This window comes from Bos indicus x Bos taurus, chromosome 26, assembly GCF_003369695.1.
Source record: "Bos indicus x Bos taurus breed Angus x Brahman F1 hybrid chromosome 26, Bos_hybrid_MaternalHap_v2.0, whole genome shotgun sequence".
NCBI classification, from domain to species: Eukaryota; Metazoa; Chordata; class Mammalia; order Artiodactyla; family Bovidae; genus Bos; species Bos indicus x Bos taurus.
In genome coordinates, this window is record NC_040101.1 from 35,249,060 (window position 1) to 35,313,103 (window position 64,044).

Consider the following 64,044-nt stretch of genomic DNA (forward strand, 5'->3'; position numbering starts at 1 on the left):
GTACCTCCATCTTCCTGTTAGGATTTCTGAAAGGCTCTTCTTTATATGGAATGAAAGAATGACAAATAATTGGAAATCTGAGATCAGCTAATCTGATCTTTATTTTTTCAAGTGAACAATGTATGTCTTAGTGAGTTTAATTACCACCAATTCATGAGTACAAGACCTTATCTGAGAATTCAGCATTTTTGACTCTCAGTTTAGTAATATCACACATCTAATGGAATTCCTATTGATGTCCAAATGACCAGGAGGGCATCAGCATTAAAGCCTCCACAACCAAAGAGGAATGCACCTTGTCTTGGCAAGAGTTGTAGAATGGAGCTATTCTAAAACTATTTTTGTATATTTTTCTTTTAAATAATAAGTTATTTTTGAAGAAATTCTAAGTTCACACAAAACTGGGCAACATGTATTCAATTCCCACATATCTCATCCTATACCCACAAAGCCTCTCCTATCAATAACCCTCACCAGTGTGGTGCATTTGTCTCAATGAACCAACTCTGATCCAGCAATATCAACCAAAGTCCAATGGTTTACTAAAGTTTAACCCCTTATGTCATACATTCTATTATGGTTGTTGTTTATTTGCTAAGTCACATCCAAGGCTACAGCCTTGAGACTGTAGGTTGCCAGGCTCTTCTGTTCATGTTATTTTTCACGCAAGAATTCTGGAGTGGGTTGCCATTTCCTTCCCCAGCAGACAGTCCCCACCTGAGGATACAACCTATTTCTCCTGCATTGCGGTCAGCTTTTTACCGCTGAGCCACCAGAAAGCCCACACAATATATTCTTGTTGCTTACATATTTTATTTGTACTAGTTTATATCTCTTAACCCCAACCAACAATTTATCCATGCCCACTTCCCTGTCCCCTTTGAAAACCACTAGTTTGTTTAATATGTCTGTGAGTCTGTTTCAGCTTTGCATACACATTCATTTGTTAAATACCACATTTCTCCCATCCATTCACTGATGGCCATTGAGGATTTTCCACATCTGTCTAGAGTGAATAATGCCAACTTGAACATGGGTGTGTAATATCTCCTGAGCATCATGATTTCACTTCTTTTATTAAATAGTCCAAAATGGGATTGCTAGGTCATGTGGTAATTTCATTTTTAGTTTTTGATTTACCTCTCTTCTGTTTCCCATAGAAGCTGCAACATTTTGTCTTTTCACCAATGGTATACAAGGATTTCAATTTCTTCAAATCCTTGCCAACACTTTTTTTCTTTCTTAAAATATTTAGCCTAACAGATATAAGGAGCTATCTCATTGTGGTTTTGATTTGAATTCTCTGAAGATTACGGATGTTGAGCACTTTTTCACACACCTGCTTGCCATTCTTGTTTTTCTTTAGAGGTATGATGCTAAAGCTGAAACTCCAGTACTTTGGCCGCCTCATGCGAAGAGCTGACTCATTGGAAAAGACTCTGATGCTGGGAGGGATTGGGGGCAGGAGGAGAAGGGGACGACAGAGGATGAAATGGCTGGATGGCATCACTGACTCGATGGACGTGAGTCTGAGTGAACTCCGGGAGTTGGTAATGGACAGGGAGGCCTGGCGTGCTGCAATTCATGGGGTCACAAAGAGTCAGACACGATTGAGCGACTGAGCTGAACTGAACTGATGGCTCTTCTAGCCCTTTGCCCATATTTAAATTGGGGTAATAGGTTTTCTAACTTTTACTATTGAGTTTTAAGAGTTTCTATATATTTTGGGGATTAACCCCTTATCAGATATGACTTGCAGATATTTTTCTCCTGTTCTGTATGTTGTCTTTTAACCTTTTCGACTGTTTTTGCTTTCTGTGTAGATTTTTGTTTTTATTGTCCCACTTGTCTAAAATTACTTTTGCTGCCTGTGTCATAAGCATGAAGTCATTGTCAGAATCAATGTCATGGAGATCATACCCTGTGTTATCTTCTAAAAGTTTTATAGTTTCAGGTCTTATACTTGGTCTTTAATCTATTTTTAGTTGACTTTTCTCTCTGGTGTAAAATAAGGGTCCAATTTAATTCTTTTGCACATGAGTATCTATTTTTCCTCCATTATTCGTAGAAGAGACTGTTTTTCCGCACGGGGTAGTCTTGGCATACTAGACCATGATCACATGACTCTGTAAACTTGGATTCATTTCTGAGCTCTCTATACTATTGTATTGCTCTGTGTCTATTTTTAAGTTAGTACAAAACTGTTTAATCACCTTTTTAATATATTTAAAATCAGAAAGTGTGATGCCTCCAGCTCTGTCCTTCTTTTTCAAGATTGCATTGGCCATTTGGAGCCTTGTGGTTCCACATGAATTTTAGGATTATTTCTATTTTTGTATAAAATGTCATTAGGATTTTGATTCATACTACATGGAATATTAGATGATTTGGGGTAGTATGGACACTTTAACAATATTAACTCTTCCAACCTATGAACATGGAATATCTTTCTATTTCTTTGTGTCTTTTAAAATTTCTTTCAGAAATGTTTTACATGGCTTGGTGTACAGGCTTTCATTTCCTTAGTTAAGTTATTCTTAACTTTTTGATATTTTCCTTGCTACTACAGATGGTATTGTATTTCTAATTAACACATAGTTTATTATTAGTATATAGAAAAGCAACTGATTTTTGCATGTTGACCACCTTATGTTCTGCAAATGTACTCAATTATTTCATTTATTAGTTCTTAACAGGATCTAATCATGGAATCTTTATGGTTTCTTCATAAAAGATCATGTCATCTGTGAACAGATATTAGTTCTTCCTTCTGATTTGAATGCCTTTTACTTCTTTTTCTCATTTCTCTAACCATGATTTCTAATATTATGTCAGGTATCAGTGGTGAGAGTGGACATCCTTCCTTGCTCCAGGGCTTAGAGAAAGAGCTTTCAGCTTTTTGAAATCTATGATTCTTAGTATTGGTTTTCATATGGACTTATTATTCCTAGTCTGTTGAGTGTTTTTGTAATGAAAGCTTGTTGAATGCTGTCAAATGCTTTTACTACATCTGTTGAGAAAATCATGTGGTTTTTATTCTTTGTTGTGGCAATGTTGTAGATCACATTGTTTGAATTTTGTATGTTGAAGCAGTCCTGCATGACAGGGATAAATCCTGAATAGCTATGATGTATAGTCCTTCTAATTTGCTGTTGAATTTGTGAGACTCTGTCCTTGTCTTTCCTGCTGGCTTTGATGTAGCTGAATTCACACTCACTAAGAGTACAGAAATCTTTCTACTAGCTTCCAGATGGTTATTTTACAAAGAGAATTTATTCATGTTGCTTTGAATCAATATGGCCACAGGGTAAAGTGTAGTTTAGCACTTCCTATAATGTCACGTTACAGATGTTATTCCTTGTGTACATTTTGCCAGACTGTGTACTTAAGATATTGACCTGTTTCAATTAAGTCATCGAATTGGTGGACATAGAGCCATTCAGAATACTCTTTCCTTATCTTTTTTATGTCCATGGCATTAAAGAGATGACTCCCCATTTCAATGATAGCTTCTGTAATTTCTGTCTCATAGCTCTTTTGAGGGTCCAGTTCAGTTCAGTTCAGTCGCCCAGTCATGTCTGACTCTTTGCGACCCCAAGAATCCCAGCATGCCAGGCCTCCCTGTCCATCACCAATACCCGAAGTTCACTCAGACTCACATCCATCGAGTCAGTGATGCCATCCAGCCATCTCATCCTCTGTCATCCCCTTCTCCTCCTGCTCCCAATCCCTCCCAGCATCAGAGTCTTTTCCAATGAGTCAACTCTTCGCATGAGGTGGCCAAAGTACTGGAGTTTCAGCTTTTGCAGCATTCCTTCCAAAGAAACCCCTGGGCTGATCTCCTTCAGAATGGACTGGTTGGATCTCCTTGCAGTCCAAGGGACTCTCAAGAGTCTTCTCCAACACCACAGTTCAAAAGCATCAATTCTTCGGTGCTCAGCCTTCTTCACAGTCCAACTCTCACATCCATACATGACCACAGGAAAAACCATAGCCTTGACTAGACGAACATTTGTTGGCAAAGTAATGTCTCTACTTTTGAATATGCTATCTAAGTTGGTCATAACTTTCCTTCCAAGGAGAAAGTGTCTTTTAATTTCATGGCTGCAGTCACCATCTGCAGTGATTTTGGAGCCCCCAAAAATAAAGTCTGACACTGTTTCCACTGTTTCCCCATCTATTTCCCATGAAGTGATGGGACCAGATGCCATGATCTTCGTTTTCTGAATGTTGAGTTTTAAGCCAACTTTTTCACTCTTCTCTTTCACCTTCATCAAGAGGCTTTTTAGTTCCTCTTCACTTTCTGCCATAAGGGTGGTGTCATCTGCATATCTAAGGTTATTGATATTTCTCCTGGCAATCTTGATTCCAGCTTGTGCTTCTTCCAGCCCAGCATTTCTCATGATGTACTCTGCATAGAAGTTAAATAAGCAGGGTGACAGTATACAGCCTTAATGTACTCCTTTTCCTATTTGGAACCAGTCTGTTGTTCCATGTCCAGTTCTAACTGTTGCTTCCTGACCTACATACAGGTTTCTCAAGAGGCAGGTCAGGTGGTCTGGTATTCCCATCTCTTGAAGAATTGTCCACAGTTTATTGTGATCCACACAGTCAAAGGCTTTGGCATAGTTAATAAAGCAGAAATAGATGTTTTTCTGGAACTCTCTTGCTTTTTCCATGATCCAGCGGATGTTGGCAATTTGATCTCTGGTTCCTCTGCCTTTTCTAAAACCAGCTTGAACATCAGGAAGTTCACGGTTCACGTATTGCTGAAGACTGGCTTGGAGAATTTTGAGCATTACTTTACTAGTGTGTGAGATGAGTGCAATTGTGACGTAGTTTGAGCATTCTTTGGCATTGCCTTTCTTTGGGTAGAGGTTTATAAAGGCAAAACTCCCAACATTCCATGAATTGTCAAGAATCATAGTTGGATATGGCAAGTAAGAGTTCCTGTTAGGTAAGCAATGGTTGGGGTCCAAAATTGTCGCACTGTTAAAAGGGGAGACCTTGAGAACATAACACTGCAACTGTCAGGTATTGCTTTAAGTAGAGCTTATCCTGTCCTTGGGTCTCATACAGGTCAAAGAAAAATCAAGTTCTCAGAGGTACAAAGATAAGCTTGAGACTAGATCCTCAATAGCCTCCTGACTTCATTTTTGTATGTCTGAACTGTGATTACTCCATTATAATTTCAGTTTGTCATCAAGAGCAAGGAAGAGAGATTTTACCCAGAACAACAGTGTGGATTCATTGGAGGATCAGAGGCACGGGCTTCATTAAACAGACCCGCAGCACTGAACCACCAGTACACACAGACCCAAACAGGAGATGAGAATTAGGGTCATGAAGATCTAAATATCACTGGAAGGATAAACATCACTAGATCACTAATGGCAGTGTTTTACCATCACATGTTCTACAAAGATATCATATATGTTTACATTGATTAGTGCAGTTATTTCTAAGATCTTTTAGTAGGGAGAAATAAATTTTTGTCAAGAACTAATTACAAAATGTTTTATCCCTCATGTTTGCATAGATTCATGTTTTATTCACCATGTAAGAGAAGATTTTCACACCGATGATATCTCTTTACTCTTTCAATTACCTTTGCCTGACATGGACAGAAAAACCATAGCCTTGACTAGATGGACCTTTGTTGACAAAGTAATGTCTCTGCTTTTTAATATGCTGTCTAAGTTGGTCATAACTTTCCTTCCAAGGATCAAGCATCTTTTAATTTCATGTCTGCAATCACCATCTGCAGTGATTTTGGAGCCCAGAAAAATAAAGTCAGCCACTGTTTCCCCACAAGCAACCATTCAGTTCACCAGGGTCACCACATACTGAGTATGAACCTTGATTCAATATTTTGTGACTCATCCCAGTTACTACATTTCCAAATATATTTGTTTGGTTAATAATTACTAAACTGGTTGACTAAAATGGGTGTCAGAAAAGTTTAGTTTTGTAACCTGTAAATTTGATTGAGTCATAAAATCATCAATTCTGTCTTCTCCAAATATTGGTATTAGTACTTGTACCTTACACCAACCTCATTACACTATCAGCTGACTTTTCAACAGAAATTCTGCAAGCTAGAAGAAAGTGTCATGATACACTCAATTTTTTTTAATGTGATGAAAAGAAAGAAACCACATCCAAGAATACTCTACCAGATTTATAAAGACTCAAAAATTTCACAGATAAGCAAAGGCAAAACAATTTCAGCACCACCAAATCAGCATTACAAGAAATAGTAGAGACTTTTCTAAGGGAAAGGCTACAACTAGAAACAGAAAACTTACAATGGAAAAAGCTCACTGCCAAAGGCAAACATACAGTAAAGTTATTTTTTAAAGTGCTGCATTTACAGAGAAGTCATAATTGAGAACTGCAATAAGATATACCTAAATGATTAAAACCCCTAGATGTCATTACTATTTGCCAGAATTATAGGCCTGGGCCCTGAAGTGACTCTCAGACATGTCTGTGAGGCTGTACATATAAAAACTGTCCAATTAAGTGAAAACAAATATCAATGTTTCATGACCCATAAGGGTCATTCCCACCCTGTTCAGTTGCTATAGAAAAGACATTGTTCTCTAAATCTTTTAGGAAATGACTCAGAACTATCCTTTGTGATTTCTGAATCGAACACAAAGTGCAGGATAGAGTATTAATCTTGTAGTATTATATCCAACACTAAGATACTCTGTCCTTGAAAATGAAAGATTTTAAAATATTTCAATGTACTGTACTCATATTACATTTGCCTATGTATAAAATAGTTAACGGTGATATATTTAAGATCATTTAAAAATCAAAATACAGTAAGTATGGTTCAGGCTGAAGGAGGAAACAGACAGAGCTGGACTCCATCTTAGGCCTGTTCATGCTGATGAAGCTCGGCCACCTCTCCAATGGACTCTGAACTCTGTGCTTAGTGCCTATGGAAACTACAATGGAAGGATAAGACCCCCTCTGGACAGGGGAATCTTGAAGTTCACAACCAGATTACTCATCGCCTAAGAGAAAACATACTCTAATCACCCCTGCCTCCGGACAGGTCATAAATTCTTTCTGTATCTATCAGGATGTAACTTCAGGCTTATTGATCATTAACTGTTTGAACACCTAACACATGGATGATGGGGTTATTGTGATTGTGTTTACCCTTTCTTTGTTTTATGTAAGTCTCAAGGAAATTGGGGTGGTGGGTTCAGACACGTACACATGGGGTATAGAAGATTTTCACAAATGCTGGTCAGGGTCCTTGGCTAAGAGGAGACTCTGCCTTGGGCCCGCCGGTGTAATAAACTGCACTCCACTATCTGCATTGCCCTTCTGAGTGAGTTTGTTTCCCGGAACGTATGGCTATAACATTTGCTGCATTGGCCGGGAACCTCCTCGCTTTGAGGAGACAGGTCTCATTTGAGGCTACCCTGAGGCTTTGTGGCTTGAATCTCCTACAGGGGGGAAGGCGCCTCGCCCCTCTGGAAGAATTCAGCCTTTCAACCCCCAGTTTCTTCACTTTGGCAGGTAGTGAACTGCAGCAAGGGAACTGAGTGCTCAGATGAGGAGGAACCCACCCGGCAGGGTGGAAGAGGGGACCTGATCACCTCCCTGGGAGGGACTAGAAGGGGCACGGACCCACAGGGGCCTGCAGTAGGCAGGCAGCATCGATTGCTTGGTACACAGGTCGACAAGCGTGCTAGGGTTTGGGAAGGAAATTTGTGAAGGTCATTTAGGTGTGTCCACGCCATCTCAGGGAAAGTTATTACCAGCGATCGCCAGGGCATTTTTAGGATAGGAAACTGGTCCTTGTATGCTCATATTCTGCCCTCCCCCAGGAGGTGTCCCATTTGCTGTGAAATTCTTGACCCCCCCCCCCCCAGAATTGTTAGGCTAGAAGAAGGGGATACATAAGTGAGTATGAATTGGCTTTTCCAGAGATGGCCTAGGACATGGGATATTTAACCCATCTGTGTTTTCATCTGCACCTGATCAAGCCCACCAAAGCAGAACGGACTTTAAGGGAGAAACAGTCTTGGACCACTTGGTGTTCTGGTTCGGCTGTGCTGACTGGCAGGTGAAGGCATGCCAATCCCCCTTCTCCCTCTGGGATCTGGCAGGTAAGGCTCTTCTCACCCCAATTAGGAAGGAGGCAGAATGGCAATTTAAGTGTCATTGAGTGGAATTATCAGAAGTACAGAGGGTACTGAGAACTTCGTAGACAGAACGAAAAGGAAAAGTAGAAGAAGATCTGAGAAAGTAAGCAAGATAGGAGGAAGTGAATCTAAGCCAACTGTATTGGAGTGCATGATTAAAAATTTTAAGAAGGGATTAGGAGGAGACTATGGGGTGAAGATGAAGCCTAACCGCCTCCAAATACTCTATGAGGGCAAATGGCCCTCTATGGGAGTAGGATGGCCACCAGAGAACACCATGAACTTAAAAATAGTGGAAGCAGTCTATACAGTAGTCACAGGAGAGCCAGGACACCTGGATCAATATCCATATATAGACTCATGGCTAGGATTAGCTCAAGACCCTCCTACTTGGACAAGGTTCTGTATCCAGAAGAGAAAGGGGAAAATATGACAAAAAATGACTGATGATAAAAAAGGAAATTCTACAGGATTTGGACGGGGACGACCTGACCCCTCCCCCATACTGGATAATGACGCTCCTGCCTCAGTGCTCCACCAGGACCGAGGCCACCTTACTGCCCAATCCAGGGCCAGGTGAAAACCTGCAGCAGCCGCTGCTCCTCCACCAGCTCTCCCTGAGGTCGTAGAGCCACCACCTCGGCAGGCTCCAATCCCGGTGACAGAAGCCTCTGCCCAACACTTCCAGGATCCGGCTCCAGCCAAACCGCCCAAGCTATACCTGCCTCTCCTGGTGAGTACTGACAAGAAGCGGAGGGAGACGTTGGAAGTAAGCAGAGACTGTACTCTGCCAGAGAGCTGGAGGGAACGAAAGAGAACAGACAAGAAATTTACAATGCTAGCTGCTGCTCTGGGAAAGTCTATCTCGGGCCCTCCGGAAAACCTCCTCTGCCCCAGGGACAGGACAGTCCTTCAACCAGTCCCAGTGGAGGCCCCAGGCCCCGTTACAGCCAAACCAGTGTGCCTGGTGCCAAGCTTTTGGCCACTGGAAGAATGAATGCCCTAAGGCAAGGAAGGAAGAGGAAGCTCCCGCAGTTGTGGGGCTTGCTCACTTGGAAATTAAATAGGGCTGCCAGGGCTCAGAGATATAAGGTCCCCAAGAGCCCATGGTAACCTTAAAAGTGGGGGACCAAAACATTGACTTCATGGTGGATACAGAAGCAGAACTGTCGGTAGTAACAAAACCTGTGGCACCACTCTCCAAAAAGACTACCGCTTAACTGGTGTATCAGGAGAAGCGATGATTAAATCGTTTTGCCAGCCCAGAAAATGTCAGATGGGAGGGGCACAAAGTGATTCATGAATTCCTCTACATTCCTGAGTGCCCAGTACCCCTGTTGGGAAGAGACTTGCTCTCCAAACTAGGAGCACAAGTGACTTTCTCCCCTGAGGAGAGGTCCACCTTCCAGATGGACACTATGACTTATTTGCTCTCTCTCTCAATACCACCCCAAGATGAGTGGAGGTTGCATGATCCTCCTAAGGAAGAACCAGGTGGGCTGGAAGAGCATGAGAGCGAGCTAACTCAATTATTCCCTGAGGTCTGGGTGGAAGACAACCCCCCTCTCCCCCCAGGCTGGCTAAACATCAAGCCCCAGTGATAATAGAACTCAAACCAGGCACCATTCCGGTTAGAAAGCACCAGTACCCGCTACCAATAGGGGCCTGGGCCGGCATACTGCCCCACATCAATAGATTAAAACAAGTGGGCATTCTAGTAGAGTGCCAGTCGGCTTGGAATACGCCGATCCTGCCAGTCAAAAAGTAAGGAGGACAGGACTATAGGACTGTACAGGATCTCAGGCTAGTCAACCAGGCTACTGTGACTTTACACCCCACTGTTCCAAACTCCTATACTTTACTTAGCCTCCTCCCGCCGAGGACTAAAGTTTATACTCGCCTAGATCTCAAGGATGCCTTCTTCTGTGTATGTTTCACCCCAGCATCACAGCCCATCTTTGCCTTTAAATGGGAAGATCCAGTCAGGGGCACCAAACAACAGCTCATCTGGACTCCCCCACAAGGGTTTAAGAACTCCCCAGCCATCTTTGGGGAAGCCTTGGTTTCTGACCTCAACTCATTCCATCCGGAAGAGTATGGATGCTGGCTCCTACAATATGGGGATGACCTGCTGCTGGCTGCTGAGGCCAAGAAAAAATGCTGGAAAAGGACAAAAGCACTGCTCCAGCTGCTGATGGAAGCATGTTACCAGGTGTCAAAAAAGAAGGCACAGATCTGCAAGGTAAGGTAAGGTAAGGTATCTGGGGTTTGTTTTAAAGAAGGACACAAGGTTCCAGACCCTAGTTGGGTCCTATATACCAATGGCCCTAGCCTGATAAAACAAGGACAACAGCTGTCAGGTTAGCCAAAGTGGAAGGGGCCATCAAGACTGAAAAGGGATAGTGGGAATTGCCAAGTGGCAAATTATTGGTACCGGAGGAGCTGGCACACAATCTGGTAAGCCAAACACACCAAGCGACCCACCTAGGCATGCTGCCTGCTCACAGGTTAATGCTGCCTCTCGGGTATTCAGACAAAAACCTCTGGGTTTTTGGCTGAAAAGTACGCTGCCCTTTGAACACCTGGGAGTGGACTTCACTGACATGAAACCTCACCGACACTACCATTACCTGCTGGTCATGGTATGTACGTTCTCAGGATGGGTAGAAGCTTTTCCTACCTGGACTAAAAGAGCATCCATCAGAAGTAGCCCGGTGCCTGCTTAGGGAAATAGTTCCCAGATTTGGATTTCCTACTACATTGGATCAGACAATGGCCTGGCTTTTGTTGCTGATTTAGTACAACAAGTAAGCAAAACTTTAAACATCAAATGGAAACTGCACACTGCATATAGGCCCAGAGTTTTGAGGTGGTTGAATGAACCAACCGGACATTAAAGAGACTCTCCAAGTGGATCATAGAGACTGACTGCTCCTGGGTGGACTTGCTTCTGACGGCTCTGCTCAGACTCAGGATGACCCCACAGTCCCAAGGCTATTCTCCATACGAAATTGTATATGGGAGGCCCCCTCCCATAATAAAACAGGTGTCAACAAATTTGCCTCAGGTAAGGAGGGATAGGATTTCACAGCAGATGGAACTGGGTAAGGTAATAGGATCACAAAAAGTCAGACACAACTGAGCGACTGAACTGAACTGAACTGAACTGAAGGTAATAAATCGGGTAACTAAGTTTGTACAAGAAAGGATGCTGTTCCCCCTTGGGGAACAGATTCATGAGTTTACGCTTGGTGACCAAGTATGGGTCAAAGATTGGAAACATGATTTGCTAGCCCCTTGGTGAAAGGCCTTATGTTATTCTAACTACCCCTACTGCAGTTAAAGTTGCAGGTATTGTCTCTTGGATCCATCATACGAGGGTGAAGAGAACATACCACACAGACCCAAAAAACGCTGAGTGGACTGCACAGAGGGACCCTGCTGACCGTCGAAAGACTAAGACCATGTTTAAGAAGAAGGAAAAGAAGATCCTGGACGAGCCCCTTCAGGATGAAGCCGCACCATCTACTCCTGCTGCTTGGCCTCATCAACGTGATTTTGAATTTAACTTCCATTTCAACTCAGGACAATGTTTTCATCTCATGGGCACATTCCTACACAGACTTCCACAACACTTCCAACTGCAGGGGATGTAGGGCTATGCCTCTGTCAGTGATGGATGGACTTCCTTGGTGGGTGTCGCTGCTCTGCCAAGGAGATTTTAAACCACTCTGCTCTTTTCTGGGATGACAAAAAGAGACTTTCCTCTCTCTTGCCAATCATAACCTCTCCTTGCTCTCTTGGTGTAAGACCTACAGTGAATAGACTCAGGTCACGGGGTTACATTTGATATAAATGCCAATGTAACAAAAGCCTAACCTACAACAAGCCCCAGTAAATCTACCTTATTTACATTCTAGGTGGACAAGATCCATGTTTCAATGGTATGAGTATATTGCTGCCTTATTTGTACCCTCTATAGGGACAACAGATATCATGATTAAAGTAGAGGCCTTGAGAAATTTCACAAAACAGGCCCTCCTAGATAGAACAAAAGTCATCCAAGCCTTAAATGAAGAGCAAATCCAAATGAGAAAAGCAGTAATTCATAATAGGATGGCTTTGGACATACTCACAGCTGCTCAAGGAAGGACCTGTGCTATAATTAAGGTTGAATGTTGTGTATACATTCCTGACTTATCTGGCAATGTATCGACTGCTTTAGATGACATGAAAAACCAGGTAAAAGCAACGTCAAATGAAAACATTCCTTTCTGGACTTCGGTCCTATCTTGGGTGAAAGGCAATTGGTGGAAATCTATATTTACCAATGTTATAGTTGCCTCGATAGTTCTGCTTTGTGGACCCTGAATTTTACAATGTATTATGAACTTCATAACCCAAAGGTTGATGTCATTCTCCCAAATTGGCAGTCGGAGAGCCAGAGTGCAATATATCCCTATGAATGATGCTCATAACATGAGTTAAGAACATCAAGACAGGGGAATGAAGGAGGAAACAGACAGAGCTGGACTCCATCTTAGGCCTGTTTGTGCTGATCATGCTCGGCCACCTCTCCAATGGACTCTGAACTCTGTGCTTAGTGCCTATGGAAACTACAATAGAAGGATAAGACCCCCTCTGGACAGGGGAATCTTGAAGATCACATCCAGGTTACTCATCGCCTAAGAGAAAACATACTCTAATCACCCTTGCCTCCAGACAGGTCATAAATTCTTTCTGTATCTATCAGGATGTAACCACAGGCTTATATAATCAATAACTGTTTGAACACCTAACACATGAATGATGGGGTTACTGTGATTGTATTTACCCTTCCTTTGTTCTTTGTAAGTCTCAAGGAAATTGGGATGGTGGGTTCAGACACGTACACATGGGGTATAAAAGATTTTCACAAATGCTGCTCGGGGTCCTTGGCTGAGAGGAGACTCTGCCTTGGGCCCGCTGGTGTAATAAACTGCACTCCACTATCTGCATTGTCCTTCTGAGTGAGTGTGTTTCCCGGAACGGGTGGCTATAACAAGGCCTCCAAAATGAAGCCACACAGTCATTACGGGTGTGTTCAGACATGTTCCTGCATTACTAAGAGCTTGAATTCCCAACTGTGGCAAACCAAGGACTCCACCAACCATTTCAAAACAATATCTGCTAGCAGGTGCTTGCTGCAGTTTTGTATTTTCAAAGTTTCCCACCTGCTTCACAACAATATAACTGTTTTGAACCCATCCGATTCTTGCTTACAAGCATTCTTACATCTTGTCATCTACAGTTCTAATTCCTGTCAAAACATTTATCTATCCCTGTGTTTTTTTGCCTTTATAAATTTCCCCATTTTGTAGTCTGGAAGAACACAATTTAAGTGCTTCTTGGATCTCTGTCTCCTGGGCAACAGTCCTAACAAACCCCAAACAAACACCTCTTGATTTCAACCAGATCTACATTCTTGGAATTCTTGGTTAACACTAACCTAATTCAAACATCTTGAATGACCAAAGACATAAGTATATAATTAAATGTACATGACCTTTACCTTGAAATCCCATGTCTACCCAACCAAAATAAACATTGGAAGATAGAGATTGTAATTTTATATATTTCAAATGAGAGAAAGGAAGATTCTGGGTGAACAGAAATGTCCAATGTCATATAGCTTATAATTAATAAGACTAGGATTCAAACTGAGACCTTCTGATGCCCACTGTGATGCTTTCTCATATATACCACAGCTGCCTCAAGAATAATTTCAGAAAAACAAAACCAAACCCCTAAAATATTACTCTGAATATGCACCCAACTGATGGTTCACAAAGTAACAGGCTTCACAATAAATAGATGTCCCTGGACTCCAAGGGAAAAAAGGTCACAGATTCTCAAGAGATTAAACCAAAATTAGGGATTCTCCCCCTCTCCATCACCAAACAGGTAAAACTTGCTCAAGTAACTGAGGGAAGAGCCAATCTCAAGAATTTAGGTGGAAGGCTTGAGAAATCATGGCTTAAACCTCCCAGTTGCCGTGAGATACAACCTTTCTGTTGCCTTTTGAAGTCTGTCTTTATCAGATATAATGGAATAAGTATGCACAGTGTTAATCAAAGTTTGAGAAAAGACCTGACTGAAGTAAAACGTGTTTCTGAGGGGTTTCTTAGGACTGCAGCATGAGAGACAGATTCAAGAAGCAGTTGAATGGTGCTTCCATCAGACTACAAAATGAGGGAGGCTTATAAGGGCAAAACCTATAAAATTCCATAAGTTGTCTGTTAAGAAGTATAATTGGACCTGGCAAGTAAGGGTTCCCATTAAGTATGGATCAACTGGGGTCCAAAATGGTTGCAGAGTTGAAAGTGGAGACCTTGAGACTGAGTGCAACTGGCACGTGTTGCTCTGAATAGGGCTGATCCTCTCCCTGGGTCTGATGCAGGTAAAAGAAACGTCGAGTTCTAAATGGTGCAGAGACAGTTCTTTGGCCAAATTCTCAATGGCCTCCTGACTCCCATTTTTGTACACCTGAAGTGTGATTCCTGTTGTTGTTCAGTTGCTCAGTCGTGTCCGACTCTTTGTGACCCCATGGACTGCAGCATGCCTGACCCCATGGACTGCAGCACCCCAGGGCTCCCTGTCCCTCACCATCTCCCAAAGTTTTCCCAAGTCCATGTCCATTGCTAGCATAATAGGAAAGCAATTGATTATTGCCTGTTCTCTACCAAATACTGAAACCATGCTAAAATTGCTTCTTAGATGTTTTTTAATTCTTTGAGATTTTATACTTATATAATCACATTATTGTCAAACAAAAATAGTTTTATTTCTTCCTTCCAAATCTGTATAACTGTTATTTCTTTTTCTTTTCTTATTGCATGAAAAGATGAAAAGTTCTAGAGACCAGCTGTATAACAGTATGATTATAGTTAACAACAGTCAGTACTGTAGTATTCACTTAATAACTTGTTAAGATGGCAAATCTCAGGTGTTTTTTACTATAAATTTTTGAAAGGTGTTGGGAAGAAATGGTAGGACATAGATTAAAGAAATATGTAGCTTGCAGCTTCTATTCCAGGCTCCTTTAGACATCCCAGGGCTCTAAGTTTTAAAACAACATTTATTTTAGCTAGACTGGCAGAGGTAACTTGGAAAAGCCATGGGTATTTCTTTATCTATATGTGAGTCACAGGTAAAATCTGATTTGGTGTCTTTTGTTTCACTTAATACAGAATAAAGAATTTTCAAATAGTGGAATTTGTAATATAAGCTTAAAATTAGACTCAATGTGACAAACACTTTACAGGTTACTACATCTGGTTGTGGGAAGTAAATAGTTACCACATATTTGTTACCAAAATTCAGTAAAGATGGGGCAAAGTTTGCAAGTTGAAAAGATAATCAAATTGGATTTAGAGAAGACAGATAAGCAGGTGTTGATAATGTTGAAATCTAGTTAAATAAAACATTTTATAATGGTGTTTTTGGAGAATTATGACATAGCAAATATTTATTCAAAACATACATATCAATACAGTGAGTATTGAAAACAGGAAATGAGAGGGTAACTTCTCTCATAGCTCAGTTGGTAAAGAATCCACCTGCAATGCAGGAGACCCCAGTTCAATTCCTGGGTTGGGAAGATCCTCTGGAGAAGGAACAGGCTACCCACTCCAGTATTCTTAGGCTTCCCTTGTGGCTCAGCTGGTAAAGAATCCACCTGCAATGTGGGAGACCTGGGTTCTATCCCTGGGTTGAGAAAATCCCCTGGAGAGGGGAAAGGCTACCCACTTCAGTATTCTGGGCTGGAGAATGCCATGGACTGCATAGTCCACGGGATAGCCAAGAGTTGGACACAACTGAGTGACTTTCACTTTCACAACAGGTAGGAAGACCAGAGGACCCCAAGCGGCAGGAAGAAATAAACTGCAAGTGGCAAACGTTTTTTCCCTCTCTACACAACATCCAGAAAACTAAGATCATGGCATCTGGTCCCATCACTTCATGGCAAATAGATGTGGAAACAGTGACAGACTTTTTTGGGGGGAGCTCCAAAATCACTGCAGATGGTGATTGCAGCCATGAAATTAAAAGACGCTTGCTCCTTGGAAGAAAAGTTATGACCAACCTAGACAGCATATTAAAAAGCAAAGACATTACTTTGCCAACAAAAGTCCACCTAGTCAAAGTTATGGTTTTTCCAATAGTCATGTATGGATGTGAGAGTTGGACTATAAACAAAGCTGAGCACTGAAGAATTGATGCTTTTGAACTGTGGTATTGGAGAAGACCCTTGAGAGTCCCTTGGACTGCAAGGAGATCCAACCATTCCATTCTAAAGGAAATCAGTCCTGAATGTTCACTGAAAGGACGGATGCTGAAGCTGAAACTCCAATACTTTGGCTGCCTGATGCGAAGAACTGAGTCATTTCAAAAGATCCTGATGCTGGGAAAGATTGAAGGCAGGAAGAGAAGGGGACAATGGAGAATGAGATGGTTGGATGACATCACCAACTCAATGGAGGTGAGTCTGAGTAAACTCCAGGAGTTGGACAGGGAGGCCTGGAGTGCTGCGGTTCATGGGGTCGCAAAGAGTCAGACATGACTGAGCGACTGAATTGACTGACAGACTGACACAAAATTAAAAGAGGCTTCTTTTAATTCTGTGTTGGCACACCTGGTTCTGCCTTGAGCTAACTGGTGCCTTTTTCTTATGGAAATGATCTTCTTAAGCTATGTTAGAGAAACTATGTTTTGGAATCTGCCTTTCTTCAAAATGGTTCTGCCCAAGTCTAAATTTTTTTCTTTTCTCAAACCTTGGGCTGATAATGGCTCAACAAGCTAGTATTCCTAGTCAATTGTTTTATGGCCGAGGGATTACACGCGTCATGCCATCCTATGTCAAAAATGCATACTGTGGAAGAGGGGCCTGGTGAAACTCCCTCAGCCTTGAGATGTCTCTCTTATCTGATAAATAGCTTTCTAACAGGCATAAAGTCAGTTCAGTTCAGTTCAGTTGCTCATTCATGTCCAACTCTTTGCGACCTCATGGACTGTGGCACGCCAGGCCTCCCTGTCCATCACCAACTCCTGCAGTTTACTCAAACTCATGTCCATTGAGTCAGTGATGCCATCCAACCATCTCATCCTCTGTTGTCTCCTTCTCCTCCCACATAAAACACCTTGCTAAAAACTTGCAAGGGGGCACTCTTTCTGTCCCCTTCTGATGTCTATGTCAGAAGCTTTCCCTATCTCTATTATACTTTCCCTATCTCTAGAAGTCTGCTATGCAAAAGCTCCAAGTAGTCAAGCCTTGTCTGACCCCAGGTCAAAATTCTCCTCTGGAGGTCATGAATCCTGGCCTAACACACAGTTTGCAGTAGTAACCTTTCAATAAGAATGCTGATATTTTCTAGAAAGTGTGACCAGAACAATTCTGTCAGAAGTATAGCTTTGGGCCCTGCACATACTCTCAGCCATTTCTGTGAGGCTGAACATATAAATCTAGTTCAATTAAGTGAATGCACATGACATTTGTTTCATGCTCCATAAGGGTATGTGGAGGTCATCCCCACCCTGTCAAGTTAACAAGTATTCCCTGTTGAAAGCCTCTGAAATAGACAACCTATATTTATGCAATGAAAAATATTGTTCTCTGAGTTTTCCAGGAAATGATTTGAAACTATTCTTTGTGATTTGTGACGTGAAAACAAAGTTCAGGAGAAAGTATAATTAAATGACCTTTAAACCCACACTGTGTGCACAATCATGGGTGTACATACGACAATCAGCATGGCTACACAAAAGCTCCCTTGGCTTCCTCTTCTTCACACCCCTCCCTTTCAAAGAAGGGCTGCAATCATGATCCATAGGAAAGATGTGGCCACTCCTGAAATGCTTCCAAGGACGTCACTGGAGAAGAGAGCAGTGTGTTAAGGTCATAGTTACAGAATACAGCATTACCCACCATTGGTTTTTCTCAACTCCTCCACAAGGCAGCACACTTCCTCTTGAACACAGTTCTCAATGTTCCTCTTCCCCATCCCCAAATTCTGCAGGATCATGAGGGAAAAGTACTGGGTCTCTTTCCAATTCTTCCCATTGCTGAAGAGGATTCCTACACCAGGAAAAGAAACAGAAACTAGTAGGGAAAGAGGAGTGAGCTGACAGTTGGCAGCCTTTCTGGTGGATCCAGCTCTGATGGAATGCTCCTCAAATCCCTCTTTTCCATCCTCCCAACCAAAATTAAAAGATGCTTACTCCTTGGAAGGAAAGTTATGACCAACCTAGATAGCATATTCAAAAGCAGAGACATTACTGTGCCAACAAAGATTCATCTAATCAAGGCTATGGTTTTTCCTGTGGTCATGTATGGATGTGAGAGTTGGACTGTGAAGAAGGCTGAGCGCTGAAGAATTGATGCTTTTGAACTGTGGTGTTGGACTCTTGAGAGTCCCTTGGACTGCAAGGAGATCCAACCAGTCCATTCTGAAGGAGATCAGCCCTGGGATTTCTTTGGAAGGAATGATACTAAAGCTGAAACTCCAGTACTTTGGCCACCTCATGCGAAGAGTTCTCATTGGAAAAGACTCTGATGCTGTGTGGGATTGGGGGCAGGAGGAGAAGGGGACGACAGAGGATGAGATGGCTGGATGGCATCACTGACTCGATGGACGTGAGTCTGGGTGAATTCCGGGAGTTGGTGATGGACAGGGAGGCCTGGCGTGCTGTGATTCATGGGGTCACCAAGAGTCGGACACGACTGAGTGACTGAACTGAACTGAACTGAACCCCTATTGCCTGGGGCTTCCCTGATAGCTCAATTGGTAAAGAATCCACCTGCAATGCGGGAGACAAGGGTTCAATCCCTGGGTTGGGAAGATCCACTGGAGAAGTGATAGGTTACCCACTCCAGTGTTCTTGGGCTTCTCTTGTGACTCAGCTGGTAAAGAATCCACCTGCAATGCAGAAGACCTGGGTTCTATCCCTGGGTTGGGAAGATATTCAGATACCCACTCTGATATTCTGGCCTGAAGAATTCCATGAACTCTGCAGTCCATGGGGTCACAAAGAGTTGGACACGACCGAGCGACTTTCAGTTTCACCCCTATTGCCAATCCAGAGCACGCGCACACGCACACCTACCATGTCCTTTTCTAGTTTTCGCATTCACTGGGAAACTGTATCTTCCAGAAAACTCCTCTCCCAGATCAATCAGTGCTTCCTGCAGGGCTTCGTATCCATGCAAAACCACCGTGGGCTTCATGCCAAAATACACAGTGAACACAGGGCCACAGACTTTTGAGAGCTGGGAATGGAGATGCATGTAAGCAAAAGAAGTCTATATGTGATATTATATTGTGCCTGATGCAAAATGTATTATCATCCTACAATTATGCTTTGATTCTGCCACATACAGCATAAAATGTTCCTGAATATAATACATAAATATGATGGCGATTGCTACAGCTTCCACTAATGAATGAACTGCAATGCCAGGCAAAGGCCCAAGTAACTGATACAGAGATTACAATTAATCCTCATATCAGCACCTTCAGCAGGCTTATTTGCCCCACTTATAAATAAGGAAACTGAGGTCAAGGAATAGCAATTAATTTCCAATCCCAATGGCTACTAGACAGAGGATTCATATTTGAAACTCTTCGTGTTCAACTTTTGATTCTTGAGCAATATATCAATCATCAAAGCCCACCTTTAAACCAATAACCAGCTGACTGCTTCAGAGTTACATATAGAATTCTTTCCATGAGAATTCTGATTCCCTAGTCCACAGGGTTGCAAAGAGTTGGACATGCCTGAACTGACCTAGCATGCATGCATGCATGATGAATACTACGATTATATTTTGAAGTATGGTTGATTTATAACACTCTGTTGTAAAACTACAATAACTAGTCTCAAGAGTACTGCAAATTGATTCAATTATATATATATGACATATATTATTTTTTCAAATTCTGTTTCATTATAGGCCATTACAAAATACTGAATATACTATAATTCTGTATTTTAAAAAATAAGTTCAAATAATTCTAATGCCCAGACTAGTTTGAGATACACTTGTATCACTAACACAGAAAGAAAGGAAGCATCATAGAGGCAATGCCAGGACATGCTGCATCCCATAGAAGAACAACATTTTGCATCCTGCACCGTTCACAAAGTACAGATGGCAGTTTCCTCCAGAATCCCAATGAATGCTGCTACTGCCAGTTGGACTCTAACTAATGACTTCTTTCACTGATGCATGCAGAGCTATTTCCTTAATGCCAAGCACAATGTGATTCTTCAGAAAAGTTCTATTTTCATGGCTGTCTGAACAAAACACACAGCTTATATAGTGCACTTCTTTCTCAAGGAAATTTTTTATCACCAACCATTTCATTTACCAATTACCTTCAGCCCCAAATCATAGCAAATTGCTGTGAAACAAAGAAGGGAAGCAACACTCACGCTTTAGACACTTTATTATTTTGATTCTGTCATACAAAAAGCTAAGTGTTCCTCTACTCAAAAAGCACAGTGCTTCTCTATTTATGACAGTGACAGAGTTAAAAAGCAAGAGAAACATCAAAGTTTATAGAAGTAATGTGACTTATGTTAACAGTTTGCCCACAGAAATATTTATTATCTTTTAGTTGAGCTTAATTTACTTACTGTTTCCAAGCTACTGGTGGTAATGGTTTAGTCACTAAGTCATGTCCGACTCTTGGAACCCCATGGACTGTAGCCTGCCAGGCTTCTGTGTCCATGGGATTCTCCAGGCAAGAATACTAAAGTGGGTTGCCATTTCCTTCTCCAAGGAATCTTCCTGACCCAGGGATGGAATCCGCCTCTCCTGCACTGGCAGGTGGATTCTTTACCACTGAGCTCCCACAGAAACCCAGCGTTACAGTTGTTGTTGTTCAGTCGCTAAGTCAAATCTGACTCTTTCAACTCCATGGACCATAGCACGCCAGGACTCCCTGTCCTCCATTATCTCTAGGAGTTTGCTCAAGTTCATGTCCATTAAGTCAGTAATGCTATCTAAACATCTCACCCTCCTCTGCCCTCTTCTTTTGCCTTCAAAATGATGACATATTTAAGGAAATCAAAATGGAGTAACTGTGGGCAGTCATTGTGGATGTGATTTCAGACATGTTCCTGCACCACTGACTACTTCAATTCTGAACTGTGTCAAACTCAAGTACTCCACCAGCCGTTTTCAAAATGACATAGACTAGTAGCTGTTAACTGCAAGTTTGTAGTTTCAAAACTGCCTGCTTCACAGTTATTCAATCATTTCAAACACAACCAATCCTCGCTTAACAAGAATCTTTACATCTTGCCATCTCCAATCCTCATATTTTTTTCTGGCTTAAAATAACACTAATTTATTATATTACAATTCTAGAGGTCACAAGTCTGAAAATTAAGGTGTTGACGGGGCTGCATTCCTCCTGGAGGCTCTCAGGAGAACCCATTTCCTTATCTTTTCCAGTTTCTAGAGGCTATCTGAGTTCCTTAGCTCACGACCACCTCCTCCTTTGTCAAGGTCAGCAGCACAGCATATTCAATGTTCTTTGATCCCCTTGACCTCCTCCTTCAGGGACTCTTGTGATTCCACTGGGTGTGGCAGGTAATCTAAGAGTATTTTTCTAGTCTCAAAATACTTACTCTTTAAAATTCTTAATTTTCTGTACAATTTTTAAAGGTTATTTTCCCTTAACAGTTATTACAAAATATCCAATCCTAATTCTTGAAACAATTTTCCATTTTTGCCTTTATAAACTTTCACATTTTGTAGTCTGGAAGAATAAAGTTTAAGCGTTTTTTGGATCTGTGTGTCCTGGGCAGCAGTCCTAACAAACCCCAAATAAACACTTCGTGATTTCAACCAGATCTCCATTCTGGTAATTCATAGTTAACAATAATAAAATTTAAACCTCTTAAACAACCAAAGACATATAAAGCAACTATATAAGTAAATGTACATGACTTTTACCTTGAAATCTCAAGTCTAAATTTGAATAATTTTTTTAGATTTCACATATAAGTGCTATCGTATAGTATTTTTCTTTCTCTAACTTATTTCAGTAAGCATAATATTCTTTAGGAACATTCACCTTCCTGTAATTGGCAGAATTTCATTCTTTTTATGCCTGAGTAATACTCCATTGTATGTTTATACTGCATCTTCTTTTTCTGTCTGCCTGTTGATGGATCCTGGGTTGCTTCTATGACTTGACTTATAAGCAGCGCTTCTATGAACACTGGGCTGCATGTATCTCTTTGAATTACTGTTTTCATTTTCCTTGGCTATATATCCAGGGGTGGAATTGCTGGATCATATGGTAGTTCTATTATTAGTTTTTAAGCACACTCCTTACTGTTTTCCATGGTGCCTGCACCACTTTATATTCCCACCAACAGTGTACAAGAGTTTTCTTTTCTCTTCACCCTCTCCAACATTTGTTATTTGTGGTCTTTTTGATGATAGCCATTTTGACAGGTGTGAGGTGATTTCTCATTGTCTTTCTGATTTGAATTTTTCTGATGATTAGCAAGTCAGGAAGCAACAGTTAGAACTGGACATGGAACAACAGACTGGTTCCAAATAGGAAAAGGAGTACGTCAAGGCTGTATATTGTCACCCTGCTTATTTAACTTCTATGCAGAGTACATCATGAGAAATGCTGGGCTGGAAGAAGCACAAGCTGGAATCAAGGTTGCCAGGAGAAATATCAATAACCTCAGATATGCAGATGACACCACCCTTACGGCAGAAAGTGAAGAGGAATTAAAAAGCCTCTTGATGAAAGTGAAGGAGGAGAGTGAAAAAGTTGGCTTAAAGCTCAACATTCAGAAAACGAAGATCATGGCATGGGAAATAGGTGGGGAAACAGTGGAAACAGTGGCTGACTATTTTGGGGGGCTCCAAAATAACTGCAGATGGTGATTGCAGCCATGAAATTAAAAGACGCTTGCTCCTTGGAAGGAAAGTTATGACCAACCTAGATAGCATATTCAAAAGCAGAGACATTATTTTGTCAACAAAAGTCCATCTAGTCAAGGCTATGGTTTTTCCAGTAGTCATGTATGGATGTGAGAGTTGGACTGTGAAGAAAGCTGAACACCAAAGAATTGATGCTTTTGAACTGTGGTGTTGGAGAAGACTCTTGAGAGTCCCTTGGACTGCAAGGAGATCCAACCAGTCCATCCTAAAGGAGATCAGTCTTGGGTGTTCATTGGAAGGACTGATGCTGAAGCTGAAACTCCAGTACTTTGGCCACCTCATGCAAAGAGTTGACTCATTGGAATGACCCTGATGCTGGGAGGGATTGGGAGCAGGAGGAGGAGGGGACAACAGAGGATGAGATGGCTGGATGGCATCACTGACTCGATGGACATGAATTTGGGTAAACTCCAGGAGTTGGTGATGGACAGGGAGGCCTGGCGTGCTGTGATTCATGGGGTCGCAAAGAGTCAGACACGACTGAATGACTGCACTGAACTGAACTGAACTGATGATTAGCAATGTTGAACATCTTTTCATGTGCCTGGTAGCCATCAGTATGTCTTTCTTTAAAAAGTCTATTCATATCTTCTACCACTTTTAATAGAATCGTTTGTTTGATATTGAGTTGTATGAGTTGTTTATGTATTTTGGATATTAACCCCTATTGGTCATATTATTTGTAAACATTTTCTCTAATTCTGAAGGTTGTCTTTTTGCTGATGACATCCTTTGTTGTATGAAGTTTTTATGTTTAATTAAGTTCATTTGTTTATTTTTGCTTTTATTTATTTTGCCTTAAGAGACCAATCCAAAAAAAATATTGCTATAATTTATGTCAAAGAGTGTTCTATGTTTTCTTCTTTGAGTTTCATGGTTTCTCGTCTTACATTTAGGTGTCTCACCAATTTTAAAGTTTCTTTTGTGTATGGTGTAAGTAAATGTTCTAATTTCATTATTTTACATGTAGTGCCACGTTTTCCCAGTACCACTTATGGAAGATACTGTCTTTTCACTATTGTATATACTTGCCTCCTTTGTCATAGATTAGTTGACCACATGTGCTTGAGTTTATATCTGAGCTGTCTGTTCTTTTCCATTGCTCTGTCTGTGCTTACGCCATACCATGCTATTTTGATTACTGTAGCCTTGTAGTATAGTTTGAAGTCTGGGAGCTTCATTCTTTTTTCTCAAGAGTGCTTTGGCAATTCATGGTCTTTTGTAGTTCTACATGAAGCTTAAAATTGTTTGTTACAGTGCTGTGGAAAATTTCAAGGGTATTTTGATAAGGATTACATTAAATACATAGATTGCTTTGGGTAGTATAAATATTTTCACAACATTTTTTGCCAGTCCAGTAGCTTCATTGTATAGTTTGAGATCAGAAAGTATAATGCCTCTGGCCTTGTTCTTCTTTCTCAGGATTGCTTTGGCTTTTCAGGGTCTTTTTGGTTACACACAAATTTTAGCATGGCCTCTCTATTTCTACTGTTCATAATACTCCATTATGCTTTCAAAATCCATGGCATCAAAGAGATGGCCCCTCTTTTAATTACAACTTGTGAAACGTGTGTTCTCTCTCATTTTGGAAACAGACTGCCTATAGGTGATTTCTTATACACAATCTCATTGATTTCTGTTCTGATTTTTAATTGTGGTTTTCTGTGTCTGACTTTTAATTGCTCACTATCACTGATCTCAATATTCCCTACAGGATGAAGCTGCTCTTGAAAACAATTTCTCTCATTTTTTAAACCAAATCTCAAATAAGTACATACAAGCATTCAAGGGAGATTTTCTGCTCTCATTCCCTCTGTCCTCTGTGTGTATCACTATAACGACCGGCATGACATCTTTGTCTTTTTTTTTTTTTCCTTCTTACTTGCGATATGCACAAAAGAAGGAAAGACTGAGAAGTGGGTCATCAGATTCTGCTTTTTATTAGAAAAAACATGCACTGGAGAAATAGGTCTCATTGGCACACATTAATCATCATGCATTACTTTGTACTGAGTACATGGTACAAGGCACACACTACTACTTAATATTAGATAGGTATTAGCATATGTGATGGCCAATACAAATGTTACAGGATAGGGAGAATAGCAGATATATTTCCGTAGTGAAATTGCACAGGGAATGAGAAGAGGTCAGAGATGTGTTCTCAGGAAAGATTACCATGACACTGGTGAACAATGCCCCCCATGAAAGGGAGTTAAAGATAACACCACTGAGGAAGCTGTATAATTTAGCATTCTTCACACAGGAATAAAGCAGAGCTGGTAAGGAGGTGGCACATTAGCTATCCCAGTAACAGCTGGGGTGGTGTCGAGGTCCTTTGGGTCAACCACAGATTTCAAGGTAAATGTTTGTAAAATTGTGGTCAGGAATAAAAACAGCTCCATGCGGGCCAGGCCCTCTCCCACACAAACCCGTTTTCCTGAAAATAACAAACACAGAGAGTACATACTCCTTGAACACTGTGTTTCTGGCTGCCAGAAACAGACTATGCAGTAACTTTTTGATGAATGTTTGAATGGATGGATGGAACGCAAATGGTTAGATAGACAGATGGACAAAGGGTAGACACTCATGTTATCCATCTAACATCTAATCTTAACAGGTATTCTCTCAGCAGATATTTACTGAGTTATCAGACCTATATCATATACTTCATTAAGTGTATTGTAACTCCATTTTGACATTTTCAAGGTCCCATCATTTTTTTTTTCTAGAAATACTCATATATTGGTTGTATTTTGTTCCTAGTGATGGTCCAATGTCTTTCTTTCCATTCTTCACAGCCTCTATTCTCTGTTGGAAGTATATCAAATCTACATCGACCTTGAAGTTTTAAAGTTTTATAACACAGAGTTACTTTTGTCTACAATGCACTTCTCTTGTATTTTCAGAATGTAGCTTAAATTTTATTTTTGAATTAGAAAGAACTGGGTCACCTCTCCAAAGCTCCAATAATCTACTCCAAAAATGAGGATGTCTCATAGGGAGGGAAAGTGTGTGGGCATTGGTACTGCTGTCTCTCATCATGGAAAAAGAGCATTTTGACCAGGCACAGAATGGGCACTATGGAAGTTCCAAAGGATGCCCAAAGGCACCTTGTCCACTGAAAGTGAAAGTCACTCAGTAGTATCCGACTCTTTGCAACCCGTGTGCCGTCCATGGAATTCTCTAGGCCAGAATACTGGAGTAGGTAGCCTTTCCCTTCTCCAAGGGACCTTCCCAAACCAGGGATTGAACACTGGTCTCCCTCATTGCAGGTGGATTATTTAACCACTGAGCCACAAGGGAAAATTGTCCACTGAAGCAATGAAAAAAATAAATGTGTGTTACCTGCTGAGAAAGCCATGAAATAGTCGCTCTTCCTAAAGTTGCCATTCTCATCCAGGAAGTGGCCAGGGTCAAATACCTCTGGGTTGGGGAATTCTTTGTCATCATGCAGCACAGAAGTCAGTGATGTTAGTATATCTGTGCCCTGGAAAGAACAGATGAAGATAAATTAAACTATGAAGAAGTCACAGACCTAGAAGAACTGCTGAAAATCATTTAGTCCAATCTTAGGATCAATAGATGATTAATTTTGGTTCAAAAGAAGGTCAGTGGCATTTTGAGTCAGACAGAACAAGTAATAAGGATAAGTTTAAGACTAGTGGTGGTGATGCTGCCAAAATGAACACTGGCAGCATCTGAAATACTCAGTACATGGGTCCTAGAACTTATGAATCCATTCTGCTAATCACCACATTAGGACATGGTATCTGCCCCCACCAGCTGCTTTATCATTTCAATTTTTACTCATCTCCTATGTGGATTATGGTTTAATGTGGAAGTCTCTATTGTGCTTTAAATGTCTCAAATTATCTGTTTGTATGGCTTTTGTAAACAGGCATTTGATCTAATACAAAATAACCTCTTCTATAATAACAATGTAAGTACAGTAACAAATATTATTGTTTATCATTGACATGCAGATTGTATGTCTTTATTTTAAAATATAGGGCAGACTTCATCACAGATTAATCCTAGATTTGAAACACAGAAAGGACTGTAAAATTCACAAAATCATTTCACAGTAATTCAGCTTACGATCATTAGTTTAAGCAAGTTTTATCTATTAACACTAAAACTATTGGGTAAATGATTGACAAGAAAGATACAAATCTATAAAGTACCAAGTAATCTTTTATTAATTAAATGTGAAAAAAAGGACCTGTTTCATGGAGTAATCTGGCAGATACCATTTTATCATGTGAACAATACTGCTGCTGCTGCTGCTAAGTCACTTCAGTCGTGTCTGACTCTGTGTGACCCCATAGACGATAGCCCACCAGGCTCCCCCGTCCCTGGGATTCTCCAGGCAAGAACACTGGAGTGGGTTGCCATTTCCTTCTCCAATGCATGAAAGTGAAAAGTGAAAGTGAAATCGCTCAGTCGTGTCCAACCCTCAGCGACCCCATGGACTGCAGCCTACCAAGCTCCTCTGTCCATGGGATTTTCCAGGCAGAAATACTGGAGTGAGGTGCCATTTTTAGTCCATATCAGACCACAATTACATTGTGGGGGAGGTTATGAACAATACTACATAACCAATAATGGGATAACTCACGTATGTGCCTTCACCTACCCAATGAATTTCAGTGGGAAACACAAAGCACCTATATAGTTGAAATTGTAACTGGAATCTATGTCCAGAAAACAATCACACAAAACCAGCCTGAGGAATATTTCACATGACTACTAAATTGCACTCTTCACAGAGTTAAAATGTACTAAAAGAGAACAAAGAGGGCAAACAAAACTAGTAACAGGAGAGAACAGGGAAAACAAGGAAAAGATATCCAAATTATAATCTTGTTTCCAGCCTGGACACTGATTTTCAAAGAAAAAAAGCCATAAAGTTTATTACAGAAAAACTAGGAAATTTTCAATATAGGCTGTACACTAAATAATATTATTCTATCAATGATAACTCTTGAGTATAATTGCTATTATTGCTCTGTATACAAAAATTGCTATTTTGAGCTATACATACGTAAATAGAGAAGTGTAGAAAAGTAGATGATAGATTGATAAATGAATATTTGTGGAAGAAATTTTTACATATTGAGGTATGGAGAAGTCATTCTAGTTTGTAAACTTGAATTTAACTTAAATGCTAACTAGAACATCCTATTTGTGGCCTATCAAACATACGCACTAATTATTAAGAAAATGTATATTGAACAGAAATAAAGAATGTCCATGTTAAAAATAAAGATTAAATGCCTCCTTTCTTGGACACCAATGTTGAAACTCTTGCAACAAGAAGACTCCTCTCTCAAGTGCCAAGGCCATACCAACTTGCTGTGCATATGTTGATAATCTGTTTTTGAAACCTTGTAAGAATGTATCTCTGGCTTCCTGATTTTCTTTGCTCTGACAAGATATACAATTGTGTGGATAAACCATACCTCTCCAGAGCAGTTCCTCAGAGTTATCTGAGAGGTTGTCTTCCGGGCTATAGTCCTCAGTTTGGCTCAAATAAAACTCTTTTCTATTCCTATTACAGATTTTTTATTGATTATCTCTCAACATTGCAAAAGCAGGTAAATATACAAATTCATGTATAACATACATATGAACATGTTTTTAATGTTCTATGTTTAAAAAATAATTAATGCAAACTTGAGGAATCTTCCATCCCCTAAGTTTATCATATAAAAGGTATACAACTCTTTATTATTCCCTTGTTTGTGTTTATATAAGAAATAAATAACACATCTAAGATAACAAAAAAAGGTGCAAAAGGCAATACTTTCAGCAAATGCTGCTCAAACAAATGCATATTTCATAGAGAAATAAAAGAAGCATAATCATTACTCTTAGTCATAAGTAAAAATTACCCGCATGAAAGTGAAAGTGAAGTCGCTCAGTCGCGTCTGACTCTTTGCGACCCCATGGACTGTAGCCTACCAGGCTCCTCCCTCCATGGAATTCTCCAGGCAAGAGTACTGGAGTGGGTTGCCATTTCCTTCTCCAGGGGATCTTCCCGACCCAGGGATCGAACCTGGGTCTCCTGCATTCCAGGCAGATGCTTTAACCTCTGAGCCACCAGGGAAGCCCTGCATAAACCATCATCTAAATGTAAGCACTAAAATTATGAAGTTTATAAGGGTAAATCTTTCAGACCCTGTGCTGGAAAACGTTCTTTAGATAAACAAACAAACAAAAACAATCCCACACATCAATCTTAGAGCATTGCAAAATGTTCTTTTAGACAGACTTATATACTAACAAATATCAACCTATGTGCAAATATGGCCTTAGTACAAACAATGACCTAAGTATTTTAAATGGAAAATAATCAAGGAAGACACTTTGTGGCACATGGGAATTATATGCAATCTAAATTTCTGCTTCCAAAAAGACAGGGATATAGCCATTCTTGTTTGTTTAATATGTCCTTGACTACTTCCATGCTACAACAGCAGAAGTATACAAAAGGATACAAAAGGCATCAGACACTTCAAAGCTTCAAATTCTGAAATACTTACACTTTGAAGTATTACATAAATACTGTAATACTCCTGTCTTAGAGCATTCTCCAGTTAGCTCAGTGGCTCCAGACTTGATAAAACTAATCACTTACATGATTGGTAAAAAGGTATAACAGAATCAGCCTCCTAATAATCTTATTGAAAAAGACCCTGATGCTGGGAAAGATTGAAGGCAAAAGCAGAAGAGGGCAGCAGAGGATGAGATGGTTAGACAGCATCACTGACGTAATGGACATGAAATTAAGGAAACTGGAAGACAGTGGAGGACTACAGAGCTTGCTGTGCTACAGTCCATGGGGTCACAAAGAGTTGGACGTGACTTAACGACTAAACAAGAATAAAACTCAATATTTATGTTTCTACACTGGGGGGACTATGCAGAAGGGATGGTCATCCCCAGTATTTGGTAATAGACATATGACATTATAATGGTCATTTCCCAATACCGTGGATGTGAGAGATGGGCCACTCCATTCTAGTACAGTGTTTCCCACATACTTAGAAATAAGAGGAGAAACAAGCTTGATCAATTATTACCTTAGACCCCAATGTCACAAAAGAAAAGTCTTCTCTCAGTATGTCCTTTGGTTAAAAAAATAGTAGACTTGAAGTTCTAACCCTTGTATCAAAACTGCAATCACTGAGACAAGTCTCACAATCTAGTAAACTCATCAATTCTGTCTTCTCCAAGGATTGGCACTAGTACTTGTATCTTAAGAATCTCATTGCTTTCTTTCCCCAACAAAATACAAATTTTAGTTATATTATTTTATAATTTTAATAATACTATGACTTGGCTTCAAGTAGATAAGAGAAGTTTTCAGCACACCAACTAGAAAGTCTGAATATATACAGATATTCTGTTAGAGAGCATGAGAAATCTGCTAAGACAAAAATCTGTCTCAATATTCCAAAGTTTGGAGAACCTCAAAGAGGAAAGCTGACACCTAAAGTTAATATTAGTCTCTGTCAATGTTCAAATTTTACTCAAAATACCCAAAATGGGAGAGGTTACATCATTCCATCTGCCAAGGAGGAGAGGGATGGACCCTTTCTGGAAGAAAATAAATAACATCTGAACTCCGCATTTTTTCATTTATAAAAATTGGTATTTAACCAAAAGTAACTAGGCATTTCAAAGACACAACTAAGCGGCCAAAGATAGAAGTGAGGAAAACAATAAATATACACCCAAACTATGAAATATTTCTCACCTAATTTTATCATGCCAGCATGACCTTTAAAACAAAAATCCAATGAAAAAATGTTGAGGAAGAAAAGTTGTAAACCAAAAATCTCTTAAACCATAATCAGTAAAGTCCTGAACAGAATGTAGCAAAAGAAATCCAACTGCATATATATATATTTATAATAGGCATATTCAGTGGGAAAAGTGAGGTCAATGTATACAACCATACCAAGACATCAATTTGAAAAAAATTATATACATGTTCACCACTAAAAATAGCATTAAAAATGAGAACATATTTTTTACTCTGATTCTTTAAAAAGTATGTAGCAAAATGTACATAAAACATCATTCAGTTCAGTCGCTCAGTCGTGTCCAACTCTGCGACCCCATGAATTGAAGCACACCAGGCCTCCCCGTCCATTACCAACTCCTGGAGTTCACTCAAACTCATGTCCATCAAGTCGGTGATGCCATCCAGCTATCTCATCCTCTATCGTCCCCTTCTCCTCCTGTCCCCAGTCCCTCCCAGCATCAGAGTCTTTTCCAATGAGTCAACACTTTGCATGAGGTGGCCAAAGTACTGGAGTTTCAGCTTTAGCATCATTCCTTCCAAAAAAATCCCAGGGCTGATCTCCTTCAGAATGGACTGGTTGGATCTCCTTGCAGTCCAAGGGACTCTCAAGAGTCTTCTCCAACACCACAGTTCAAAAGCATCAATTCTTCGGTGCTCAACTTTCCTCACAGTCCAACTCTCACATCCATACATGACCACTGGAAAAACCATAGCCTTGACTAGACGGACCTTTGTTGGCAAAGTAATGTCTCTGCTTTTGAATATGCTATCTAGGTTGGTCATAACGTTCCTTCCAAGGAGTAAGCATCTGTTCATTTTAGGGCCGCAATCACCATCTGCAGTGATTTTGGAGCCCAAAAAAATAAAGTCTGACACTGTTTCCATTGTTTCCCCATCTATTTGCCATGAAGTGATGGGACCTAATGCCATGATCTTCGTTTTCTGAATGTTGAGCTTTAAGTCAACTTTTTCACACTCCTCTTTCACTTTCATCAAGAGGCTTTTTAGTTCCTCTTCACTTTCTGCCATAAGGGTGGTGTCATCTGCATATCTGAGGTTATTGATATTTCTCCCGGCAATCTTGATTCTAGTTTGTGCTTCTTCCAGCCCAGCATTTCTCATGATGTAATCTGCATATAAGTTAAATAAGCAGGGTGACAATATACAGCCTTGACGTACTCCTCTTCCTATTTGGAACCAGTCCATTGTTCCACGTCCAGTTCTAACTGTTGCTTCCTGACTTGCATATAGGTTTCTCAAGAGGTAGGTCAAGAGGTCTGGTATTCCCATCTCTTGAAGAATTTTCTACAGTTTATTGTGATCCACACAGTCAAAGTCTTTGGCATAGTCAATAAAGCAGAAATAGATGTTTTTCTGGAACTCTCTTCCTTTTTCCATGATCCAGTGGATGTTGGCAATTAATTTGATCTCTGGTTCTTCCGCCTTTTCTAAAACCAGCTTGAACATCTGGGAGCTCACAGTTTACATATTGCTGAAGCCTGGCTTGGAGAATTTTGAGCATTATTTTACTAGCATGGGAGATGAGTGCAATTGTGCGGTAGTTTGAGAATTCTTTGGCATTGCCTTTTTTTGGGATTGGAATGAAAACTGACCTTTTCCAGTCCTATGGCCACTGCTGAGTTTTCCAGATTTGCTGGCATATTGAGTGCAGCACTTTCACAGCAACATCTTCCAGGATTTGAAATAGCTCAACTGGAATTCCATCATCTCCACTAGCTTTGTAGTGATGCTTTCTAAGGCCTACTTGACTTCACATTCCAGGATGTCTGGCTCTAGGTGAATGATCACACCATCATGATTATCTTGGTCGTGAAGATCTTTTTTGTACAGTTCTTCTGTGTATTCTTGCCACCTGTTCTTAATATCTTCTGCTTCTGTTAGGTCCATACCATTTCTGTCCTTTATCGAGCCCATCTTTGCATGAAAATATCATTATCAATAGTGAAATGTTAACCGCCATTCTTCTGAGATCAGAAATAAAAACAAGGCTAAAAGAAAGTTATTAGCCCAGACAGCATGACAATGTATAGAGAAATTGCAATTAATCTAGAGGGAAATTTTAAACACTGATTTTAAATTTGGCAAGATTGCTTCATATAAAGTTATTAAAATGATAAAATCAGTTATATTTTCAATCCAGATAGCAGAATGGAAAAGGCATTTTAAAACATTTAAAACAACAATAAGCACCTAAGGGGGAAAAAGGATTCATTTGGAAATATAAACAGTTAACTTTCATCAAACCAAATAAAAGAAAGAGAAAATTTGGAAGTCTTGCACTGCTAGCTGTCAAAATCTGTTATAAAGCTTACAGACTAAACTTGAAAAAAACACACAATTCATCAAGCCTGCACACAGATGATTACTTATACTTCTTTTGTCTTGCTTTCATAGAGGATGGCACACAAACTGTCTAAAATGGGAACTTCAGTACCACTGAGGTCAGTATAAGAGAAACCAATGTTACCTTGGGGATGAGGTAGTTTCTGAATTTCACGTCACAATTCACAGCATGAGGTACACTCGTAGGAGCCAGGTCAATGTATCTCTGGATCTCATGCAGCACAGCATCCATGTAGGGCATGTGGGTCCTGTCCTGCATGCAGGGGCTCCGGTGTCTGCCAATCACACGGTCAATCTCTTCCTGGATCTTAGCTGATAAGAGATAAGTAAGACTGAAGAAGAAAAAAATGCAAACCACATTTGCAGAACAATTCAGAGATATATGATGCTTCATGAGGTATCCCAACAGCATTATACACTTAAGTTATATGCTCAGAAATGGACCTCGACATGGAGAGAGAATTGCCATAACACAAATACATGTAAGTCTCTGACAAGCTAGACTTAAGATACAGCTAAACAGACTTGTATGTTAGCATACACAGTAATACAAGCAGAAATGATAAAATGTTTGAAAATAAAAACACAACACAAGGTCAAGAAACTAAAGTCGTTGGAGGGAGAAAAACAGGAATCTATTAATTTTATATCAAAATAATATGTGGATTGAAAAGGTAAGTTATATGTGTTTTAGTGTATTTGTGTATTGTATGTGTGCAATATGCAGTGCTACTCTCTTCCTCCAATTGCCAAATGCTGTCACTCTCAACATTCTAGTGGTTTCTTCTGAAATTTTTGCCCTGTTTCTAATCAATGACTCTGTTTCTATTTTTTACGTAGATTTTTAAACAATATCTGATTTCCTGGTATGAGAGTTGAGAATTTACATCTCTATCCCACCTCATACAAAATACACACACAAATCCCCTTACTCCACTTTCAATATATTTACACCATAATTTTTAGCTCTCAAAACATTCATTTTAACATCATTCTGACTAAATAAACATGCTCACTCTTAAGAAAACTATGATTATGCTTCCTTTTGGTACTTTCTTGGAGCTTACTATGTTTCTTTAGTTCAATTCATAAAACTCCATACCCTGATTTAGGAGTCTTTCCAAATACTGAGGTAGATGTTTCAAACTCCTAATAATTTCCCTATTATTCAGAAGTCACAAACAACCCATCACCTTTTGTCTTTTGTTCTTGGCATCTCCTTTCATACTTGCTTTATCCACCTGATCCATTTAGAAGTGGACATTTGCCAAGCCTGCTATCTAGCAACAGCCCTGACACTTTTTCTGCTTCATGAGTTCTCAAGATCCCCAAAGCCCATGACTTCCTCTGACATGACTTCAGGCATTTGAATATGAAAGTTTGATACTTGACTTGAATTCTGATGCCTTACTGAACTCTAATCCTTTATCTATGACATGCTACATCTCTCTGAAAGTTTTTGTGATTTTCTCTTTTATTCTGCTGTTCTGAAATTTCATGACCTGGGTCATGGGGTGGAAATTTTTATTTCATTCACTCTGCTAGACATGTTGAGAGAATTTTCTATCTACATGGTAAAGTTTGGAGGCCTTTTCTCCAGAGTCCTCACTCTCTGGAGTTTTTCTCTGGCATGCTCAAATTCAGAAAGCAGGATGGAGAAAGGAGCTAAGAGTCCCTGAATTCAAGAAGAGAATTTTTCCCTAAACTTTGCTCCAAGTTGTGACCTCACTCTTTGCCCCTGTCTCTGCCCAGTGTCCTGAGTGTAAAGCCTCTTAGTTTCAGTTTCTCTAGGCAATAAGCTTCTCCCATCCTATGGGGGAAAGAATGACCTGATAAAAGGAGCTGTCAAAGGGTCATGCTATTTCAAATCTTGAAAGATGATGCTATGAAAGTGCTGCACTCAATAAGTCAGAAATTTTGGAAAACTCAGCAGTGGTCACAGGGATAGAAAGGGCCAGTTTTCATTCCAATCCCAAAGAAAGGTAAGGCCAAAGAATGCTCAAACTATTGCACAATTGCACTCATTTCATACGCTAGTAAAGTAATATTCAAAATTCTCCAAGCCAGGCTTCAGCAATACGTGAACCATGAAATTCCAGATGTTCAAGCTGGTTTTAGAAAAGGCAGAGGAACCAGAGATCAAATTGCCAACATCCTCTGGATCATTGAAAAAGCAAGAGAGTTTCAGAAAAACATCTATTTCTGCTTTATTGACTATGCCAAAGACTTTGACTGTGTGGATCACAAGAAACTGTGGAAAATTCTGAAAGAGATGGGAATACCAGATCACCTGACCTGCCTCTTGAGATACCTGTATGTAGGTCAGGAAGCAACAGTTAGAACTGGACATGGAACAACAGACGGGTTCCAAATAGGAAAAGGAGTACGTCAAGGCTGTATATTGTCACCCTGCTTATTTAACTTCTATGTAGAGTACATCATGAGAAATGCTGGGCTGGAAGAAGCACAAGCTGGAATCAAGATTGCTGAGAGAAATATCAATAACCTCAGATACGCAGATGACACCACCCTTATGGCAGAAAGTGAAGAGGAACTAAAGAGCCTCTTGATGAAAGTGAAAGAGGAGAGTGAAAAAGTTGGCTTAAAGCTCAACATTCAGAAAACGAAGATCATGGCATCAGGTCCCATCACTTCCTGGAAAATAGATGGGGAAACAGTGGAAACAGTGGCTGACTTTATTTTTCTGGTCTCCAAAGTCACTGCAGATGGTGACTGCAGCCGTGAAATTAAAAGACGCTTACTCCTTGGAAGGAACGTTATGACCAACCTAGACAGCATATTAAAAAGCAGAGACATTACTTTGTCAACAAACATCTGTCTAGTCAAGGCGATGGTTTTTCCAGTGGTCATGTTATGGATGTGAGAGTTGGACTGTGAAGAAAGCTGAGTGCCAAAGAATTGATGCTTTTGAACTGTGGTGTTGGAGAAGAGTGTTGAGAGTCCCTTGGACTGCAAGGAGATCCAACCAGTCCATCCTAAAGGAGATCAGTCCTGGGTGTTCATTGGAAGGACTGATGCTGAAGCTGACACTCCAATACTTTGGCCACTTGATGTGAAGAGCTGACTCATTTGAAAAGACCGTGATGCTGGGAAAGATTGAGGGCAGGAGGAGAAGGGGACAACAGAGGATGAGATGGTTGGATGGCATCACCGACTCAATGGATATGGGTTTGGGTAGACTCTGGGAGTTGGTGATAGACAGGGAGGCCTGGCGTGCTGCAATTCATGGGGTCTCAAAGAGTCGGACATTACTGGGTGACTGAACTGAACTGAACTGAAAGGGTCATGGCTGGATCAGCTACCTTTATCAGCTTATTTCTCCCTCTATCCTCTTTGATTCTTGGTACTTCTAAATACTGAAACTTACAGGATGGTAAGGACACAAATGACTCTCCTCATTATACAACTTTCTCTTCTGACATGTAGGCCATAACTTCATTCTCTGTCTGATTTCACTGTCACCTCTCAATATGCTCTGTGTTTCAAAAATTTGTTGAAGATGTGTTAGCTGCCTCTCCAGTTTTAAAAAGCCAACTCTGGCCTGTTAAGAGGCTATGGTCATTTTACTGAAACCCTAACATGACAGAAGATCATATGTATTTCTAAACTGCTGTTCACAACTGTTAACTCTTTAAAAGTTAATTTCTAACAAAAAGTTATTTGCAAAGGATAAAATTATTGATCCCAACCCCCACCACTACCAAATTCTTATTTTGGTAAGAAATATTTTCCTGGAAATAAACCTCTTGACTAATAAAATTCCTTTATATGCACATCTTAAACCAATTCCCTGTCAATATAACTTTTTAAAGCCCTCATAACACTGAAAATTTCATCAGGCAATCTCACAGAATTTCCAGGATTTCCATTTATGTTTCAATAAGCAGAATTTCCACTTTCTGTGCCCTGGCTTTAGAACACTGCATTTTCAGAATGGGGAAACTCCAGAGTGATCTTTCCATAAGAAAGCCATTATGCAACTGCAGGCCAACTCATGCTGGCTATGCCTGCTACACATGACCTCCCATGAAATCCAGATGCTGCTGTGTTGATTTTCCTACCTTTCACAGTGTCTTCACTCCTGTCATCCTGCTATGTTAAGATGTCCCATTACTTTTCCTTCACTAAATCTGAAAAACATTAAGGTGCTCAAACAGAGATTTAAGGGCTTCCCTGGTGGCTCGGTCCCTAAAGAATCTGCCTGCAATCCAAGAGATTGTCTGCAATGCAGGAGACCTGGGCTCGATCCCTGGGTCAGGAAGATCCCCCAGAGAAGGAAACAGCAAACCACTCCAGTATTCTAGTCTGGGAAATCCCATGGACAGAGGAGCTCAGCAGGCTATAGTCCATGGGGTCTCAAGAGTTGGACACTACTTAGAGACTAAATTACCACCGTAAGAGAAACAAGGTGGAAAGCACTCCTGGTCTCTTTCCAATATCTTTCCTGAAATCACCCTGCCCACCATGTTATCATACCGGTGACTTCGGGGTGCTTCAGCAGGAGGAGGAGTCCGTATCTCAGTGTGGTGCTCGTTGTCTCTGTCCCAGCTCCAAACAAATCAGATACAGTGATTGTCAGGTTTTCAAATGTATATTCTGACTGATGATTGTGTTTTTCCTAGGAATGATTTGATTTTTTAAAAGTTAGAAAGCTTACCAAAAGCAGGTAAACATGGCCCTTTAACAGGTAAAAAACAAATCGACACAAATCATTCCTGATTAACCCCAGATATATTGGATTTACTCGATAAAAACTTTAAAATTCATGTCTGAAACTGGCTCAAAGAGCTGAAGAAAACTACATACAAGAACTAAAGCAAATCAGGAAAATATATAAACAAGTGGGGAATAATGAGAAAAGTATTAGGTATTACTCAGTCATTAAAAAGAATACATTTGAACCAGGTCTAATGAGGTGGATGAAACTGGAGCCTATTATACAGAGTGAAGTAAGCCAGAAAGAAAAACACCAATACAGTAAATGCATATATATGGACTTTAGAAAGATGGTAACAATAATGCTGTATACGAGACAGCAAAAGAGACACTGATGTATAGAACAGTCTTTTGGACTCTGTGGGAGAGGGAGAGGGTGGGATGATTTGAGAGAATGGCATTGAAACATGTATAATATCATATATGAAACAAGTCACCAGTCCAGGTTCGATGTACAATACTGGATGCTCGGGGCTGGTGCACTGGGATGACCCAGGGGGACGGTATGGGTAGGGAGGAGGGAGGAGGGTTCAGGATGGGGAACACATGTATACCTGTGGCGGATTCATTTTGATGTATGGCAAAACCAACACAATATTGTAAAGTTAAAAAAAGAAAAGAAAAGAAAGAACCAAAGAGAAATTTTGGAGCTGAAAAGTACAATACCTGAAATTACAAAAAAAAAAAAAAAATTACCAGAATTTTTCAACAGCAGACTGGAGGAAGGCTTCCCCCTCCCCGCCCCCACCCCCCACAAAAAAAAAAAAAAAAATCCATCAAACATGAAGCCAGGAGAACAGAAATTTCCTGTGAATATCAGGAAGAAAAAGGAAGAAAGAAAAATGAACAGAGCCTGAGATATAACTGGAACTCAAACAAGTATACCAACATCGACTTAATGGGAGCCCCAGAAAAGAAAGAGAGAAGAAATAAAAAATAAATATTTGGGGGGAAAAAATGGCTGAAAACTTACAAAATTTGGTGAAATACACGAATGTGTATGAATTAAAGAAGCTAAACAAACTCCAAGAATATTGAAGCCAAAAAGACCCAGAGCAAGGTGTATTTTAATCAAACTGTCAGAAGCCAAAACTAGAGAATGTTTGAAGCAACAAGGGAGAAGTGACTCATCATGTACAAAGGACCCACAATAGCATAATATGTCATTTTTCTCCAGAAACTGTGGGAACCATAAATCAATGGAAAGATATTAAGTCCTCAGTGTAAAAATGTCAACCAAAAATTCTATATCTGGCACAACTATCTCTCCACAAAATAGGTGATAGAAGACATCTCCAAAATAAAACCTAAGGGTTCCTTTTTAAAAGACTGGCCCTACAAGAAATGCCAAAGGTAATCACCTTTCAGTTTAAAACAAAAATGTATTACATGATAATTCCAACCCAGATTGACAAATAAATATTTTTGTTAAAAATAATAATGTAGGTAAATACTAAAGCTAATATTATTGTATCTAGTATAAAAACTCTTCTTCTCTATATTATTTAACAGAAAATTGAATAAAAATCATTAGAAATACCTGTTCTAGGCACAAAAGATATAAAGATGAAATTTATAACATCAACAAAATAAAGGGAGATGACATTGGTTGGGAGCAGAGTTAACATATGCAATTTGAAGCTACTGTGGAAGCAATTTATACTGGACTGCTATATATTTAGGATGTTAACAGTAATCCCCATTATAAGTACTAAGAAATCAATTAAAAAATAACATAAAAAATTTGAAGAAGGCATTAAAAAAGTGCCTGCAAAATTGATCAAACAAAAAATATGACTATAATGGAAAAATTGAGAAACAGCAATCATAAAATGCATTAGAGCAAAAAGCAGCAGAACAGAAATAAAGCCATTAATATTAAACTAATTCTTCAAAATTAAAGTGATTAGTCACTTTGACTAAAACTCACAATTTAAGACAGATATTTAAAGAACAAAATTTTAAAATATATATATATAAGCTATTATATATCCATACATGTATAGAATATAATTCAGGCATGCAAAAGAAAAGAAAATCTTAACACTTGTGATATCATGAAGGATGGCCCTTAAAGTTATCACAGTAAATGAAACATATCAGATACAGAAAGATAACTACCATATGATCGAACTTACATGTGAAATATTTTAAAAATCTGATCTCATAAATACAGAGAACACACTGGCTGCCAGAGATGGGGAGTGGTCAAGATGAATAAAGGAACTCAAAAGGTACAAAATTCCAGTTATAAAATAAATAAGTCATGGGTAACTACTACACAGCATGATGACTATAGTTAATACTGTATCGTATCTCTGAAAGTTTCTAAGAAAGTAAATCCTAAAAGTTCTCATTACAAGAAAGAAAACCTATAACCATGTGTGAATGGATGGTAACTACATTTATTACACTAATCATCTTGCCTTATATACATATATTGAATCACTATGTTGTATATCTATAATTAATATATTTTATGTTAATTCTTTTCAATTAGAAACTGCATATTGTCTACAAGAAACCCACTTAAGACTGAGAGATACAAATATGTTGAATGAAATAGAGAGAAAAAGATTTTGCAATTAGTGAGTAACCAAATACAGCAGGAATGTTAGAAAAAAAGTTAGATTTTAATCAAAAAGAAATTAAATGGAACAAATGAGAATGGAGTGTTTTTTTTACTGGATCAACAAAGGTGAATTCTTCAAGAAGCTATAACATTATACATCTATATGTGGGCTTCTCCAGTGGCTCAGCAGTAAAGAATCTGCCTCCAGGTTTGATCCCTGGGTTGGGAAGATCCCATGCAGAAGAAAATGGCAACCCACTCCAGTATTCTCACTTGGGACATCTCATGAACAAAGAAGCATAACAGGCTACAGCCCATGGGGTCACAAAAGAGTCAGACAGAACTTAGCTACTAGGCAACAACAATAACAACATCACCTATGTGCACCAAACAACAGAGCCACAAAATATATGAAGGAAACATTGAAATAATTGAAAGGATAAATGAAGAGTTCTATAATAATAGTAGGAGACAGGCTTAGTATTACACTAGACACAGTGAAGAAATAATCTATGAAGTTGAGGATATCACAGTAGAAACCTCTAAAACAAAGAGAAAGAGACTTTAAAAAGAGAGACAGAAAAAGGAAAAAGCAAATCTAAGGACTATGGGACAAGTTCAAAATGTGTAACATACTCATAGTGGGAATGCCAGAAGGAAAAGTAAGAGGAAAAGAAGTAGAAAAAATATTTGAGACAATAATGAATCAGAATTTCCCCTAAATTAGTATCATACACCAAACTACAGATCTAAGAAACTCAAAGAACACTGATTAAAATATTGCCAAAAAACAAAAACAAATCCTACTCTAGGCATACATTTTCAAACTACAAAAAGTCAAAGGTAGATTTAAAATTCTTAAAAAGCCAAAAGTGCCTTGCTTAAAAGGAAAAAGGATGAGAATTATTCTGACTTTACCTCACATACCTTGCAAGTAAGAAGAGAGTGGAGTGAAATATTTAAAGTGTTGAGAAAAAGAAACCACAAACCAAGACTGTGTACCCTGCAAAACTGCTGGGTATAAAAATGAAGAACTGCTCAGACCAAAAAAAAAAAAAAAAAAGAAGTAATCTGTTACCAGTATGACTACCTTGCTAGAAGTGTTAAAAGAAATTCTTTCAAGAGAAGGAAAATCATATCAATCAAAACCACATCTACATAAAGAAATAAAGAGTTACAAAGAAAAGAATGCATAAACATAAAAAAGTTTTCTTTTCCTCATTCATAACTTATTTAACAGCTAAAAGTTCAAAATAACAGCAATGTATTTGATGGAGTAATGCTTATGAATACTTCATATATAAATATATATCTGCTTATATACAGGTGGAATGAATGACAGCATGCTACAAGGGATGGAGGGAAGAATTAGAATTATTTTGTTACTATGAGATAGTTACACTGACTGACATGGTGCAGGAACAACCAGGTGCAGGAGAAACACAGGACATGACCCTGTGTTTGTGTTTGTTTCCTTAATGAACAGCAACGTTGAATGGACCCTGTCTCACTCCATATAAAAAATTTAACTCAAAATAGATGAAAAATTTAAATATGATACACACACATATATATTTAATGCCTAACTCAAAAGACTCACAGAAAGAGAGAGCAGAATAGCAACTATCAGGAGTTGGGGTGGGAGTAGCAGGAGAAATAGGGAGATAATTGGTCAAAGGATAAAAATCTCCAGGTGTATGATGAATACGTTTGGGGGATCTAATGTACATAATGGTGATTATAGCTAATAATACTGTATTATACACGTGAAAGTTACTAACAGAATAATGTGTTGAATGTCCTCACCATAAAAAAAAGGAAATAGTAATTATGTGAGTAGATAGAGGACTTAACCCGATGCTAGTGTGGTAACCCTGGTGGCTCAGATGGTAAAGCGTCTGCCTACAATGCGGGAGACCCAGGTTCAATCCCTGGGCTGGGAAGATCCCCTGGAGAAGGAAATGGCAACCCACTCCAGTGTTCTTGCCTGGAAAAGCCCATGGATGGAGGAATGTGGTGGGCTACAGTCCACGGGTCACAAAGAGTCGGACACAACTGAGCAACTTCACTTAGTGTGGTAATCACTCTATAATATGTACATGTATCAGATTAACACACTGGCCAGCGCTCTCTGACAACCTGGAGGGGTGGGATGGGGTTGGGGGTGGGAGGTGGGAGGTGGGAGGTGGGGGGTGGGAGGTGGGAGGTGGGAGGTGGGAGGGAAGTTCAAGAGGGCGGAGACATATGTATTTCTATGGCTGATTTATGTTTTCTGCCATTATGTATGGCAGAAACTAGCACAATATTGTAAAGCAATTATCCTCCAATTAAAAATAAATTCTAAAAAAACAGAAAAATATTTTACAAGAGTTAAATCTATAAAACACTTAGAAGAAAACATTGTAGTATAGCTTTAGAAACTCAGAAATGACAACTGATCCTTAAATTTGACACCAAACTAACAAATATATACACGTGTGTACATATGTATCTGTCTAATATATATCAAATTTCAATAAAATTAAAATTTTTATGTATCAAAAGCATAATGAAAGATGTGAAATGACAACCAATATGTTGGAAAAACAGCTCAACAACAATGACAAGGAACCCAGTTTTAAAAAGGCAAAGGGCTTAGATGATATTTCTCCAAACAAGAAAATACATTCAACGTCACTGTTCATTAAGGAAACACAAAATATAGTCACAACCAGATGCAATTTCACATTACCTAAGCAAGGTTTAATAGTGTTAAAAATTAGAAAGTAAGTATTGGCAATTATGTGTGAAAACAGGAACTCTATACATTGCTGGTGGGAATATAAATGCTGCAGTCACTGTTGGAAAGTCTGACTATTCCTCAAATGTTAGACATAAAATTATTAATATCATACGTCTACTCAATTCCACTCCAAGGAAAATATCAAACAAAAAGGAAAATGTGCCCATGAAGAAATTCGTACACAAATATTAGTAGCAGTATCTTTCAGAACACCCAAAGAAAAACAACGCAAATGTTGACCATAATGTGGATGCATAAAAAATTATAGTACACACATACAATTGAATATTATTCATCCATAAATGAAAAAAACAAAGTGCTCATACATATCACAACTTAGAAAATACTCCAAAACATTATATTGGGTGAAAGAAGCCAGAAACAAAAGGGGTGACGCTATGAGTTCTTTTATACAATGAATCCATAAAAGGCAAATCATAGAGACATAAAGCAGGTTAAGTTGACACGTGATGGGGTGGAGAGAATGGACAGCAATCATTTAATAGACATCATATGCTTCTGTACAGTGATGAGAAAGTTTTGAAACAGGAACTAGTGATCACACAACACTGTGAATGCACTAAATACAACCAAAATGTACACTATTAATTGCATGGCATGCAGAAGATACTAAGAAAGGGTGGCAAGAACTATACAGAAAAGATCTTAATGACCCAGACAACCATGATGGTGTGATCATTCACCTCAAGCCAGACATCATGGAGTCCAAAGTGAGGCAAGCCTTAGAAAGCACCACTACAAACAAAGCTAGTGGAGGTGGTGGAATTCCAGCTGATCTATTTCATGTTTTAAAAGATGATGCTTTTACAGTGCTGCACTCAATATGCCAGCAAATTTGAGAAACTCAGCAGTGGCCACAGGACTGGAAAAGGTCAGTTTTCATTCCAATCTCAAAGAAAGGCAATGCCAAAGAATGCTCAAACTACCACACATTTGCACTCATCTTACACACTAGCAAAGTAATGCTCAAAATTCTCCAAGCCAGGCTTCAACAGTACCTGAAGCAAGATCTTCCAGATGTTCAAGTGGATTTAGAAAAGGCAGAGGAACTAGAGAACAAATTGCCAAAATCCGCTGGATCACAGAAAAGCAAGAGAGTTCCAGAAAAACATCTACTTCTGCTTTATTGACTACACTAAATCCTTTGACTGTGTGGATCACAGAAAACTGTGGAAAATTCTGAAAGAAACAGGAATGCCAGACCACCTGACCTGCCTCCTGAGAAATCTGTATACAGGTCAAGAAGCAACAGTTAGAACCAGACATGGAACAACAGACTGGTTCCAAATTGGGAAAGGAGTACGTCAATGCTGTATATTGTCACCCTGCTTATTTAACTTATATGCAGAGTACATACATGTAATGCCAGGCTGGATGAAGCACAAGCTGCAATCAAGACTGCCGGCAGAAATACCAATACCTCAGATACACAGATGACACCACCCTTATGGCAGAAAATGAAGAGGAACTAAAGAGCCTCTTGATGAAAGTGAAAGAGGAGAGTGAAAAAGTTGGCTTAAAACTCAACAATCAAAAAACGAAGATCATGGCATCCGGTCCCATCACTTCCTGGCAAATAGATAGGGAAACAATGGAAACAGTGAGAAACTTTATTTTCTTGGGTTCCAAAATCACTGCAGATGGTGACTACAGCCATGAAATTAAAAGATGCTTATTCCTTGGAAGGAAAGTTATGACCAACCTAGACACCATATTAAAAAGCAGAGACATTCCTTTGCCAGCAAAGGTCCATAGTCAAAGCTATGGCTTTTCCAGGAGTCATATATAGATGTGAGAGTTGGACCATAAAGAAAACTGAATGCTAAAGAATTGACGCTTTTGAACGGTGGTGTTGGAGAAGACTCTTGAGAGGCCCTTGGACTGCAAGGAGATCCAACCAGTCAATCCTAAAGGAAATCAGTCCTGAATATTCATTGGAAGGACTGATGCTGAAGCTGAAGCTCCAATACTTGGGCCACCTGATTCGAAGAACTGACTCATTGGAAAAGAGCCTGATGTTGGGAAAAATTGAAGGCAGGAGGAGAAGGGGACGACAGAGGATGAGATGGTTGAATGGCATCACCAACTCAGTGGACATGAATTTGAGTAGGCTCTGGGAGTAGGTGATGGACAGGGATGCCTGGCATGCTACAGTCCATGGGGACACAAAGAATCATACATGCCTAAGCAACTGAACTGAATTGATGTGAATTTCACCTTAATTTTTTAAATAACATTACTCCATGAATTGACAGATTTCACACAATCTCTATAAAAATCACCACTGATTTCTTTGCATAAATTGACAAGTTTATCCTAAATTTAAGTGGCACAGAAAAACAAAAACAATCTTATAAAATGACAAAAAATTAGAGGTCTCACACTACTCAACTTCAAAACTAATTACGAAACTAGTAATTAAGATGTCCAGATGATGTGCCACTGATGTAAAAACTGACATTTAGCTTACTGAAACAGATGCCAGATTGCACAAATGCTCAAATTATGAGTCAGTTGATTTCTGACAAGGTTGCCAAGATAATTCATGTGGGGAAAATGGTCTTTCCAACATGGGGTGCAGGGTTCATGCTCACATCATATAATATAACTCCGTATCTTTGCTAATCCATTTACTTTACACTCAATTAAGGCTTCTTCTGTCCACACACCTACTCTTTGCCATCACATGCCTATGTAAACAGCATCATACATACATCATTCATCCATCTCATATTCCCTCCCTTGTCCTTCGATGCAAATATGTTGATCTATTTGCAACTACCAGCCAAGCAGGAAGCCCAGTTAGACCTAGTCATTCTTTATTCCCTTTACACTGTGTATGCTATGATCATGTTCATCATCATATTATACTATGATATTTTGTTACTTTTAACTCATTGTTATCAGTTTCCAATTCACCTATGACATCATTCTGTTTTTCCTTGGGTAGATTATTAGCACCCAAAGAGCAAAATCAAGGTATTTCACTTATTTAATGACTAAATATTACATCTATCTATGCTAACCATTATGGTTAGCATAGATTCATGCACACAAGTACTTAAAATGCTTGTCAGCATTGCTTGCCAGACCACTGGAACATCCTTGGTAAATACAGAAGATTCAATGATCTATAAAATGCACAAGTAATCAAATAATTGAGCTGTCTTTAGCCTATTACCTGCTCCATCTTGATCAGGAAGCAATCAATAAAGTCTCGAGGATTGTTAATATCCAGGGATGCTTGGTGTTCCCTTGTTTTCTCCAAAACATAATTTTTTACATAAGCAGTATTTGTATAAAGTTTTTTATAACTATAACTCCATGGGAAAAAATCAAGGAGCACAGGGAAAATATTGAGGACCTAGAAGAGAAAACTACAGTTTATTAAATAAATAGTTAAAACTTACATGCCAAGTCCTAGTTGGAAATTGTAGTATAAATATTAAAATAAATATGGTCTGTAAATGTTGAGGAGTATTTTTATTATACAAATACATAATTTTCTATGCTGATAGAAGTATTTCAAGGAGAAAATTCTGGTCAGGGATCAAAAAAATAATCATTTCCTGTATGTACATATCATGTTTCCAGTATGAAAACATCTTCACATCAATTCTCCCTGTTTTTCACATCAGTTCTTCTCTACAACCATGAAATAAGGGTCAGCACAAAGGTCAATGACTCACACTTTGTAGATGACAACAGAGGTTAAGAGAGTTTGCACATCCTGATACAGAGCACAGAGCTGGTCCCTGATGTTTCTACCTCTGTCTCATAGACTCCAACATAAAATAAGTATTTTATTAATAGGACTGAAAGGGTCCTAAGTGAAGAAAGTGAAAGTGAAGTCGCTCAGTCAGGTCTGACTCTTTGCGAGTCATGGACTGTAGCCCACCAGGCTCCTCTGTCCATGGGATTTTCCAGGCAAGAGGACTGGAGTGGGTTGTCATTTCCTTCTCCAGAAAGTGTCCTAAAGACACCACGAAACTCAACATCTTATGGCTAAAGTAACTGAGCACCAGAGCACTTAAGTGACCTCTGTAAGGTCACACCACCGTCTTTTAGGCAGAAGGCAGAACGTGTCAGCTCAGTATAGGGTACACCCGTGATGTTGGTTTGTGGTTGCTACACCAAAAAAAAAAAAAAAAAACTTTTTTTGTCATCCCCAAAGCAATTACCTTGTCAGTTAGGATGCCAACTGAAGCATCAAACAGTCCTAACCCAGTCAGTGTTCCCTGGCAGCACTCTTTCACTCAAAGGAGATTCTCCTCCTTCCTAAATGCAGGTATTTCTGCCAGCTAAGGTGGTGGAGTAGTAAGTAGGTGGAAACTGAATGACAAGACTTGTGAGTAATGAAGCCTTTCCAGAAGGGCCTGGAAGTCCTTCTATTGGTGTGGGCATGCTTTGGGGATGTTACCAAAGTAGTTTATGGAAGCTGGGCTTTGAAAATTGGTATAAAAACCACTGAACAGTGTCAACAGGACTGAATTGTGGGCATGTATTTTCCTGTCTAACATTAAAGGGCTCAGCCAGCAGCCCCAGATGAGCACTCCATGATGCTAAGCTCCGGGCAGGGCTGTGCTCTTCACACTTTCACCTCACAGCTTGGTGTATAGAGAACTGGACCTCATGGAAAAAAGAGAATAAGTGATTCCTCCAGAAGAAAGGCCCTTGGCCTCACCTGAATCCACGGAGAGCCCAAAATCTTGATATTTTCATTTACTGTTTTCATTAGATTTAAAAAAGTCTGATCTTTATAATCAAAACGGTTCTGGAAAATAATGGAGCAGATCACATTGCAGGGAGCACAGCCCAGGATGAAAGTAGGATCACAGGGCAACCCTGAAGAATAACAAACATTTAAACACACCATTAAAACATACACATGAAACACTTTTATCTTTGAAACAACAGGTAGACTGTTAGAAACTTTAAATCAATATTTGTTGTTTCCCTTAACAGCAAAATATTCAAAATGTAAAAATTGACACATAACTTTTACCTTAATCTAAAAGACCATGTTAACCTATTTAAAGAAGGTTTATCTACTTATCTTTAAATTGTATTGATGTATAGTTTATTTACATTGTTAATTTCTACTGTACAGAAAAGTGTTTCAGTTATACATACATACATATATATATATAATTTTTCAAAATTTTTTCCATTATGGTTTATCATAGGATATTTAATATAGTTCCCTGTTCAAGACAGTAGTACCCTGTTGTTTATCCATTACATTTGTAATAGTTTACCTCTTCTAATCCAAACTTCCAAGCCTTCCCTCTCTCACTGCTGGAAACTACAAGTATATTCTTTATGTCTGTGAGTCTGTGTTTTTCACAGATATACTCATTTGTGTCACATTTCAGATTCCACACACAACTGATATCATATGATATTTGTCTTTGTCGTTCTGACTTACTTCATTTAGTATGATAATCTCTAAGTCCATCCATGTTGCTGCAAATGGTATTTAAATAATTTTTTTTTAATCAATCCAGGGACTTCCCTGGCCATCCAGTGGCTAAGACTCCACGCTTCCACTTCAGGGGGTGCAGGTGGGATCCTTTGTCAGGGAACTAAGATCTCACACACCATATGGCACAGCCAAAAAATTTAAAATAAATTCAATTCATATTCACTGCCTTTTCTTATATCTTTTTCACTTAAGGTATCTTAATTTGAAGGGTGAATGATGAAAACACTGAAGAGACCATTTTTTGTATCATTTAATTACTAACATTATCAGTGCTGAGTATCATAAACACTGACATAGGAAAATGAGAACAGTTAGGGACTTTGAAATGTTTTTTATATAATGAATAGTTGAAAGAGTCATGTGTAGAATCAGCAATGAGGAAGCTAAAGAGAGAGAGATTGTAGACTTCGTGTATGTGAAAAAATAAATGTATAAAAGCAGGAAGAATCCATGCTGTATGAGAAGAAAAACTAATATGAGTGAACAATTATTATGAACTGAATTTTTTGCCCAAAGTAAATATAAAATATAATTTTCATATCAAACATAAATCCCAGGTAAGTGAAACCTGGGTTAATTGGTAAATGGAGTTTATGTGTCATTTCAATGTTAAAAAAATGTCCTTGCTTAAGAATTAAATGACCTTCATTTACAATAACCATAAAAATTAATTAATTAAGCAAGGCTGCATTATGTGGACCTCTGGGCTAGTCTTCTGTTTACCCATCAACAGAATATTAAGCTGATAAATTTAAATTTTTCATCATTTACATCAAGTTTATTATATTTCCAATGAAGAAATTATACTAGAGGAAAAGTTTTCTTTTTTGGTAGGAGATCTATAAAATAAAATAGGTGCAATCAAATAATCAAAGAAAATTCTGGGACTTCCCTTGTGGTCCAGTGGTTAAGAATCTGCTTTGTAATGCAAAGAATACAGGTTAGATCCCTGGTTGGGGAGCTAAGATCCCATAGGCCCTGGGGCAGCCCTTGTGCTTCAGTGAAAGATTTCACATGACACAGTGAAGATTCCATGTGCCACAGCTAAGGCCTGAAGCAGTCAAATAAATAAATCAACTTTAAAAAAAATCACAATAGAAAGAGAGATACAATATTCACATATATAGATGTGATTAAAGATTACTTGAATCAAAATACAGTAAGGAGTAACATCAGAATGATGATGTAAGAGGAAGTCCCAGCCTTCCTTCCCCTACAGAAACACCGGTTTAGCAATGATATGTGGATTACAATTTCTTTATGAGACTTCCAGAAACTTTTAAGAAGTCACAATACCATAGGCCACTACGAAGCTGAAAACAGATACAATAAAACTGATAAGAAGTGCAATATCACTTCACCTGCATCAACACCTCCCCCACAAAACCTCAATGCTGAGGCAAAAGAATGCCCCTGCTGCTGCTGCTGCTAAGTCGCCTCAGTCGTGTCCGACTCTGTGTGACCCCAGAGACGGCAGCCCACCAGGCTCCCCTGTCCCTGAGATTCTCCAGGCAAGAACACTGGAGTGGGCTACCATTTCCTTCTCCAGTGCATGAAAGTGAAAAGTGAAAGTGAAGTCACTCAGTCCTGTCTGACTCTTAGCGACCCCATGGACTATAGCCTACCAGGCTCCTCCGTCCACGGGATTCTCCAGGCAAGAGGCCTGGAGTGGGGTGCCATTGCCTTCTCTGAAAAGAATGCCCCAGGTTGTGATTAACCCAGGAAAGAAATGAATGAAGCATGCATTCAATGCTGCAGTGGGCTGCTTGAGGAAGTGGCTTCTGTCCTGCCTCGCTTGGAGTGCTGACAAAACTGGCATAGTCTGGATGTCTGGAATCACTGAGAACAGAGGGTGAGAGAAGTGATTTGCTGTGACCAGCACGGCCTGACACAGTCTAAAGAAGGTGCACAACTTGAGGCTCATCCTGTAAGGTGGGGAGAGGAGTGGAGTTTCACCCAGTGTCCTGGTTTTTTTGGAAGGCAACTCAAAGGACTGGTAACTGTCTAACCTGATTCAGGGCATTGAAGGGGAGCCTACAGATTTTGGATGCCACTGAAAAAGGGAAGGTGGAAGAGCTTGCTTCTGTTGAACTACAGAACTTTCAGTGTGCAAACAAAGAGAGCAAGAGAGGACTAGCTCCTGAGAATGAGCTTGGCAAGCTTTCCTAGTCATGAAATTCTACACACAAGCCCACAGTAGTTGCGGCCACCAAAAGAAACAGGTTTCGGAGGGCCCCAGAATCTCCAGCCAAGATGCTTGCTAAGTGTTTTTGCTCTATATAAAGCTGGTCCATCAAATCTGGAAGAAGTAGCTATTTTTTCAAGTTAATGAATCTAAACATAAAGTCATGAAACACACAAAGAAGCAGGAAAAATGGCTCAAACAATGTACAAAATAAATCCCAGAAACTGATCCTAAAGGAATGGAGTAATATCACTTACTAAACAAAGTTTTTATCAGAAAGTGATGCAGGGACTTTCCTAGTGGCCCAGTAGTTAAGATGGTGTGCTTCCAATGCAAAGTCACTGGTTCGATCCCTGGTCTGGGAGCTAAGATCTCACATGCCTCACAGTGAGGCCAAAAAAAAGTGACATGATGTTCCACAAACTCAAGGAAATGATGCATGAACAAATGAGAATATCAAGAAACAGAATGCATTTCTTAAAAACAGCTGAAATCTGTCAAGTTGAAGAATACAATAAGTCACATAAAATTTTTGCTTAAAGGTGGGTCATTTGCTATTACTCAGAAGAACAAAAGGAAAAAAAAAATTTTAAAGAGTGAAGAAAATACAAGGGACTTACAGGACATCAACAAGGGGATCCATATACACATTATGGGAAAAGAGAGAGAGAAAGCTTATTTGAAGAAATAATGGCAAAAACTTCCTACATCTGAGTGAAAAACTGACACAGATTCTAGAAGGCCAGTACACTCTAACTAGGATGAACAAAAGAAACTCACACTGAGATACATTATACTCAAACTGTCAAAATCAGAGACAAGGAGAGAATTTTGACAGCAGCAAGACAAGTGATATGTCAGATCCAGTAGAACTGTCATAATACTAACAACTGATTTCTAAGCAAAAACATTGCAGGCCAGAAAACAATGGGATGATATACTCAAAACGTGAAAAGAAAAAAGCTATCAACCAAGAATACCCTATCTGACAAGACAATTTTTCAAAAATAAAAGACAAATATTCACTTTCTCAAATAAACAAAAGCTGAGGGAGTTAATCCACACTAGACATGATTTGGGGTTTCCCTGGTGTTTTAGGGGTAAAGAACCCTCCTGCCAATGCATGAGATGCAGGTTCAATCCCTGGGTTGGGAAGATCCCCTGGAGAAGGAAATGGCGACCCACTCCAGTATTCTTGCCTGGGAAATCCCATGGACAGAGGAGCCTGGTGGGCTACAGTCCATGGGGTCTCAAAAGAGCTGGACATGACTTAGCAACTAAATAACAACAACAACAAAGACATGTCTTAGAAGAAATGCTAAAAAGGGTTCATAAAGTTAAAACAACAGAACACTGAGCAGCAACAGAAAATCACATGAAAGTATTAAGTTAATTATCATGTTTTGTGCTAGTCTCAGCCTATCAATAACCAAAGCTATAGAAGAACTAGACCTTGTGATGCTTTTTATGACTGCAAGAAGTCCTTCAGCAAAAGTCATCAGGAAACTTTGAAACATAGAACTTTATCACCAAGACCTGGATATTGCCAACACACCTGGGGAACACACTGTGAGGTTGTGAGTGGAGAGTGACAGAGAGGGACAACTCACACAGGGGCCCAGAGTTCTGCTCTCACTGCGGTAAAGTTCAGGGCACAGGGTTTCAAGGGCTCATTATGGGTGAATTTAGAACATAGAAAGTGGAAATACAAAGCACTGGAAGAGAAAAAACAAGTAGCCAAAACGCTTGTAATTGAAATCATCCAAGAACAAAGGAGGCTCAGTGGGAAGAGCTCTTTAGTCTCCTGGCTAGCTTGTGTTTATTTCAGATAACCACCTTTGAAACGGATGCTGTTTGGAAGTAGATGCCTTGGCAATCACAGCCAACATCAGGAATTTGCATTACAAAAAAGAAAAAAAACCCAGAACTGTCTGAATTTAAACTACGCATTAGAAAATGAAAATCAAAAGCAAGAGGTAGCACCTCACACCTGTTAGTATGGCCATTATCAGAAAAGAAAGAAAGAAAGGGAGGAAGAAGGGAGGGAAGGAGAGAGAGAAGAAGAAAATAACAAGTGTTGATGAGGGAGTTGAGAAATTGAACCCTTATGTATACTTGATAGAATGTCAGACGATTTACTATGAAAAGCAGTATGGCCATTCCTCAAACAATAAAAAGACATTTACCATATTACCCAGCAATCCCACTTTTGAGTTTTCATGCAAAATAGCTGAATCAGGATCTCAAAGAGATGGCTGCACTCCCCTGAAACATTCTAAAGGTCCATCAACAATTACAGATAAAGTACTGTGGGAGGAGACTAGCAAAGATGGCAGAGCAGGAAGATCCTGAGCTCATCTCCTCTCGTGGGCATCCCCAAACTATAACAATATACAGAAGAAAGGTTTTTTCTGGTTTCATCGATGAAAAAAAACCAGAAGCCACCAGAAAAGATCTTCAACAAATAAAGATATAAAGAAGAAATCACAAGGAGATGAGAAGGAGCGGTGAAGTACCACACCCCGACATAAGCAAAGCACAAAGGCAAGAAAAATTACAATTGCAGAGACTGCCTCAAGAAGTGAGTTTTCTGAGCCCCACACTGGACTCCCCAGCCTGATGGTCCTGCAACAGGAAGATGAATCCCCAGAATGTTTGGCTTTGAAGGCCAGCGGGGCTTACTTTCAGCTGTCCCAGGGGGCTGAGGAAATAGAAACTCCACTCATGAAGAGGACATACAAAATTTCACAGGCTTTGTACCCAGCATAGAAGCATTCATTTGAAAGAAGCCTGGGTCAGACCCACCTGCTGATCTCGAAGAGCCTCCCAGAGAGGTCGGAGGCACCTGGGGCTCACCCTGGGGCCATAAATACTGGCAGGAGCCATTTTGGGGAGCTTGCTCTGCCCCCTGGACACTGGTGCTGGCAAGTGCCATTTTGGAATCTTCCCTCTAGCTTAGTATCATGACCCAGCCCCCTCCTACCTCCCAAGAGCCTGTAGGCACCAGGACTTGCCCAAGGCCAAGCAGCTAACTGAATGGAGACATAGCCCTACCCACCAGCAGAGAGGCTGCCTTAAGATTCTCTGACCTTACAACCACCCCTGTACACAGCCCTGTCCACCAGAGGACCAGGACTCAGCTCCAAACAGCACTGCACAGGCACTAGACCCAGGAATTCCAGGGCCCTACAATCAGAAAGCAAAGGACTCAGCTCAAACACCACTGGTCAGGCACCACTGCCAGAATCCCCAGCCCTACGAACCAGCAAGCCTGCTCTCGTCAGACAAGCCTCACCGTTAGCATGTGGATAAGAACCCCAGGACAATGACAACCCCACAGCATGCAGACCCAGTCCACATACCAGTAGGTAAATGGTGGCTTAACTGGTAAAGAACCCGCCAATGCAGGTGATGCAAGAGACACAGGTTTGATCCTTGGGTCAGGAAGATTCCCTGCAGAAGGAAATGGCAACCCACTTCAGTATTCTTGCCTAGAAAATTCCATGGATGGAGGAGCCTGGTGGGCTACAGTCTATGGGGTTGGACACGACTGACTGCACATACATACAATAGCACCAGCTAGGCCCTGGCTCTGCCAACCAGTAGGCCTGCCCTAGCCTTGTGACCAGCCCTTTGCAACATGAGTGGACACCGGTCACAGGACTACCACAGGCCTACAGTCTGTGGACCAGCCCAGTTATCATCAGGCCAGCGCCAACCTGCTGGACTTCAGACCTGCCTAGGCTCAGCACCAGCCTCACCCACTGGTGGACAGACACCAGCCCCAGAGCACTGCAGATTATGGACCCAACCCACCCAATTCTAAAAGGCCAGCGCCTTTCCTGTTGCCCCATCCTCAACAACCAGCAGGCCAACACAAGCTTCTGAATATCCCAGAACCCACAACCTGCTGTGTCAGGAACCAGTCTCACCAACCAGCAGTCCCATACCAACTCTGGAATCCTTGGGCCCCTTAGGCAGATTCCAGGATCTGGCTCTGCTCCCCTGGGCCAGCATGTGATCCAGCACCTGGCTTTACCTTCCAGTGGTCAGGCACCAATCCTTGGATCTCGTGAACCCTGACTCACCCACTAGTGAACCAGCACTACCTCTGGAATGCCCCAGGGTTCCACAATCAGCCACTTCTTGGGACAGCACGACCAAGCAGCAACTGGCAACCTCTGTACAAGGCAGGAACAGTCAGCCAATCTGACCAAGGTCAACCAAGACTATCAGGTTGCCTACAGTAGTCAGCCCACAATAGAAAGACAAACACAGTCCACATGGGGGAAATCCTGATCAATACAGCTCTAATGATGAGTGGGCAGTGTGTTGTTGGGATACATTGGACATCTCCTAAAAAACATTATTTCTCCAAGGTCAGGAATTATAACCAACCTACCAGATATACAGAAATAAAAATAGCAAGTTAGGGAGAAAAAATGGGGCAACAGAAGAACGTGTTTCAAAATGAAGTAGAGATATATAATTTACTCAAGAAAGAGTTCAGGGTAATGATCAATAAGATGATCAGGGGTTCTCTGATGATCCAGTGGTTAAGAAACTGTGTTTCCACTGTAGAAGGTATAGGTTTCATCCCTGGTCAGGGAACTAAGATCCCATATGCCACATGACTCAAATGGAAAAAAAAAAAAAGATGATCAAAGAACTTTGGAGAAGAATGGATACACTAAGCAAGAAGTTAGTAGTTTTTAAGAAATAATTGAAAAATATAAAGAACAACCAAACAGAGATGAAGAATATAATAACTGACATGAAAAATACACTAGAAGGAATCAAGAACAGACTAAATGAAATGGAGGAATGGATCACTGAGATGAAAGACAGTGAAGCAGAAATCACTGACAAGGAAGAGAAAAAATAATGAAAAGAAATGAGGGCTGTTTAGGAGACTCTGACACCAGCAATCATACACTCACATTATAGAGGTTCCAGGAGAAGAAGAGAAAGATAAAGGGTCAGAGAACACATCTGAAGACAAAATAGCTAAAAACTTCCCTAACCTGGGATCAGTAACAGACAACCAAGTCCAGGAAACACAGAGTCCTGAACAGGTTTACCCAAAAAGCAATAAATCAATATGCATTGTAATTAAAATGTCAAACAATTAAAGAGAGATTAAAAGCTGCAAGGGAAAATTAACAAGTTAAACATAAGGAAACTCCCATTACACAATCAGCTGACTTTTCAACAGAAATTCTGCAGGCCAGAAGAAAGTGGTCTGACATACTTAAAAAAAATTTTTTAAGTGATTGAAAGAAAAAATCGACAAACAAGAATGCTCTACTCACAAGTTTCTCAATCAGATTCTCAATCAAATTTTACAGACAAGCAAAAGCTAAAAGACTTCAGCATCACCAAATCAACTTTACAGGAAATAGTATAAGAGACTTCTCTAAGAGAAAAGAAAAAGCCACAACTAGAAATGGGAAAATTACAATGGAGAAAGCTCAAATACACAGTAAAGGCAAATACACAGTAAATGTTTTTTTTTTTTTAATGCTACATTTAAATGAAGTTATAATTGAGAACTGCATTAAGACATACCTAAACGATCATGGAAAAAGCAAGAGAGTTCCAGAAAAACATCTATTTCTGCTTTATTGACTATGCCAAAGCCTTTGACTGTGTGGATCACAATAAACTGTGGAAAATTCTGAAAGAGATGGGAATACCAGACCACCTGACTTGCCTTTTGAGAAATCTGTATGCAGGTCAGGAAGCAACAGTTAGAACTGGACATGGAACAACAGACTGGTTCCAAACAGGAAAAGGAGTACGTCAAGGCTGTATATTATCACCCTGCTTATTTAACTCATATGCAGAGTACATCATGAGAAATGCTGGACTGGAAGAAACACAAGCTGGAATCAAGATTGCCGGGAGAAATATCAATAACCTCAGATATGTAGATGACACCACCCTTATGGCAGAAAGTGAAGAGGAACTCAAAAGCCTCTTGATGAAAGTGAAAGTGGAGAGTGAAAAAGTTGGCTTAAAGCTCAACATTCAGAAAATGAAGATCATGGCATCTGGTCCCATCACTTCATGGGAAATAGATGGGAAAACAGTGGAAACAGTGTCAGACTTTATTTTTGGGGGCTCCAAAATCACTGCAGATGGTGACTGCAGCCATGAAATTAAAAGATGCCTACTCCTTGGAAGGTAAGTTATGACCAACCTAGATAGCATATTCAAAAGCAGAGACATTACTTTGCCAACAAAGGTTCGTCTAGTCAAGGCTATGGTTTTTCCTGTGGTCATGTATGGATGTGAGAGTTGGACTGTGAAGAAGGCTGAGCGCCAAAGAATTGATGCTTTTGAACTGTGGTGTTGGAGAAGACTCTTGAGAGTCCCGTGGACTGCAAGGAGATCCAACCAGTCCATTCTGAAGGAGATCAGCCCTGGGATTTCTTTGGAAGGAATGCTGCAAAAGCTGAAACTCCAGTACTTTGGCCACCTCATGCAAAGTGTTGACTCATTGGAAAAGACTCTGATGCTGGGAGGGATTGGGGGCAGGAGGAGAAGGGGACGACAGAGGATGAGATGGCTGGATGGCCTCACTGACTCGATGGACGTGAGTCTGAGTGAACTCCAGGAATTGGTGATGGACAGGGAGGCCTGGCGTGCTGTGATTCATGAGGTCGCAAAGAGTTGGACACGACTGAGCAATTGAACTGAACTGAACTGAAACGATTAAAATCCCTAAATGTCATTACTATTTGCCAGAATTGTAGCCTTGGGCCCTGAAGTGACTCTCAGACATGTCTGTGAGGCTGTACGTATAAAAATTGTTCAATTAAATGAACATAAATGTCACTGTTTCATGAGTGTCATTCTCATCATAAGTGTGACACCCCCATAAGTGTCATTCTCACCCTGTCCAATTAACAAGTATTCCCTGGTAAAAAGCTCTGGAATAGAAAACCCACTTTAATGCTACAGGAAAGACATTGTTCTCTTTTTCAGGAAAAGACTCAAAACTATCCTTTGTGATTTCTGAATTGAACACAAAGTGCAGGATAGAGTATTATTAAAACACATATATACCTACATGGTGTGTACCATCATGAGACAATCGTAGATACACAAAAGCTCCCCTGGCTGTCTGTGGTTCACACCCTCCTCCCCTTCATCTAAAGACTGGCAACCACCACCCATAGGAAAGATGTGGCTGCCTGGAAATGTTGCCAAGAGCATCACCGGAGAGAGAGAGAAGACTGCTAAGGTCAGAGTTACACAGCACAGGATCACCCACCGTTGGTTTTTCGCAGCTCCTCCACCAGGCAGCGCGCTTCCTCTTGAACGCGGTCCTCGATGCTCCTCTTGCCCATCCCGAAATTACGCAGCGTCATGAGGGAGAAGCGCCGGGTCTCCTTCCACGTTTTCCCGTTGCTGAATACGATTCCTGATGGGAGGAGAAACAGAATAGGAGGGAGGTCCTAGGGAAGGAGGCGTGAACTGACACTTGGGAGACTGAGACGAACAAGCTCTGCTGGGGGGCTCCTGAAATTCCTGTTTTTCACCCTGACCACCCCTACCCATTATCAAAGCTGAACATGTGCAAATACACACCTACCGTGTCCCTTAACATTTCTTTCAATCACTGGGAAACTGCCTCTTCTAGAAAACTCCTCTCCCAAATCAATCAGAGCTTCCTTCACTGCTTCATATCCATGCAAAACTACTGTGGGCTTCATTCCAAAATACACAGTGAACACAGGGCCGTAGACTTTTGAGAGCTGGGAATGGAAATGCATGTAATAGCAAAAGAAGTCAATATTTGATATATATTGTGCCTGATACAGACTGTGTTATCATCCTACTATTATGTTTTTATTCTGCCACATAGCTTAAAATATTTCTCAATTCAATTCATAAGTATGATGGTGATTGTTACAGTTTCCACTTATGGATGACCTGAGATCCTGGATAATGGTCCAAATAACTGGTACACGGATTATAATTAATCCTCAAATCAGCACTTTCAGCAGGTTTATTTGCCCCACTATAAATAAGGAAACTAAAGTAGGGGAATTCTGGTGTATTTCCAGCATCCCAGGGCTAATATATAAAGAATTCCAGTTTGAAGATCTTCATAATCACCCTCTGATCCATGAGAGGAATGTAGCAGTCCTCAAGGCCCAGCTTTAAACCATCAGCCAGCTGACTGTTTCAGAATCACTCACACAGCAGCGCTTAGAATTCTGATTGTATAGCCCTATGATGAATACTAGAAATTTATCATTTCAAAAAATAAATTCCCAGCCTCGTTTGAGATCCACTGGTATGACTAATACAGAAAGAGAGGAAACATTGTAGAGGCAGTGCTTGGAGAGACTGCATCTCATGGAAGAACAGCATCTGACACCCTGCAGCATTCACAGGGTACAGACGGCAGCTTCCTGCAGAATCCTGAGTGATGACTTCTTTCTTTCAATCACTCATGCTTGTCTTGATCCCAAGTCAATTCCTCTACATCAGGCACAATCTCCTTTTGCAAAAAAGTTATATTTTCCTGACTCTGAACAAAACAAGCGGCTTACGTAGTATATGACTTCTGGAAGAAAATCTTGAATCACAAAATGCCAAAAATCAGCCCCAAATCATAGCAAATGGCTGTGAAACAAAGGAGGGAGGCAACACTCCCAGCTTTTAATACTTTATTATTTTCATTTTACCATACAAAGAGCTAAGTGTTTCTCTACTCGAAAAACACATTCCTTTTTCCTCTATTTAGGCAAGAAAAGTGTCAAAATTTACAGGAAGTAATTTGCTTCACATTTACATATTTTGACAGTGTGCCCATAGAAACTTATGTATTAGCGTCATAATTAGGCTTAACTTACTTACCATTTGCAAGACCCTGGAGAAACATAAAATCTACTTACACTGGTTAAAGATTTGCTGATATTCTTAACATCTAACTGAAAGATATTTCCAAGAATTGGGAGAGGAGTGGGGCCTGGCGGGAGCTTCCCTTTCCCAGAGCTCTGTTTCCAGAGTGAGAGGAGAAGCAGACAGGAGAGACAGAGCACGAGGACCACAGCCAGATCCATTGACGCCTTCTCTTCTTACTCAGATGACTGTGAGCCTGAAATCTAAAGCTTTTATAACAGTCCCTGCTAATTCAACTTGGGCCTCTCTGATATAAAAAGACCAATTACATCCACTTTGCACTCTATTCTGAGTAGACTTTGCCCCAATGATAAAAATAAATTGTGCTTTAATTTTGTTTTCTCTGTGTCCAATGATCACTCTGGAAATTCCAGTCTAGCTGGTTTAGCTGTACTGGGATTGGGCCCTTGTGTGCATGCCAAGTCGGTTCACTCATATCTGACTTTTTGTGACCTATGGACTGTAACTCATCAGGCTCCTCTGTTCAGGGACTTCTCCAGGAAAGAATACTGGAGTGGGTTGCCAGGCCCTCCTCCAGGGGATCTTCCTAACCCAGGGATCAAATCCATGTCTCTTATGTCTCCTGCATGGGCAGAACAGTTCTTTACCACTAGCACCACTTGGGATGCCCTGGGATTGGGTCCAGGTGTGGCTAATTAAAAAAAAAAAAGGCTCCTGCCAGGGTCTAGCCCCAGCAGGATCCAGGGGTACCCTCAGGATGACAGCCTAGGCAAAAGGATAGTAAAGCAAAGAGCAGAGCTTGATCTTCCTTGATTAACACAGAAAGCCAATAAAGCTCCTGTGTTCCAAGGAGTCATCCTGAAAGAAGAACAGAGAGAGAAAAGGAGGGAAAAGGAAAAAAAGAACGACACGGGGAGATCAAGCTTCGGTGAGCGAGGCCCATAACTTTATTTTCAAAAGGAACTTTTATACCTTAACTTGTACATAGAGGGAAATGAAAGATGCAAAGTCATACAGAGTCAGCCCAAACATTACATCTGTTTTGTCTTTATCAAAACCAGGATTTTTTCTGCATACCTTTCCCATAAACAATGTTGTGTACATTATCTTCTGGCCTTGGAGGCCTGTGGACATTTTATGACCCTTTTTTGATAAAGGCTGCTCAACCAGAAAACTTATTTTCCCTTGAAGTGTTTTTTCTTTGTATTTCTAATCTATGTCAGCCTCAGAAAGTGCTAAACAGAGTTACATTCTCACGGAGCAAAGGTGCAGTGGGTCACAACAAAGAAAGAACCAATTAGCTCTCAGGTCTGATGTGGTTAATTCCAAGGCTGCTACTTGTTCTTCTTACATTCCAACTATGTTAACCAATGCAATCCCAAGTGCACAACGGATAAGGGATATGGGAACTTGGCAGCAAGCATTGGCCCAATAATGAAGCCCTTTACCAGTACTATCTATTCTAATGATTTTTAATCCCTTAAAGGACTCTATGCTCATTAGGACTTTTAGAATGTTTTGGCTTCCCATGCCTTTCAAGGTTGGAGAGTTGTGAACAATCATGTGTGTTAATTAAAAGAGAATGGATAAACCTGTCAGGCAAGCTAGAATGCCAGCAGAGGGATTAAAATAGAAATATTCCTTTCATGCCCAGGAGACTTATTAACTAAAGCCCTAAGTTGACTTTTTCCAGAGAAAGGTGGTCGGGGATAGTCCCCTGTTAATGTCAGAAGAGTTGGTGAAAGGCACAAAATAGTAAGACAGACAGATTCTGGTTTTGGGGTAGATGCTCGAGCAGATTCAGGGGATCCCTCAAGCAATGATCCTCCTTGCTTGTCATGGCTCTTCCACATGACCTTGTCATGGGTGGGATCTCCCATGGTGGTTCCTGGCAGGCTCCTAACTGTGGATTCAAATCAATGACCAGTTGGAGATATCTCACACTGAGGACAATCAGTTTATCTTCAGTTCAGTTCATTCAGTTGCTCAGTCGTGTCTGACTCTGCGACCCCATGGACTGCAGCACTCCAGGCTTCCCTGTCCATCCAGCTCCTGGACCTTGCTCACACTCAAGTCCATAAAGTCAGTGATGCCACCCAACCATCTCATCATCTATCCTCCCCTTCTCCTCTTGCCTTCAGTCTTTCCCAGCATCAGGGTCTTTTCCAATGAGTCAGTTCTTCACTTGACTCCATCAAGTGGCCAAAGTACTGGAGTTTCAGCTTCAGCATCAGTCCTGCCAATGAATATTCAGGACTGATTTCCTTTAGGATTGACTGGGTTGATCTCCTTGTAGTCCACGGAACTCTCAAGAGTCTTCTCCAGTACCACAGTTCAAAAGCATCAATTCTTTGGCACTCAGCTTTCTTTATAGTCTAACTCTCACATCCATACATGACTACTGGAAAAACCATAGCTTTGACTAGATGGACCTTTGTTGGCAAAGTAATGTCTCTTCTTATGCCTTTTTAATTTTATTTTTTAATGTTTATCTTGTAATACTATATCCAACACCGAAATACTCTATCCTTGAATTTGAAAGATTTTTAAATATTTTAATGTACTTACTGATATTACATTTGCCTATGGAGAAGGTAGTGGCACCCCACTCCAGTACTCTTGCCTGGAAAATCCCATGGACGGAGGAGCCTGGTGGGCTGCAGTCCATGGGGTCGCTAAGAGTCGGACACGACTGAGCAGCTTCACTTTCACTTTTTGCTTTCATGCATTGGAGGAGGAAATGGCAACCCACTCCAGTGTTCTTGCCTGGAGAATCCCAGGGACAGGGGAGCCTGATGGGCTGCCGTCTATGGGGCTGCACAGAGTCGGACACGACTAAAGTGACTTAGCAGCATACATAAAATAGATAATGACACCATATTTAAGATCATTTAAAATCAAAATGCAGTAACTGTGGTTCAGGCATTAGGGGTGTGTTTAGATAAGTTCCTGCATTACTGAGAACTTGAACTGCCAACTGTGTCAAACTCAAGGACTCCACCAACCATTTCAAAACAGCATCTGCTACCAGGTGCTTGCTACAATTTTGTATTTTCATAGTTCCCCACCCCCTTCACAACAATGCAACCATTTTGAACCCCCCCCCCAAAAAAAAATTCTTGCTGACAAGTATCTTTACATCTTGTCATCTACAATTCTAATTCTTTTTAAAATTTATTCTTAATTGAAAGATAACTGCTTTTCAATATTGTGTTGGTTACTGCCATACATCAACATGCATCAGCCATAAGTATACAAACAATTCTAATTCTTCACAAGAAATTTATGTACCTTTGCAGTTGTTTTGCATTTATAAATTTCCCCGTGTTGTAGTCGGGTAGAACACAATCTAAATGCTTCTTGGATCTGTGTCTCCTGAGCTGCAGTCATAACAAACCCCAAACAAATACCTCTTGGATTTCAACCAGATCGCCATTCTTGGAATTTGTCATTAATACTAATATAATTCAAACATCTCAAAAGACCAAAGATACATCAACTAATTATATAAATAAAAGTACATGACTTTCACCTTGAAATCTCAAGTCTACTCCACCAAAAGTTAAACATTGGAAGGTAGAGATGATAATTTTATAATTTTCAGTGTGGGAAAGGAAGATTCTGGGTGATTAGAAACAGCCAGTGTCATAAAGGTCATATTCAGTTCAGTTCAGTTCAGTTCAGTTGCTCAGTCATGTCTGACTCTTTATGAACCCATGAATCACAGCACGCCAGGCCTCTCTGTCCATCACCAACTCCCAGACTTCACCCAAACCCACATCCATCAAGTCAGTGATGCCATCCAGCCATCTTATCCTCTGTTGTCCCCTTCTCCTCCTGCCCCCAATCCCTCCCAGGATCAGAGTCTTTTCCAATGAGTCAACTCTTCGCATGAGGTGGCCAAAGTACTGGAGTTTCAGCTTTAGCAGCATTCCTTCCAAAGAAATCCCAGGGCTGATCTCCTTCAGAATGGACTGGTTGGATCTCCTTGCAGTCCAAGGGACTCTCAAGAGTC

The 64,044-nt window shown here is 40.1% G+C and overlaps 1 protein-coding gene, 1 non-coding gene and 1 pseudogene across 3 annotated transcripts; 1 reads left to right on the plus strand and 2 right to left on the minus strand.

The window, feature by feature from the left end:
* Positions 1-12,038: 12,038 nt before the first annotated feature.
* On the plus strand, positions 12,039-13,088 carry LOC113884397 (annotated as a pseudogene).
* A 12,012-nt stretch (positions 13,089-25,100) lies between these two features.
* Positions 25,101-60,543, minus strand: LOC113884563 (cytochrome P450 2C19-like). 2 transcript variants are annotated; one of them, XM_027529209.1, is made up of 9 exons: positions 60,062-60,543; positions 58,750-58,912; positions 58,429-58,578; positions 48,164-48,324; positions 46,661-46,843; positions 37,865-38,006; positions 33,492-33,679; positions 26,536-26,677; positions 25,101-25,624 (listed from the first exon to the last, which is right to left on the minus strand). In XM_027529209.1, the coding sequence occupies exons 1-9, from the start codon at positions 60,227-60,229 to the stop codon at positions 25,443-25,445; spliced, it is 1,479 nt and encodes a 492-aa protein (XP_027385010.1). In that variant the 5' UTR covers positions 60,230-60,543; the 3' UTR covers positions 25,101-25,442. The 2 variants fall into 2 exon arrangements, with proteins under 2 accessions (XP_027385010.1, XP_027385011.1); XM_027529210.1 differs by having other exon boundaries at positions 60,024-60,104.
* TRNAS-GGA lies at positions 29,228-29,299 on the minus strand. The gene has a single exon. It is a non-coding gene; the product is annotated as a tRNA-Ser (tRNA).
* Positions 60,544-64,044: the final 3,501 nt, after the last annotated feature.

Excerpts from the sequence above, each read along its gene's own strand:
- LOC113884563 (XM_027529209.1), bottom strand. The coding sequence starts at position 60,229 with ATGGATCTGGCTGTGGTCCTCGTGCTCTGTCTCTCCTGTCTGCTTCTC. Across the intron at positions 46,844-48,163 it reads TGGGCTCTCCGTGGATTCAG|GTCCTCAATATTTTCCCTGT; the intron begins GTGAGGCCAAGG and ends TTTCTCTTCTAG. Across the intron at positions 33,680-37,864 it reads GAAGCACCCCGAAGTCACCG|CTAAGATCCAGGAAGAGATT; the intron begins GTATGATAACAT and ends ATCTCTTATCAG.